At 47.4% G+C, this 72089-nt stretch overlaps 1 protein-coding gene and 1 non-coding gene across 2 annotated transcripts; one reads left to right on the top strand and one right to left on the bottom strand.

Moving 5' to 3' along the window:
* The first annotated feature begins 17834 nt into the window (after positions 1-17834).
* On the top strand, positions 17835-17941 carry LOC120693595. The gene has a single exon (XR_005683055.1). It is a non-coding gene; the product is annotated as a small nucleolar RNA R71 (small nucleolar RNA).
* A 25914-nt stretch (positions 17942-43855) lies between these two features.
* Positions 43856-44641, bottom strand: LOC120688998. Its single transcript, XM_039971350.1, has one exon. It carries the CDS (start codon positions 44639-44641, stop codon positions 43856-43858), a length of 786 nt encoding a protein of 261 aa, XP_039827284.1.
* Positions 44642-72089: the final 27448 nt, after the last annotated feature.

A 72089-nucleotide genomic window follows, 5' to 3' on the forward strand; every position in this document is an offset into this window, starting at 1 on the left:
TGGTGCTGGAAGTACAGTTGTGCCCACAACTGGATGAACCACCAAGGGCCTCCAGTTCTCAGTTTCTTGTGGTTGAGCAAGTTAGATGTCATCAGATGGAGATATCTGTATGTTTCACCAAGAAAAAGTTTGCCTAGGCCGGTGTGATTGCCATGGGCCAGGTGATAGGCCAAGGGGAGATAGTTCTTAGTTGGAGCTAAGGAGGGGCCACAGAAGATAAAGTGCTCTAGCCAAAGATTTAAGAAGGCTGTGTGTTCCTTCTCAGTCACTAGACCTTTTGTTTTCATGTGCTGACTCATATAAGTTCCCCAGTTTGTGCAGTTAACTTTGGAAGAAAGCTTGAAGGGGACTTCTGACATTTTGTGAGCAGCAGGATTAGGAGAGCTAATGTCTAGTCCAGTGATCATGGTAACATCCAGCAGAGTAGGGGTCATGGGTCCATGACCAAAGAGGAAACAATTCAGAGCATCGGACCAGAAATAGCCGATGGTTTTCAGAAGATTTTCATCTTTGTCAAGGGGTGACAGTGATAAGCTAAGTGCATCGGCTATGCTCAAATCTTGCCACAAGGGCATGTGAGTTTTTGCTACTCTGTTATACCATGTTATCTAGCTTTCAGGTGGATTAGGCCAGGCTCTTAAGCAGTCGGCCCAGAGGTTCAAATCAATGTTTTGACTCACAAAAGGGATCCTATTTGCTTCGCAAGAGATCAAATCTGTGGGAGTTTTATGGGTTTGTGGGCCAAGACAAAAAGATTTTGGATTGGAGGGATGCGGCAGAAGGATGTCTGATACCTGAAGTTCAGAAATTCAAAAGTTTGTGTATGGTGTCATATTTTAGAGTTTCAGTTTCGGAAACTTGGTAAGCTGAAGAAAATTAAAAGGGTTGGGCCGAATATTACCTTCAGGCCGCAGATTGCCATATCATCGGTTGCAGAGCTTGTCGTCCGAGTTGCAGAATCTACCATAGTATAGATCTGTCGACTTAGGGTTTGCTTGATGTGGGCTCTGATTCGAATTCCAGCTGCTTGGAGGGTTCTTGCTCGGATTTGTAGAGCTTGGTTTTCGAATTGCACTCAAATTTGAGGGTTCATCGAGTTTAGTTCAGACTGGAGGTATTATTCTTCTGCGGGTTGCTTCTAGTTTGAATTTCGTCGGCTCTTGGATATTTATGGAAGCCTGATGCGTTGCCATCGGCTTTTTGGAAGGTTAACAAAGACACGAAATTGGGGAAACTCGATTTCATTAAATGGAAGGTTCATTACAAGGAAAGCCGATTTTACAAAGGAATCAATCCTTCGGCTTTTTGATTCTACTCCTACGATACTACTACTATTCGTAGGTACCTAGTACCTACGATGCTTGGGGCTTCGGGCTGGCACATCCCCGCTGCCGTCATCGTCGCTGCCGTCGTCGTCGCTGCTAAAGGCGCTGCTGCCGCCTTCAGACCCGGAGTCGCTCCAGCCGCCGTCGTCGCCGCTGACCTCCTCTTCGCTGTCCTCCTCGGAGGACCCGAGGAACCGGAAGGGCTTTCCGCCCATTGGCTCGTCGTCATCGGAGGGGGAGTCGATCTCCTCTTCCGAGGAAGAGTCGACTCCGTCCGACGAGGGGTCTTCTTCCTCGTCCTTCTCCGACCCTTCTTGGAATAGGAGTCGGAGGTCTTCTCCTTTAGTCATGGGCTCGTCCTCCTCGGAGGCGACCCCGAAGTCAAACTCCTCTGCGTCCCAGTGCAGAGGAGCCAGCGCCTCGTAGGCTGCTGTTGGGTCCCACTCAGGGGTCGGCTCTCGGCTTTCTGGGATAGAGTCGATGGAGGAGGCTGAGAGGGAGGAAGAAGAAGAAGGGGAAAAGGAAGAAGAAGAAGAGTCTTCGAACGAGTTGGAGCCGGAGGAAGAGGAGATGGCCATGGCTGGTGAAGGATTGGGTTTTCTGTTATACTGGCTTTGGGAAGAAGATGGACTTTTGCCGTGAAGAAGAGCCGATGCAGAGGGAGGTTAAATAGTGAAAAGGGAGAAGATGGATTGGCAGTTTTCACGTTCTACGAGGAGCCACTTGCAGAGACGTTGTGTCTTCCTTGGTAGTTGCAGAGTGGTTAATGAGCATTAACGGGAAGATGAAGCGACGGATTGGTTTTGGAATTATCATTGCCAAAACCAGGGGGGCATGTGTTATCGCCATAAATTAACAGGGTTAATTTATGGGCCGAAATCAAGATGGGCTTAAAGCAAAAGATGAGGAAGGCTTGTAAATCGGCTCCTGCGTGAGCGTATGGGCCATATTGGTCGTGTATCCTTAGATTTAGTTTAAGATTAGAGATAGAGTCCAATCGGGACAAGATTAGTTTAGATTGTTTCCCAAGTCTCCGGACTATAAATATGTATCCTTTGTTATTCATGAAGAGAGCGTCATCACGACTCGCAAACAACAACTCTCGGCGCATCGCCACCCCTAATCCTAGGGTTTCATCCAAGTAAGTGCCATGTTGCCCTGATCGCTTCTTGCGATCAGGGCAGTATTGTTCTTGCTTTTACCTTGGTATTACTCGTGCTAAAGCATTTTTTATGGCGAGTAGTACTAGTTATCTTGATGTTCGTAGCGTGGCTATTAGTAGATCCATTGTGCTTTGTTGCTTATCATCTACTAATATCATGTTGTCTCTGTGCAGTCACGTTCCAATCTCATGCTAGTTCTTATCGCATAGAATTAGTCGCACAGGGACAACACCCTGCTTCTTTCATGTTCAGTAGATCCGATCTGTTATGGTTTGCTCTTATCTTAAGAGTTCGCATAATATCTGCTAGGTTAGGCCTTGCAAACGGATTGGATGATCCGGTGGCGTAGTAGATGCTTTATCTTAGCCTTGATAGGGATTGTTCCGGGAATCGACTCTTGCTAGTTCTTAGGCCTCTGTTTTAGGTTGTGGTTTAGTTTTCTGTTACGTTCGCTAGGCCTAGTCACGTGTAGGATGTTCCGATCTAGCAGTGAAGCTGTTACCATCGTGGATTAAGATCAACTAGATTTGATTGAAGCAGTTTTATAGTGATTTGCTCTATTTATCATATCCGGATATAATCAGATCCCGTCTGACACCGAGACTCGATCGGCTCTTCAAAGCCGATGCAAGAGTCGTCCCGGGGAGCCGACCATGGCTCGGACTTATGTTTACACGTGTCTTTGTATGCAGGAAACTGTTCGGAGCACGTCTGCACCCTCCTGATCGGGTATAGGTCAGGTGGCACGCCCGGTTTTCCACAAAACCTCCGGGCGCGTGACAGAAATTGCGGGCCGTCGACGAGGGAGCAGTGCCTCTAGCGTCCTAGCAACCTCCCGGCTCTTCGTGTTGCCCGTCGTTGCTCGCCGGTGGGTTTCGGTCGACAACATGGGCCCACCTGACCTTTTGGCCTATATGGCTCTTTTTGAATATTAGTACGGGATCGACTAAGTCAATCATGTCCATCTCCTCATCAAGACCTTTATTATGGTCCAGGAAAAGCTTGAGTCGTTGACCGTTTACCTTATAGGCGTTACCATCGTCATCTTGTATCGTGATGGCTCCATGTGGTGATGTGTCGATGACGTGATATGGTCCTTGCCATTTGCTTCGTAGTTTCCTATGACCAAATAACTTGACCCTGGAATTAAAGAGCAATACCTTGTCTCCGGGATTCAAGTTCTTAGGCTTCAATCACTTATCGTGCCATCTCTTGGTTCTTTCTTTGTAAATCGAGGCACTATGATAAGCTTTGTCTCTCCATTCTTCCAATTCCGAGATTTGATGCTTCCAGTATTCTTCGGCTATTTTAAGATCCATGTTTCACTTCCGAATAGCCCAAAGCACTCTGTGCTCCAACTCTACGGGTAAGTAGCAAGTTTTCCCGTAGACAAGCTGATAGGGTGACATTCCAATGGGTGTCTTGTATGCTGTACAGTATGCCCACAGTGCATCCAGTAATTTCTGCTTCCATCCCCTCCCCATCTCATTCACGGTCTTCTGCAGAATATTCTTAATTTGCTTGTTAGATGTTTCTGCTTGACTGCTGGTCTGAGGGTGATACGGAGTCGCAATGTTGTGCCTTGTCCCTAGTTCGTTGAGAAAGTTTCGGAAGGCTGAGTCAATGAAGTGTGACCCTCCGTCACTGATTACCATCCGTGGTGTGCCAAACCTTGGAAAGATAATCTCATGGAACATCTTACGGGCATGCTTTGCATCTGCGGCTCTGCATGGCATGGCTTTGACCCATTTGGAGACGTAATCTACGGCGACCAGAATATACTCGCATCCTTGGGATCTTACAAAAGGTCCCATGTAATCAATACCCCAGACATCAAAAAGTTCGACCAGAAGATTGTAGTTTAGGGGCATTGAATCACGAGCTGTGATCCCTCCATGCCTCTGGCAGTTTGGACATGTACGGATGAAGTTCTCTGTATCTTCATACATAGATGGCCAATAGAAACCGCTTTGCCAGATTTTCGCTTGAGTGCGAAATACACCATAGTGACCTCCATATGGTGCTGCATGGCATTTCTCTGTGATCTTTTGTCCTTCTGCTGTAGGTACACAATGTCTGAGTAACCCATCTGTACAGACTCGGTACAGATGTGGTGCATCCCATAGGTGGCGTCTGCTCTCGTGCACTAACTTCTTTTTGCTTTCCCCTAGGGGTATATACCCTGAAACCATGAAGTTTATGATATTCGCATACCAGGGGTGCGAAGCTGTTACTTTGAGAAGCATATCGTCCCGTAGGAAGTCATTTATCGGCGGGTCTTGGGTATTCGTATTGGTCATGCGCGATAAATGATCCGCCACTGAATTCTCTACTCCTTTCTTATTTTTAATTTCCAAATCAAACTCTTGGAGTAGAAGAATCCATCTGATCAACCTCAGTTTAGCATCCTTTTTAGTGAAGAGGTACTTGAGTGCGGCATGGTCTGTATAGATGATGACCTTGGTACCCACTAAATAGGATCTAAACTTGTCGATAGCGAAGACAACTGCTAGGAGCTCATTTTCTGTTGTGGCATAATTGAGCTGAGCTCCAGTGAGTGTCTTGCTTGCGTACGCGATCGCGTGATGCTTCTTATCCTTGGTTTGACCAAGTACAGTCCCCACCGTGTAATCACTAGCATCACACATGATCTCGAACGAGAGCTTCCAATCTAGGGGTTGAATGATTGGAGCTGAGATGAGTGCCTTTTTTGAGCGTATCAAAGGCTTTATGGCACTCATATGTGAATTGGAAAGGGGCATCCTTGGCTAGGAGACTTGTGAGGGGTCTAGCAATCTGGGAGAAGTTTGGGATGAACCTTCGATAGAATCCGGCATGGCCAAGGAAGCTTCTGATTCCTTTCACATTGATGGGAGGCGGAAGTTGTTCAATGACTTCAATCTTCGCCTTATCCACCTCTATCCCTCTTTCGGACACTAAGTGTCCTAAAAAGATGCCTTCACAGACCATGAACTGACATTTCTCCCAGTTGAGGATCAGGTCCTTCTCTTGGCATCTCTGCAAGACTCTGTCTAAATTTTCCAGACAATGATCGAAGGTCATCCCATAGACCGAGAAGTCGTCCATGAAAACTTCCATAATTTCTTCGATCATGTCGGAGAAAATAGGCATCATGCACCTTTGGAATGATGCGGGTGTGTTACATAACCCAAACGACATTCGTCGGTAGGCATATGTTCCATAGGGGCATGTGAACATGGTCTTGCTCTGATCTTCGGGATGGATGGGTATTTGATGGTAACCAGAATAACCATGAAGGAAACAGAAGTAGGAGTGCTTCGCCAATCGCTCTAACATCTCATCGATGAAAGGTAGTGGGAAGTGATCCTTCTTAGTGGCCTTGTTGTGTTTTCTGTAATCTATACACATCGTCCATCCCGTGACGGTTCGTTGGGGAATTAGCTCGTTCTTGCTATTTTCCACCATCGTCATGCCTCCTTTCTTGGGCACGACTTGAACTGGGCTTACCCACTCACTATGCGGAACAGGATAGATAATTCCGGCATCTAAGAGTTTAAGAACCTCTTTCTTTACCACCTCCCTCATAGCATTGTTCAACCTTCTTTGGGGTTCCCTAGAAGGTGCTATTGAGGGATCCAATGGGATTCGGTGGGTGTAGAGGGCAGGACTGATGCCCTTGAGGTCTTGTAGGGTGTAGCCTAAGACCGATCGATGCTTCTCTAAAACAGCGATGAGCTTATTCGTCTCCTCTTCCGAGTGTTTGTCGCTGATAATCACGGGAGACTCTACATCGCTATTCAGAAAGGCATATCTAAGCCCTGAAAGTAAAGGCTTTAGCTCAATCGGAGGTCGTGATGGCTTCTCAGTCGCGAGCAGTTCAGAAGTTTCACCGGATTCTTCTTCTGCATCGCTGACTTCTTCCGGTATTTCCTCGATATCCTCCTAGAGGCCCAAGTCAACAAACTCGAAGGTGGAAGTGGCCATTATTTCCTCGATTGGCTCTGGAATAGGGAGATCTTCCACTGAGCATGTCAATGCTCGACCCACGGGGATGTGGAATGTGTCCTTCCCTAACTTGATGTTTAAACATCCGTCCTTAGGAACATCCGAAAAGAGAGCTTTAAGGGGATGTCCTATCAAGAAGTCGAAGTTGAGACCTTCGAAGATATGGAAGTTCAGATGGATTTTAACATTATTGTGCCATAATGGCACATCGGTGATTATCCCGTAGCTGCTCGTAAGAGAACCTGAAGGTCTCCTAAGCTGTCTGTCTGTCGAAGTGAGTTTGTAATTGCCTGGAAAAGCTAAGGCAAACTCATCTGACATGAGATTAGCTCCGACAGCGGGACTATAGAGAGAATCCACATTTTGATTTTGGAGATGGCAACAGAATGATGTGGAGGGAGAGTTTAGATAAATTAGAGATACGAATGACTCTCCTTCCTGCAGCCATTCGTTGCTGATCAATGTTGTCAACTCTTGAACTGTCTCCCGAAGAAAATCTGTAGGAGTGACGGGGCTTGGTGGTCACTTCTGGCAGAAGTATCTTGAGGTGTTGCCGAGATCTTCAAAGACATCAGGCTCGATACTTTGGAGAAATTCAGGAGGTAGAGGGTCTTCTTCCTCCAATGTTTCGGATTTATGTTCAGGGGCGGTCTCATAGATCAAATCTACTGATTGGCTTTCAGGGGGTTCCGATTCGATTTCTGAAGGTTCCGCTTGATGCATCTCGGGCTCTGTGGGGACTGGCTCATGGATACAAACGAAAGTGGTTCTGTCCAAGATTTTGTTGAGGACTTCTCTACTTTCGGTTGGGGTAAGATGAGCGAACGATCCTCCAGTGGTAAGATCGAGATGGTGTGCAGACTCCTTGTCAAGACCAGCATAAAAATGCTGGAGCGGGTAATGACAAGTCTGGGCCTGATTTTACCAATAAGGTAAATCTAGCCCAAGCTACACCGATTGATTCCTTATTATTCTGATGGAAGGTTAAAATTTCTGTTCGTAAGGCACATATTCGTGAAAGTGGAAAGAATGTAGAATAGAATCTGTCCCGAAGTTCAATCCAACTTCCATTCACACAGCCTACGACACGAATGTACCATTGCTTCGCTTCTCCCGAAAGGGAAAAATGAAACAATTTCCATTTAAGAGTTTCGAGTGTCATGCCCGAGATTTTCTTGCATGAACATACTTGCTCTAAATCGCGCAGATGATGGTAGGGATTTTCAAAATCCCTTCCTGAAAAGGAATTTTCCTGAATAAAGGCTATGTAGCCTGAGTCGAGTTCATAGCTAGTAGAAAGAATTGTGTCAGCAGAGGGTGCTAGCTCATAGAACTCGCTCTTGGGTGAAGAGAGCTGTAAAAGGGATAGCTGCTCCATGGGTAATGGGGGTTGAGGTAGAATCAAAGAAAAAGTCGCTAAGCATACACATCAACTAATATAAGGCAGAGATGATAACTTGCGATCTAAACTCTAATTCCAAATAAACAAACAAAGAAAGTCTCGAACACTTACAACCGAATAAGCATCCGTCGAGGTACAAGCGGAGAAAAGTGCCGACAGACCCGGCACTTCCCCCGACTCCTCCTCACTCTCCTCCTCTTCTTCTACACCTCCTAGTCTACCTAAGCATCTAGGATGAAGGCCTCAAGCTCCAAGGGAGAAAGGTGAGTTGAGAGGGTGTGATGTGTGTGTTCATTCCTCTCCCCCCTCCCCTTGTATTTATAGGAGGGAGCCACGGGCTGAAGCTCCTGGAACCGACCTAAGCAACCAGCGAGGAGGCGCCACGTGTCGAGGATGAGGCGGTGGGGCCCATGGGCTAGGTCGGTCGACCAGTAGGTCGGTCGGCCTGCCAGGTGGGCCAACCCCATTTTAATAAATAAACCTATGCTAGCATTTATTCCACATTTTGATTCCTTTTTGTGCAGGAGTTGACGGTCAAAATTGGTCGTTAATGACCGTCAACAGTGACCGGCAAAAGGTTTCCAAGAAAGCAAATACTCTTTCCCGAAAAATCGAAAATAAGCCCCATTTTCCACCTCCCGAAGAGTGCAAAGAAATTGGATGGTGAGGAGTCGAGAACCATACTCCTCAACGGGAACGAAGTTATCCCATCCAATTGCATGCCAGACGTTAGAGAAGTCTTCGTACATAGTTGTTTTGATGAGGAGGTCCGGATCAAATGCTCGGGTGTGGACGAAGCTTCTGTTCTTGAGGATGGCGTAGCCTTGTCGTTCACGATCATCTCGCAAGTCGAGGTACAGTGCATCTTCCGCATCAATCTCTATGACCTCGTGATAAAGCCGGAGTGCCCGATCTTTCAGTGAGTGGGGATAAATTTGACTTGGCGGAAGATGACCCTCACGATCCGACTACGATGAGCGAACCCGAAGCGCCAATGCAATCGCTGAACCAACTCCCTGTGGTTACCGACCTCGTTGGTGCAAGATCAGCCTGATCACGCAGACCAATTCCTGTTCACAATCGAAGAACGAACAAGAACAAGAGGCGAGCAATCTATATATCACTCGAAGGTGGAGTTCTGCAATACACGAGGACAGCGCTGATTTGCGCGTGTTCAGGAGTAGCTAAAGCTAGATGTAAAACAAAACTCAAGTCTGAAAATAAAAGAGGAGTCTATCTAAATAGGGGACGCAGCCCCTGGCGGCCAGGAGGGGCGGCGCTACAGTACCCGCGGGTACTGTTCACACCTAGGGTTGCGAAGGTTGGGCCTCCTGTTGGGCTAACTGCTATTCTTCTGGGCCTTCGTTCTTCAATAGCATGACGTAGTTCAATTCCCTCACACGGGCTCGAGTAATTGGCCCAAGTGTAGGGGATGGTGCATGGGCCTGGAGTGGAGGTAATGGGGACGTGGGTTCCTGATCTTCCGTCAGGTTCTGGATAACTCTCGTTGTAGGCAGAGCGAGACACACCGATCCGGCTTTAGATCCTAAGACCCGAATCCAGCAATCTTAGCACCACAACTCCTCTGGTTATCAACCGTGTCACAACCCAGTTGAACTCGCCAAGAAGGCTAATCCCTGCAAGCGCAACGAAGAACACAAGCAAGAACTCGAAAGAACGCAGCTCAATTGAAGTGACTCTGCAGATGAAATATTAATCTCAAAGTTGGGGTCTCACAAACCGACACGGCAGCGAAACTGTTCTCGACAGAATAATAATCTAAGCAAAACCCAAGTAACCTAATGGCGGCTGCTGTGTATATAGAAGAGAGAGGCTAGGGGGGCGGCCAAGGGGGTGGCCGGGCAACCCTAGGGAGTACAAGGCCTTCGGGCCCAAAAACTGGCGTCGCTGCATCCAGGCAGATTCTGGTCGTCATGTTGTTTCGACGATTCCCATCGACTCCAAGCGTAATTTGATATGGGATCAGTTGGGCTGGAAAGCTTATCTCCTTAGCTTTCCAACGATATATAGAACGCCCAAAACGGAGCTTGTATGTGGCCTGGGCGTCCGTTTTCGTGAGGCCTGCTCCTGCAGTCCGAACCGGACTCGCGAATAAATCGGACTTCAATGTGGATTGGGCTTTGAACTCTATCTTCGCTTGGGCCTTGGTCATATGCGTATTGGTCATGTCCTCATTAGGAGGTGCGCCTGGTGGTGTTGCTGATGTAAATGTTCTTGTATTGTAGTTGATGTCCTCATCATCCTCCCCTTCTTGAACCGAAGTCGTCCTCGACGGCAACTCCTCATCTTCTCCCGCGTACAGTTTCAAATCTGCGACATTAAAACTAGTGGAAATACCAAACTCTGCAGGCAGGTCAAGGATATAAGCATTATCATTAATCTTGGTTAGTACCTTGAAAGGACCAGCAGCACGAGGCATCAATTTAGAACGGCGCAAAGTAGGAAAACGATCCTTTCTCAAATGCAACCAACCATATCACCAGGTTCAAAAGTAACAAGTTTCCTACCTTTACTACCAGCAACTTGATATTTAGCATTAGCAGCAGCAATGTTTTGTTGAGTCTGTTCATGCAAATTAATCATGTGTTCAACATGGGCAACATCATCTATGTGTGGGGCGTCCGCAGTATCAAGCGAAAACAAATCAATAGGCGCCCGAGGAATCTAACCATAAACAATCTGAAAAGGGCACATCTTTGTAGAAGAATGTGTTGCATGATTATAAGCAAACTCAACATGAGGTAGGCAATCTTCCCAATGTTTCAAATTTTTGTCTGAAACAGCCCTAAGCATGGTTGACAAAGTTCTATTAACCACCTCAGTTTGTCAATCAGTCTGAGGGTGACAAGTTGTGCTAAACAGCAATTTAGTTCCCAATTTATTCCAAAGTGATCTCCAAAAATGACTGAGAAACTTAGCATCACGATCAGAGACTATTGTATTCGGAATACCATGCAAATGAATAATCTCTCGAAAGAACAATTCAGCAACACTGCTAGCATCATCAGTCTTATGACATGGTATAAAATGAGCCATTTTGGAGAATCTATCAACAACCACGAAAATGCTATCCCTCCCCTTCTTAGTTCTAGGCAATCCCAAAACAAAGTCCATAGAAATATCAAGCCAAGGGAAAGTAGGGACAGGCAAAGGCATATACAAACCATGATTGTTCAGTCGTGACTTAGCTTTCTGACAAGTAGTGCAGCGGGCAACAAGGCGCTCGACATCACGGCGCATCCGGGGCCAAAAGAAGTGGGCGGCCAGCACCTCATGCGTCTTGTAGACGCCAAAGTGTCCCATGAGACCGCCTCCATGTGCTTCCTGTAACAACAAAAGATGAACCGAGCTTGCTGGAACACACAGCTTGTTAGCGCGAAACAAGAACCCATCCTGCATGTGAAATTTGCCCCATGGTTTGCCATTCATACAATGAGCTAAGATATCTTTAAAATCAGCATCATCGACATATTGATCTTTCATAGTTTGCGAGCCAAAGATTTTAAAATCTAACTGGGACAACATGGTATATCGACGAGACAAAGCATCAGCAATGACATTTTCCTTCCCATTATTGTGTTTAATAATGTAAGGGAAAGACTCAATGAATTCTACCCAATTAGCATGACGACGGTTCAGATTTGTTTGGGTACGAATATGTTTCAAAGCCTCATGATCAGAATGGATTATAAACTCGCGATGCCAAACATAGTGCTGCCATGTTTTCAAAGTGCGAACTAAAGCATAAAGCTCCTTATCATAAGTAGAATATCTCAGGCTAGCACCGCTTAATTTCTCACTAAAATAAGCAACCGGTTTTCCTTCTTGTAACAAAACAGCACCTAGCCCAATACCGCTAGCATCACATTCAAGCTCAAACACTTTATTAAAATCAGGCAATTGCAAGAGGGGAGCATGTGTTAACTTATCTTTCAAAGTGTTGAACGCTACCTCCTGCAAGTCGCCCCAAGCAAATGGCGCACCTTTCTTTGTAAGCTCGTGCAAAGGGGCTGCAATGGAGCTGAAATCACGGACGAACCGACGGTAGAATCCTGCAAGTCCAAGAAAGCTCCGTATCTATGTGACCGTCGTCGGTGTAGGCCATTCCCGAATGGCATCGATCTTGCTGCTGTCCACCTCAATGCCCTGTGGAGTAACAACATAGCCAAGAAATGAGACACGTTGTGTGCAAAAGATGCATTTTTTTATGTTGCCAAACAAGTGAGCAGCACGCAACGCATCAAATACAGCACACAAATGTTCTAAATGTTCTTGCATAGACTTGCTGTAAATTAGGATATCATCAAAATCAACACGTGTAGCAAGTAAAACAGGAGCATTCAACTTGATTTCAGAATTAGAGGTCGATGGTGATGGTTCAAGTTGTTTAGCATTCCTAGCAGCTCGAGCAAGATCATCTTTAACAATTTGTTCAGGTGTCATTGGATGTATAATTATTTTCTGACCCTTAAACATGAAAGAATAATGATTCGAACGACCATGATGCAAGCTATCAGTATCATATTGCCAAGGTCTACCAAGTAACAAAGAGCATGCTTCCATGGGAATAACATCACAATCGACAAAATCAGAATAAGCACCCATGGAGAAAGGGACACGCACCGACCGTGTTACTCTAATTTTTCCACCATCATTAAGCCACTGGATGTGATATGGATTCGGATGCTTACGAGTGGGTAATGACAACTTCTTGACCAGCACGGTACTCGCCAAGTTGTTGCAGCTGCCGCTGTCGATGATGATGTGAATCGACCGCTCCTGCACAACGCCCTTTGTATGGAATAGAGTGTGTCGCTGATTCTTCTCGGGCTGGGTGACCTGTGTACTAAGAACACGCTGCGCAACAAGACTTTCATACCTATCGGCGTCGCCCGGGTTGACATGTACCTCCGCCTTAGCTGCATGGTCAGTGGCAAACATAGCATATTGAGTTTCCTCAGAATCACTAGCGGAAGAGTACTCACCATCATCACGAATGAGCAAAGTGCGCTTGTTAGGACAATCCTAAATCACGTGTCCAAATCCTCTGCAACGATGACACTGAATATCCCGTGTACGGCCTGTGGCGGAAGCTGCGCCTGTGGACGGGGGTGTTGCAGGTTTGGCCGGCCTCTCGCGCGGCGTAGTGCTGGTCGTGGATGGCGCAGGCAGGGCAGGCGCTGAGCTGGTTGCCTGGCTTCTTCCTGCAAAAGAGTTAGAATATGTCTTCGAGCGGCAACCCTACACTTCACGTTCAGCTTTGCAAGCATATGCAAACAATGTGGTCATATCATTATATTCCTTATAATCAAGTATGTCCAGAATTTCGCGGTTCAAACCACCGCGAAAACATGCCATATCAGTGTCGTCTGTCTCAAACAACTCACAACAAATCATACCTTTTTGTAACTCCTGGTAGTAGTCCTCAACAGATTGTTGACCTTGTCGAAAGCACTGCATTTTTTCAAGCAAATCTCGTGCATAATATGAAGGGACAAATCTGTGTCACATGACAGCTTTTAATTGAGTCCAAGTGGTGGGAGGGGGATGTTTTTGTATATATTCACGCCACCAAATTAAAGCAAAATCAGTAAATTCACTAATAGCAGCTTTAACTTGAGAACTAGCAGGAATATCATGGCATGAAAATTTCTGTTCGACCTCTAGTTCCCAATCAAGATAAGCAGCAGGATCATATTTGCCATTAAAAGATGGAATTTTAAATTTAATCTTAGCAAAAGAGTCATTATGTTGATGACGTACCACACGGCGGGCACGACCGCTGCGAGTTCCCTCTTCCTATTCCGTGTCACCACCATAATCCTTCTGCAACTCCATGATCGTCATGTTCAACACATCGAGGCATGACACGATGTCGTCGAGCGTGGTCTTAGTGGCCGTCTGAGCGAGGTCTAGCTGGTCGAACCGCTCGTTCGACGACGTGATCGTCGAGTCAAGCCGTTCATGCATCGTCTTCATGTCCGCGGCAAGTCCGTCAACCTGTGTTCGCATGTCCTGTAGCTAGTCATCTTTCGTGCCTTGGTCTCCTGCCATAGTGAGCGCAAACACAAAAACAAAGCCTACGACAACAAGGGTGTAACGGCTCACAAGGCGCTCACAGTAGTGCTGTTATCAAATTCTTATCCGTTCTTACCAAGCATACAGGGGTGAGCTGCAACCAACAGGTAGAACCGGCGCAAGATTGGAGGAACGATTGCCTGGAGAAATAAAGTCTGCTCGTCGTAGAACTATGTGGAATTCTGGGTAGGCTGCACTCAATGCAAGGATTAGCACAATCAAACAATAATGCAAGGTTGAATTATAGTGGCAAACATGTCACAAAGCTTCTGGAAACAAAGTGCACAAGGTGGAGCAAGGTTAGGAAAAAAAAGAACACAGAAAAAGAAGTGCAGCAGGGAGCGCACACGGCTTGCGCGCAGCCAGAACCGAGTCTGCCCCCAAACAAATAGATCGCCCACCTCCTTGCTGTTTCCTTCTTTTTGTTTTTTTTTGTACTTTTTTTCGGAGAAACTCACAAACAGATCTCTCTCTCTCTCTCAAGATCCTGACATCCCTTTTTTTGTGATTGCTTTCCAAAATAAACAAACAGGAGGGCACGATCGGGGGAAGCGTGATCGGGGGAATCGGTTTCCTCGTTTTTTTTGACTTGGCACACAAGGCAGGGGAGGGCGGGTCGGCGCGAAAGGGGGGAAGGGACGCGATCAGAAGGATCGCGTAGAATGGGGAAGGGGGGGGGGGGGAGATCGCGAGTGGTGGAAGAAAGAAAAGAAACGAGAGACACAATGCAACTAGCAACAATTTAACGCGTAAGCACACAAATTCAACAATGCAAATTATTAAAAGAAAGTGCAAGGCTCAAAAGGTTGCTGGGACAATGATCTAACCTGAAATATATTTTTTTGGTTTTGTGGACTGTAGGAAGGGGAAGAACACTAGATAAACTCACCGATCAACTTGGAATCCTGATACCACTTGATAGAGCCGGAGTGCCCGATCTTTCGGTGAGTGGATAAATTCGACTTGGCCGAAGATGACCCTCACGATCCGACTACATCGAGCGAACCCGAAGCGCCAATGCAATCGCTGAACCAACTCCCTGTGGTTACTGACCTCGTTGGTGCAAGATCAGCCTGATCACGAAGATCAATTCCTGTTCGCAATCGAAGAACGAACAAGAACAAGAGGCGAGCAATCTATATATCACTCGAAGGTGGAGTTCTGCAATACACGAGGATAGTGCTGATTTGCGCGTGTTCAGGAGTAGCTAAAGCTAGATGTAAAACAAAACTCAAGTCTGAAAATAAAAGAGGAGTCTATCTAAATAGGGGACGCAGCCCCTGGCGGCCAGGAGGGGCGGCGCTACAGTACCGCGGGTACTGTTCACACCTAGGGTTGCGAAGGTTGGGCCTCCTGTTGGGCCAACTGCTATTCTTCTGGGCCTTCGTTCTTTAATAGCATGATGTAGTTCAATTCCCTCGCACGGTCTCGAGTAATTGGCCCAAGTGTAGGGGATGTTGCCTGGGCCTGGAGTGGAGGTGCGCCTGGTGGTGTTGCTGATGTAGATGTTCTTGTATTGTAGTTGATGTCCTCATCACCTCGGCTTGCGGATCGGCTTACATCTCTTCGTATTGTTCCTCTTCCTCGTAGTCCATTGTGCTTGGTGTAGGTGTAGGTTCGAGTGTGTACGAGCTTGAGCCACCCCAGAACGGGATGAACTTCCAACCGTCATCTTCTTAAATACGCCGAAAACCTTCCGTCCTAAGCCTTTTATGATGGACAAAGCACGTGCAACTCAAAACGGGTTATGTTAGTGAAACCGAAACGAATGTTCTTACCCGTGAATTGCTCCTTCTTTCTTGCAGCAAATAAATGAGAGAGAGAGAGAGGTCTCTTGAAATCAAATCTTGAGCAAAAATCCAATGAAAACCCGAGAGAAAAGTTTGAGAGAGTTTGAGAGGGAGTGGGTGAATGAGAGTTGAGTGTGTGAGATCAAAACTTACCCCTCGGCCTCTATTTAAAGAGAGAATGGCCGGGCACCGTTGGAGGGAACACACCTCAACGGCTAGCGACCATTGGAGAAGGGTGGGCCCACTAGCCGTTAGCAGGGGGCCGGCCGACCCTAGGGTTCGACCGAACCCTAGGTGGGCCCCCTTGCCGACAGCCATGGCCCACTACCCTTCTAACGGTCATAATCTTTTTAAATTTTGGTGCCTGCCAAACTTTTCATCGAAAATATGTTCAAATTTATTTTTCAAAGGATTTTCCTTCTCAGAAATTTTTTTAGATTTTTGTAAAAACATGGAAAAGTCTAGAAAAGTTTCTAGCATGCAAGGGTTTTTTGAAAATTCAAATATGTAGTGGGAAAATTTGAAAAAGTCGAGAAAAGTAAAATGGTGGAAAAGTAAATATGAGATACGTACCGATTTACCTTCGGCAAGGGCTCGTTGTTTAGAGTCTGACGAGCGGGACCTTTCTCCTGCGTTGATTACCATTGCTCGGCTCGTCTTGGAGAATTGGACGAGGACGAGCTTGCGACCTTACGCCACACCTTCTTTGCACGTCTTCTCTTTGATATCGTGGTCGTAGGTCTTGATGGTGGAGATTCTGGTGCATCCCAAAGTGCCTGCCCTTTGTCATCCTGTTGGTTCAGGATGCGCTGCTCTTCCCTTTGTTTAAATCTGAAGAACATGTCCTCCTTTCCGACATGAAAATGGATTTCTCCTCTTCCCACGTCAATCCTTGCTCTAGCGGCCCTCAGGAATGGTCGCCCAAGGATGAGCTCGATTCCGAGGTCGCCTTCTATATCCATGACCACGAAGTCTGCAATGACAAAGGAGTCTCACACGCGGACTAAGACATTCTTGGCTATCCCTCTGGGATACCAGATTGTAGAGTCTGCGAGCTGCACACACATATATATTGGGGAGAGAGCAGGGTATAAGAGTTTCTCGTATATTACCATGGGCATAATGTTGACACTAGCCCCCAGGTCGCAGAGTGCATGCTCATAGTATTGATCGAAGATTGAGCAATTGATCATAGGGACCCTTGGATCTTCTTGAATTGCTACTACCAGGCCATCCCAAGTGTCATTCTTTGGGGGATTGTACCTGCCTGCATGGTTAATTCGAGAAGTCTGCCGGGGAAGGTTGCCCCACCCGGTAGACACCATATTTGCAGTTTCAACGGGAGATTCGGGTTGCCCCGGAATTTTCCCGGACTCAGAGATAGGAACAGCAGCAGCGATTTTTGCGAGTTGTGTTTCTATCATTTTTTTTGAAACTTAGTTTATTTTTAAGAGCAGAAGAAAGAGTTTCAATTTTTGCATTTATACCCTCCAAAATTTTATCATTGGCAGCAAGCTTTTTGTTTAAAGATTCGTTTATTTTAGCTTGGTCAAAAACTAGGTCTCTCAACGAGGGTTGGTTCGAATTGAAATTTGAGTTAAAGTTGTTACCTCCTCCTTGGAATGGTGGGCGTGCCTGACCCCACCCCTGGCCTCCTTGTGGACGGAACTCGGTGTTGTTGTTGTTGATGTAGGCTGCGTCTTCACGGGTCTCGGGGCAGTCATTCCCCGAGTGTCCACAGTCACCACAAACCTCGCACGTTGAGTACGAGTTCATGGCATGAACGGGAACAGGCATTTGTTGCCAGTTCCCTTCATCAAGCTTCTTCAGTAGGAGGTCCAGCTTGGCGGCGAGCATGTCTGTCTCCTTGATGGTATGCATTCCGCCCTTGGTTCTGGGCTGGGAATGCTCCTTGTTCCAGCCCTGGTTGGAGACCATCTTTTCAATCAAGGCCGTAGCCTTGGCAATTGTCAGGTCGAGATAGGCTCCTCCATCAGCAGCATCAAGGTGGGCTCTGGATGTTGTCGTTAGCCCAATGTAGAAGCTTTGGAGCACGAGCCACTCGTCCATCCCATGATGAGGATAGGCAAGTATGTATTCTTGCAATCTCTCCCAAGCTTCTGGGATGGATTCCATCCCTGTCTGTTGGAACTTTGAAATTCTTCCGCGTAGGGCATTTGTTTTGCCCAACGGAAAGAATTTGGCGAGGAACGCCATGGAACACTTGTCCCAGGTGCTGACGGCTTCCTTGTTCTGATAAAACCACTGTTTCGCCTTCCCCAGGAGGGAGAAAGGAAATAGGCAGAGCCTGATGGCGTCAGCTGTAACGCCTTGTATGGTTACGGTCTTTCATAACTCCAGAAAGTTCTGGAGATGGGCATTGGCGTCCTCATTCGGCTTGCCACAGAATGGGCTAGCCTACAGCATGTTAATGAGGCTGGATTTCAGCTCAAAGTTCACGTCCCCAACATCAATGTTGGGTCCAGTTGCCACATTGGCAGCTAAGGGGACGGAGAAATCACGGAGAGTCTTCTCAGCCATGGGTTTGGTTGATGGTGCTTGGAAAGCGTTGACTCTCCTTAGAGCCCCAATTTACGTACCGCAAGCGCACGGATCATGGTAGCTTTTCCCTTAGAGTACTCCCCCAAGGTTTATCAATTCGTGGATCGGAAGCGAACCGACTAGAGTTTACCATCTAATCTATCGAACCTATCCTAAACATGAAGTGAAGATTGCATATAAACTGAACACTTGATAGATATGAATGAAGCATAAGTGTTCATCGCACCCACAACCGTAGATCAGATAACACAACCAATGAGCTAGGGCCTATCGTCTCTAGGGACAGTTCTAGTCAAAAAGGTGATCAAAACATAGATTGCATCTCAACTAAAGGTACATGAAATCATCTCTCAGAAAGGCGGCTCGCCAAGGTCACCGGTGCGAGGTGCGTGTCGACGCCTAAGGTTTCCCAAATCTTTACCCCAAATGCCCACCAAGTGCTCTTACTCGAAGCTCCTCCTCTTGGTGGCCGCGCAACGACTCCCATGGTACTCGCCATCGATCCTATTTCACATCATGTCGTCGCTAGAACTTTTCCCTCCGCCATGCTGTCACCACACCGGGGTAATCAACCAACTAGCTAAAACACGCTACCTCAACGTATCCGCAAGATATAGACTAATCACCACGAATAGATCTAATCTTGCTATGAACATATGGATGCATCACATATGAGAAAGAAAGCATGCATTGAAGTAGACCAAAGCCGAGACAGCTAGAATAAAGAGTAGATTGATATCACCATCGTGTGTGTACATACCCCGACGAATGTTGGGGATGACTCCCGAACTCCACCATGGCACAACCTCGCAGGGAGGCCATGGCGGCTAGGGGTGCCCTAAGCCATCTCCTAGGTACCCTCGAAGACTCGCGGTGGCCGTCAGCCTCCTCCGGTCTTGGCCCTAGGTTTTCATCGAGTTCTAGGTGGATTGATTCCGCGAGTTGAATAAGGTGCGAGCTATTTATAAGCTGAGGAAGCCACCGGTCGAAGGGGAGGCCGAACCGCCTCGGAAACGGGTTAGGCCGGCCGGCCTCATGGGCCTAGGCCGGCCGGCCTACCCTCTTTCGGACCCGCCTCGGTCTCATCTTTCGCATGTAGACTCCTCGCATCTTCTAGAGTTTATGTCCTTCACGATTGCACCCCTTTGGACGTCGTTATCTTGGAGATATCTTCAAGGAAACGATAGGATAGGGAATCCTTCCTTAAATCTTTATTTGCTTTGCTTAATCCCGAAGTATCTTGATCTCATCTTTGTGGGCTTGGTCCTTTGGGCTCTCTTGGAGGATGGATGTGCATGAATGGGCTTCGAATCAACATGGGCTTTGGTCTTCGTCTTTCTCCGTGTTAGCGCTCGATCACGGGCCTCGTCGTTTCATGCTCCAAAATAGGCCAAAAACCTGCAAAAATGAAGTTCCTCCAAAATATATGTGCAAATGTGAAAATGACCAATAATTAGGCCGGGGTTAGGACGGTTAGTTATTTTGATATTAAATTCATACCATTATCAAGGATAAACAAGGGATAAAATGGGTACTTAAGGAGCACCAACATTCCCCCCATGCTTAAACCTTGCTCATCCTCGAGTAAGTCTAGGTGCTTTGCTTATAAAGAAATCAGCGTTGCCCCTCAATGTACTCTCTGCACTTAGTCATACATAACAAGACATATTGCTCTCTCAAGTATTTAGCATTTAAGTTCATGTTGTGACCAGCTACTTTTTCATTATGGAAGATAGACTAGCAATTAAAGAACAAGCCACAATAATAAATAAATACAATGCTCTCAAACTTAAGCGAACTTCAAACCTACATTAGATTGTCTTCATCGTGAAGAGTTTTCAAAAGAATGCATATCAAACATAAGTGAGGTTCTCTTGCAAAAGATCATGGAAATACTCATCTCATCAAGTCTCTCAAGCCTACATTAGATTGTCTTCAACCTATTCTACTCGTATATAAAAGTGGAAGGCTTATGTGGAGCTTGGTAGGTAAAAACAATCCTAGCAAAACATTATATCTGAAATATTGTCAAACTAAGAGAGAGATCTATTGGATTAACTGAGACTAGTCAAAAAGGCCATTGGAAAATAATGTTGGAGAGGGAGAAAGATGAAACACACACATTTAGATAGGTGGACATGTGCAAGTGGCAAATGGATGATCCCGAGACACAAATGAAGTTCTCGTTATCGGATTGCACATGGTTGGAAGATTTGAGTATGGAATAATTCTTCAAAGTAACTTGGAAAATTAATGAAGCCAAAAAGAGCTAAGGAGCATTTTATTCTTCTCTTTTTTCTTTCATTTTTCTTTTCTTTTCTCTTTCTTTCTTTTTTTTCTTTTTTTTTTGCTCCTTAGAACTTTTGATAACATAGAATACTTACCCAGCCATCCCCCCATGCTTGAACGAATGCTCGTCCTCGAGTATGAATAGTGGGAGAACCAACTAGCTAGGGTAAGTATCTCAAATTCACCTTCTTCTTCATAGAACCTCTTGAATCTTCGGGGAGCCTTGTCTCCCAAAACTTTTCTTTATATGGTGCCCTTGATTCTTTTGATTCCGTCGAAATAATAATCCATACTCAAATTGGGTTGTGGTCAAGGAGTTAATCACAAAAAGATTTTTTTGGTTTAGGGTGGATATCCAGCGAGGTTTGCAAAATTCCCGAAGTAGAAACTCACAATGCATGGATAAATAGGCTAGCAAAAAGAAGGTTACACAAAAAAAAACGGAATGACTAGCTTCTTAGTCTCATACCGAAGAAATCAATCTTAATCCAACTCATCAAAATATAAGTTTGCAATCTAAAGGTTTCATCATGAAAGAATATGTATGTATAGGCTTTGGTAGGTAGAACTTTGCAAGAGATTCACAAATGTAGATAGAATAGAAATTAAGTTTTCAAATTAAACAACACAAGGTGTAAGGTCATCGGTAGACTTAAATCAAAGAGCAACATAGAATATGTGGGTCTAGAATTTAGTCATTTAACCTCCACAAATAAAAGAGCCGGTATTTTAATCATTTTAATTCCATTTAATTGAGAGCAAATGGTCAAGTCATATACAACATAGCGTAGGTAAAACAAGGCAGCAACTTTCATCACTTTTCCATAAGCAAGAGCATATAAGAATATCATCGTGGTGAGCTCAAGGTGATGGTGGTTATCATTCATTGAAAACAAAAACAAATATAGGTTGTACTCCTAGTAGCCATGTTATTATAGGGAGAGATATACAAAGGTTGCATCTATGGTTGAAGGCATATATGTACAAGCATTTAGAAAAAGAGAGAGTTGAGGAAGAATTACCGTCTTCTCGATGCTCGTAATGAAGTGTAGCGCGGCCTCCCCCATACTTAAGCATTGTGCTAAGCATGGAAGAAGAATCATGAGCATCTTGTGGCAACCGTGATTATCTTACTCCATGAGATCTTTCTTCCTTGTCCACGAAATCCTCCCCCATGCTTAGCATGAAGCTAGGCGTGGAAGGAGAAGATGGACCATCTTGCAATTCTTGAAGTCCTTCCCTCATGTGTATGAATATCATCTTCAATGTGTCTTCACCTTTGTTGCCTTAATTTCCTTCAACTTCTTCTTGTACTAAGTCATGGTCCCAATCATTGCTTCACATCGTCGTCGCCGCCTTCAATTCCTCGTTGTCCCATTGCTGCCTCATCTTCACAAATTTTTCTTTCAATTTCCAAAACAGAACATGTACTGAAACATTGCTCCATTACGAAGTGCACAAATTTTCCTTTCCAACGAGTCCTCATTCACCCAAAATTGATTCCGAACAAGAGAGTTATGTCCATTTCATCTCAGCGCTGCAATCTGCCCCGACGAATTTCAGAACGCGCAACGCCCAATGTTCTTGCCATATCTCCTTATATGGGTCTTCAAATTCATTGATCTTGGATGCGTTGGAACGGAAATTTCATGGAGCTTCTGAATATCAACTTTTTCTTCCTTGTACATCTATGTCCATGTGCAAAATTTGATGAAAACAGCGGGGCTTGCTCTCGAACTTTGGAGATGTTGACGAATTTGATTTCTTCTTTGATCACGAATTCATGGGAACGCTTTGTCATGCCTGCAAAACAATTCAAGTGCACAATCTACCCCCAAGGTGACAGTTGGGAGTAGAAACAATTGCCAACAAACCAAAAACATCCCCTAAGATACTTAACTTGTGGCATAGTTAGTCTAGTGAAAATTAAACCTAATGGGTTTATGTGAATGCAAGTGGGAGGTGTGTGTATGCAAATGAGAGGAAAATGGATTTCTATCTTGGTCAAAAGAGCTTAAAGATGGAGGTCCGCAAACAAGTTTAAACACCACGTTTACACAAGATTGCAAAAGGTAAATGCTATCATGATAAGCATTACATGGATAGGAAAGCATACATCAATAAGATTGAGACCAAGCTAGCAAAATGAGGGCATGAACAATGGTATGGATGCAAAGTGCAAATGCAAAGTTAGCAAAAACAAGTGTTAGCAAGGTTGAAAGGACCTTTCGATGTTGTTCCGCAACTAGCTTATTCAAAAACAATTGCTAAGAGTGACAAAAAGCCTTCGCGACACTTTAGAAGAAGTGAGGCTTTTGTCAATGAAAAGGTTATTTATCGAAAAGGACCAAGCAACCGAGCTAACAAGGTTTTAGAAGTAGGTTTATGGGTTTCCTATATTTTTTTTGGCTTAAAACAAAAATTTTGAAGAGAGAGTGCTGGGTATAGAAATTCTATCTAAGGTGGTTTTAAAAAAACTAGAGAGAAACAAAAGTTAGATTTTTTTTTGAAAGAAAAACATAACCTATGGTTTTAGGATTGCTCTATGAGTGATTTTCCTAAGGGTTTTAGGATCTCAAAAGCGAGGCTAGTCAATGTTTTTAGAAAAAGTTTTTTTTTAAATGCAACATGCAATGCAATGCAAGGGTGAGACGAACAATATGGTATGTAATGCAACACGGGGTGGGTGAACAAAATGATATGACATGATGAGGTGGTCTAAAACAAAATAAAAGTTAGCCTAAGTTAACTAGCCACAAGTTTAGAATCAAAGGGTGGTGCAATGCTTCATAAATCTCTCTAAAAAGACACAAAGAAAAAGACTCAAAACACTAATAGGCACACAAAAAGGTCTACAAGTTTCCCAAGATCAAATAACAAAGTGCTCCCTCAATAACATTTAGAATGAACAACATGAAGTTGTGGTTTTTGTTAGAGCAATGGTACAATGTTACTTGATATTCCGATTAAAGAGTGCAATGTAGACGGTCATATTAATATATATAAATAGATAAATAAAATGAACAGGTTGCCTCCCGCAAAGCGCTTTATTTAAAGTCATAGAGCTTGACTTTCTCACATACCTTCTCATTGATGTGAAGCCATGGTCCTTCGTGCGAGAATTCGAATTGTCCATGCAGCTTGTATTGATGACGCCTTTAGTTATCCATCATGGTTCGCCCTTAACATCTTCATGCATTGAATGTTGTCACTCGTGCCTTCCTTTGCCAACATCCTTGAGGCCCTTATTTTGTCCTGAGCTTCTGAATTCGATCATGTATGCTTGATGAAACCACAGCCCAAGCTCCTCTTCAATGTTGTCATCCTTATCTCCTTCACCTTGTTCTCGTCATGTTGCTCTTCGCCTCTTCTTCATAGATTTTCCCCTGCGTCCAGAATAGAACATATACCAAAATATAGCTCTATTGAGAAGTTTATGAAATTACCTTTCCAACAAGTGGTCATTCGCTTTAAACAGAGTCCAAATGAGAGAGTTATGACCGTTTTACTTTAGCGCTGCGTGCTGTCCAGAAAATTTCAGAGTGCACGACCTTCGATGTTTTGGCCATAACTTCTTGTGGGAAACTTCGATTGACTTCATTCTTGATTCGTTGGAACCGGAACTTCATGGGACTTTTGAATATCCAAAAATATACTGCAATTTTCTTCTGAGGTCGAGCAGAATATTGATGATAACAATGACTTCTTACGAATCGATCCGAAGATGTCAATGATCTTGATCTTGTGGTCTTCGGAGCGTCTTGTTGTGCATCCTTGGCTTCAAGGTCATCACCATTGATTCACCAGCGAGTAGTATGGCTCCAATGGTCTGTCTCCATGGTTCTTGCTTTGCCTAAGGTGTCAGGATCGAAGGAGGCTCCCGTGCTTTGTGTCGATGATCAGAGTGGTCTCTTTCTTTGATTGTACTCGACTAGAAGTTTCTTGAGCATCCCATGGAGAAGATGGGTGGCATCATGGTTCCTCTAATTTTGTTGCCTCCAGCATTGGTCGACTTCAAATCATCAACTTTTGTGCGCAAGGTCCTCCAAACATCTTGCGACATCGTCATCACTTTCTCCATTATTTGTTGCTGCCTCTTCTTCGTTGAATTCCTTGATCATCCTGCACAGAACATGTACCAAAATTCTACTCCATGGAAAGCCTTATGAAATTACCTTTTCAACAAGTGGTCATTGATCCCAAATGGACTCCGGATGAAGAAGTTATGGTCGTTTTACTCCGGCACTGCGCTCTGTCCCGAGACATTTCAGAACGCGCAGCGTTGAAAGATTTTACCATAACTCTTCACACCGATCTCCAAAATTCATAATTCTTAATGCATTGGAAAGAAGGCTTGATGGAGCTTTACAATATACAATTTTCTCTCATGGTACTTCTCTGATCATGGATGAAAATCTCATCACAACAGCAGTACTTTGGAGATGATGATGATCTGATCGTACGATTTTCTTTTTGGGCATACTTCATCACCTATGGCTTGGACAAAGAAATCTCCAAGAGACATTAGCCAAAATTGACACGGTGACATACCTTTTTCATCTTTACTTGTTTTGAGTGTGGGCTCGATAGCGGATGCTGGGCCACTAACAAAAGTTAGCACTTACCACTAAAGAGCGAGTCTTCACGTAGCCATCAACTTGCTTGAGTGAGATTGGACTTGTCAAAGTACGGACGTTGAGAACTTCTCAATCGCTTTGTGTCTACGGTTTTACCTGCATTCATGGACACAAACAAGAAACACAGGATATATGCAATAATAAAAATAGGGTTAGTCCAAAAAGATAGATAGATCTCCCTAGGGTTCGAGTTGCCGATCCCCGGCAACGGCGCCAGAAAAGCTTGTTGACACTTCTTAGAGCCCCAATTTACGTACCGCAAGCGCACGGATTGTGGTAGCTTTTCCTTTAGAGTACTCCCCCAAGGTTTATCAATCCGTGGATCGGAAGCGAACCGACTAGAGTTTACCATCTAATCTATCGAACCTATCCTAAACATGAAGCGAAGATTGCATATAAGTGTTCATCGCACCCACAACCGTAGATGAGATAACACAACCAATGAGCTAGGGCCTATCATCTCTATGTATAGTTCAAGTCAAAAAGGTGATCAAAATATAGATTGCATCTCAACTAAAGGTACACGAAATCATCTCTCAGAAAGGCGGCTCGCAAGCAGCCTACTTTCCCAAGGTCACCGGTGCGAGGTGCGTGTCGACGCCTAAGGTTTCCCAAATCTTTACCCCAAACGCCCACCAAGTGCTCTTACTCGAAGCTCCTCCTCTTGGTGGCCGCGCAACGACTCCCATGGTACTCGCCATCGATCCTATTTCACATCATGTCATCGCTAAAACTTTTCCCTCCGCCATGCTGTCACCACACCGGGGTAATCAACCAACTAGCTAAAACATGCTACCTCAACGTATTCGCAAGATATAGACTAATCACCACGAATAGATCTAATCTTACTATGAACATATGGATGCATCACATATGAGAAAGAAAGCATGCATTGCAGTAGACCAAAGTCGAGACAACAAGAATAAAGAGTAGATTGATATCACCATCGTGTGTGTACATACCCACACGAATATTGGGGATGACCCCCGAACTCCACCATGGCACAACCTCGCAGGGAGGCCATGGCGGCTAGGGGTGGCCTAAGCCATCTCCTAGGTACCCTCGAAGACTCGCGGCGGCCGTCAGCCTCCTCTGGTCTTGGCCCTAGGTTTTCGTCGAGTTCTGGGTGGATTGATTCCGCGAGTTGAATAAGGTGTGAGCTATTTATAAGCCGAGGAAGCCACCGGTTGAAGGGGAGGCCGAACCGCCTCGGAAATGGGCTAGGCTGGCCGGCCTCATGGGCCTAGGCCGGCCAGCCTACCCTCTTTCGGACCCGCCTCGGTCTCATCTTTCGCGTGTAGACTCCTCGCATCTTCTAGAGTTGATCATGATTGCACCCCTTTGGACGTCATTATCTTGGAGATATCTTCAAGGAAAGGATAGGATAGGGAATCCTTCCTTAAATCTTTATTTGGTTTGCTTAATCCCGAAGTATCTTGATCTCATCTTTGTGGGCTTGGTCCTTTAGGCTCTCATGGAGGATGGATGTGCATGAATGGGCTTCGAATCAACATGGGCTTTGGTCCTTCCTTTGGGCTTTGGTCTTCGTCTTTCTCCGTGTTAGCGCTCGATCACGGGCCTCATTGTTTCATGCTCCAAAATAGGCCAAAAACCTGCAAAAACGAAGTTCCTCCAAAATATATGTGCAAATGTGAAAATGACCAATAATTAGGCCGGGGTTAGGACGGTTAGTGATTTTGATATTAAATTCATGCCATTATCAAGGATAAACAAGGGATAAAATGGGTACTTAAGGAGCGCCAACAGAAAGCTGGTTCACTTGTCGACTGCGAGATCGGAGGAGGGACGACGCGAGGTCAGACCCTTCTCACGAGCTTCTCGGGATTTTCAACAAAGTTTGTCAGCAATGAGAAACCAGACATACACTACCCTGTTTTCATCCAATCAGGAGAAAACAAAACAATACACACATTAGCCTGTATAAGCAGTAGCTACCTCTTACTTATATTGCCATGTTTATGAGCTTAGTAAATATCATTACACCTAGTGCCATCCCCGGCAACGGCGCCAGAAATGTTTGTTGACATTTCTAAGCGCAATCACTAGGAATGGGGTTGTTAAGCTCGTCCTTGGCAACGGCGCCAGAAATGCTTGTTGGCATTTCTTAGCGTCGCCACTAGAAGGGGTTAGTTCCTAGCAATGCCGCCAAGGGAATGCCGTGTTGGTATGTCTTAACGTTTACAGAAGGATCCGCAAGGGCATGGATATACCATTGTAGCATTTCACCCGGAAGTATTCAGGGTATCATTATTTATAATTTCCCAAGGTATGGCTAGGTTGTGTAAAGTTATTTACTAGTTCCATAACCATGACACGTATGAAGTAAGATGATGACCACTGACTACACAGGGGTAAGTGATAAATAATGGATAATCAGGGGTAATGTGACACACAATGAACATCCAACTCTCATGAATAAAAAATAAACAAGCACACCTAAGGTTAGAGGGAGTATAGGCACAGATTCATAATATACTATTCATGTTAGCAGATAAGTTACGTTAGCCACATGCTTAGAACTATAGGTGCCAGGAAATTACGGACATCGGAGAGAATGACCCACACTAGAGAACATCCAGTCCCGTTTCTTCTTTGCATGAACTCCTACACGACACCCGAACGTCGGGGAGTACGCTAACCGAGAAGCAGCTTCCCGGCGGACCGACAGGGCTGTCACCACCTGTGGTCTACCCCAGTCACACCGTGGAGCACCGTCATATCCGAAGGATCCCGCATACCCGGGCACCATGCCCGCATATGAAGTCACTACCCTAGCACCCTAGGTCCCCCACCCTTCGGATGGACAGGTAAGATGCTAAAGCAAGCCCGAAAGCACAACGAACCGATATCCTTACCCAGATCATCTGGTCTAAGCAAGCAACTACTATAACTTGATAAAGCACAGATCAAGTCTAAGCAAGCTACGAACATAGCAAGATAACCGAGAACGAACTCAGAATGAATAGCATAACGAAAGTCGGAATACAAAGCCATACCAGAGGCCGAGGACTACTCGCCGACCCCGAGGACGACTGGATTCGCTAAGGAGATAAAGTACTAGCCTAGCTTCACTACCCTAAGCAGTACAAGTCACAAGAGAGTGTGAGAGAGAGGCCTTCAAGTGGTGTGTGTGGTGAGAGTGGTGGGAGGCCCTTTTTATAGCTCTTGAGGTCGGTTCCTGCCGTCTCTAAACATGAAAACATCCCTAACCGACCTCTAGAGGATAAGATCAGTCTTCTCGCCAAAACTCAGCCTGTTTGGCTGCCAGGTGGGATCGGCCGACCCCCCTGTGCCGCCTCTGGCCACCATCCTTCTCTGGTACACTGCCTGGTGGGTCCTGATGTCAGATGGTCGTTGCCGGGGCTTGGTTGGTCGGTTTGGTCTGGTTTGTGGGCCTCTTTTTGCATGTGTTACGCAGGACGCGATCGTTTGCGACTTTGTCTGTGTATTCGTTGTGTTTTCTTCTTATTCCGGACTTGTGCTCCTGAAATCATAGATCTTCGAAAACAACTGTGGAGCTAGGTTAGTGATACAAATATGTGGGTAAGAGGTATGGTTTTCCTTCTTTTATGAGTATAGTTGATGGTCATATTTCGCACTTAACGACCGTCAACAACGCCCGCCCGTATGAAAATACAGGCGAGATTGTTGGATTTCTTCCTTATTTTGAGCAAGGGTTAGGTCTTCCTTGCTCTAATTTCTTTTCTGGACTCCTGTATTATTATGGGATCCAGCTTCATCATCTCACCCCCAACTCTTTTGTTCATATATTTTTCTTCGTACATTTGTGCCAAGCTTTTCTGGGCATCGAGCCCCATTTCGACCTTTTCTGCCACCTTTTTCATCTTAAGCCCCAGCCTAGTTTGACTAGACTAGATGTAGTTGGTGGGGTAGGGATTCAGCTGAGACAAAGGATGGAAAGGGTTAACATCCCTTAAAAATTGTCACAAAAAGTAATCGACTGGAAACCAAGATGGTTTTATGTCAAAAATCATGGAAATAGCCTTCCATCCATCCTAGCAGGTCCCCCGATTCACAGAGCTGAATAGCTGAAGAAGCCTCTTGATACGAGCCAAATTCCAGAATTACTGGAAATGATTGCAAGATTAAAGCAAAAAGGAATAAGTGGAGAGGCTGTGGCCATTGACTGGATGAAGCGTAGAATCCAGCCTCTCCAGGCTCGAGTAACTTTTGGCTTCGAGTATTAAGGAATAAATGATCCATCGCGATGCTCAGAAAAGGAAATCTCCAACGGAGAAGTTCTTCGTCGAGTGCAGCGACTTTTCGAGAAGATGGAGCATGTTCCGCACCTCCTCAACACATTTTCAGTGTTGAATCCTCCAAAGGAGGTGACAAGTAGTCGATTTACAATTTCGAGTACTTGTTATTGTAGTGTAACTAACAACTTTCCGATCCTTTTGTAGGATGATGTGAATTTATATAGGAGTAGTCCTCCTCTGCCAGGCATATTTCGCCCATCCTACCTTGTTCCCAGTGATAATGCCGAACCTTTGCCTGGTTCTGAAGATTCTTTAGAAATTGAAGGCTTTAGTTCTAATGATGAAACTACTGATGCAGAAGCTGGGGAATTAGTCGGGGATGATCGCAGGGTGCATAGTGCCAGCCCAAGCGAAGATACCCATGCGGGTCATCCGAAGGGTACTCGTTCGACTGTGAGGAAGCGTGGTAGCTCCTCACAAGCTATAAACAACAGGTAAGTAGCTTATTGGTATCAATCGAGTACTTTGATAAGTTTGTCGATTTGCTTGTTTTGACCTGAAACTTTTACTTTTTATGTCTGGCGGCTAAGATGCCACGGACTACAGCATCTAGGGATGATGCTGTGGTAGGACAAACCATCCCTTCCACAATAGCGGACCCGTCAAAGGGGACTGTTACTACTCGACCAGCGAGTAGTTCCAATATAGGTGATGCCGGATGTTCGAGTGGCAAGGCCATGATCATTAGGCCGCCCCCTAAATTCGACGCGAGGAAGCTTGCCTTGACAAGGGCACCTACGTAAGTTCCTCAAAACTTGTATTGGTTGGGTTGTCTTTGTATTGAGTACATCTTTAACTGTTTTGTATTTACAGTGATGCACTTATGGAGGCAAGGGGGGAACTGAAGATGATTCAGCCTCCAAGGCATCAGTGGAGAAGCCTCCAAGCACTCTAGAAATAAATGCTCATGAGGCAGAAGCGTTGGCAAATTCCATGCTTCTGAATTCTCCACTTCCTGATGCTGATAGGAGTGATGAAAGGCTCCCGGAGGGCGATGGAAACGAGAAGCTTCCAAAAGAAAGAGATGTCCAGAAGCTTCCCGAGGAGACTCCTACAGGTAACCTTATAATGCCTTGTACTTGATAGAGTACTTTCATTTCTTATTTTGGTTTTGTAATCCAAATTTTTCCTCTAGATTCCCAAAATCTAGGGAATAATGTAGAGAAAGTTGAAGATGCGCCACAAAAGGCAGCCTCTGTGGTGCAGGCGACTACTTCCCAGATCTCATCGAGAAGTGCCGCGCCACAAGAGAAAGTGAAACTTGCTTACAAGCTATTGGGGGTAAGTAGTCGAATAGTTTCGAGTACTTGTTTTCTTAGATCGAGTAGTATGTACTGATCTTTTGTTTTTGCATATTTGGCAGGAGGTGATGGAACATGGGGGTAGTCAGCCCCAGGACAATTCAGAACTAAATGCTCTGAGAGAACAGGTGAAGAAGTTCTCGTCCGAGAAGGCTGCCCTTCATGAGAAGATCAAGAAGCTCTCCAAGGCCAAAAAAGGTTAGACTTTAGCATATATGATGCAATCGACTTGGTTTTTCTGCCTGGTGTTCATAAGCTTTTCTTTTAATCGAGTACACAGCTTGCTCAAAATCATTAAAGATTGAGGAAAGTTTGGTACTGGATCTAAAGATTCTTATGTACCGAAACACAGATGAAATCGAGAAACTCAAGAAGATCAAGGCGGATTCTGATCAAGAGATGGCAACTGTTCTTCAGCAGCTCAAAACCTTGTTTGAATCCCTTGACTTGATGCAGTAGGAGCTCGGAGAGCTTAGAGAGGTGAGGGATGCTACTCAAGACATGCCAGGGCTTGTGGAGATCCCAGACGGGAATGAAGACGAACCGCTCACATTGGCGGGGAAGCTTCGTAAAGTACCCGAAAGCTTTGAAAGGTATGTCTCCATAACCACCCGATAGTACGTGGTACATGTACTCGGGTTGGTAAAGTCCTACTGGCCACGTATTCCACTGGATGCGCTCGGGGAGGGTGCAAAAGCCGATTGCACCGATGACCAATTTAGTCAGTATCTGAGAGAGACCTCCCCCGTAGCGGACAAGATAGTGGAGACTCTGAACAAGTCCGGGTCCCCTTGAATTGATTGTGAAGTGTTTGGCGTGTGAGCCGCAAGTACTTTGTATAAATATTTAAATTTGTGTAATGTCGAGTACTTGTTTTATGGAAGGATTGCGAGATCCTTTGATAAGTTGAGTAATGATACTCGATAGGCATGAGTTAGGGCATCGCGCCTACTCAATCCTGATAGTAGATACAAAGAGTTGTATCCATAGGTGCCTTAAGAGGCAAAGTATTCTCGAAGAGAGTCGAGTAGGATGGTTCTATTCAGAACTCTAGTGCTGACCAGTTAGGATTCAATCCTACAGGATTAACCAAGTGGGAAAAGCACTTTGGTAAATAAATATATGGGCCGTAGCCAATTGGGCATTTCTTTTGAGAAGAAATGTTTTGTTTTGGAGTAATGCTCCTATGAGTTTGGTCATCCAAGCAGTCGAGGGATCTCTCGAAAACTACTCGAAGTACCAGGAGAAAATGGGACACCTTATGATTTTTGACGAGCCTATTTTGGGGAAGAAACCAGAATAGACACGTAGGGCAGCAAGTCCTTGGTGTAACATCTTCCGTAGTTTGAGCAAGCGAGAGATTGATATCGAGTAATTGGAGAACATGGAGCTTAATTTCGGCTCTTTGTATTCTGGGATAATTTTCAAAGTTGACTGGTTAGGATAGACCTCATCTGGTCACCACAGTGGAAAAAACTTGTTATGAAAATATCCAGAAACTACTCAAACCAGCGAGTAGTGTGTCCTGCACAAGGACTGGATTGATTTCAAAAATAGATAGGATGAACTCCGTCGAGTTACCCAAGACGAAAATATTTTAGAAATATCCCGAACTTACTTGAGCAAGGCAAGTAAGGTGTCCTATCCAAGGACTGGAGTAATTTCTAAGATAGATCTGTTAGGATGAACTCCGTCGAGTTACCCAAGATGAAATCTTAAAAATATCCAAGACCTACTCGAGCCAGCGAGTAGGGTGTCCTTAACCAAGGAATGGAGTAATTCTTAGGAAAAGTCTATTAGGATGAACCCCGTCGGTTTACCCAAGACGAAAATATCAAAAGAATATCCAAAACCAACTCGAGCCAGCGAGTAGGGTGTCTGACGGAGGTAGGTCTATGTACCTCCCTGCCGAGTGGGGTCCCCGAACCCGGGAGACTGCCCTGCTCGTTGACTCGGCTACGACTACTCGGCGTGCAGGACTCGGCTGTACGCAGAAAGGATCTCCAGTGGATCAGGATGAGTGGCTCTAGCTAGAAGCCCGGATATCCGAGCATATCATTCCTTGTAACCCTACGACTCCTAGTCTATATAATGGAGGCATAGGAAGACCCATAGAGAGACTCTTCTTTTTCGCAGCATTCCACAAACCCTAATACAACTCCGAACACAGGACATAGGGTATTACGCACATCGCGGCCCGAACCTGTCTAAGTCCCTGCGTCTTCATGTTACCATCGAGATCTTGGTCATGAGATCCCCATCCTGAAACTCTACTGCCGGGTACACCCCTGGTGGACTGGCCGAAATAGCAATCCGACAGTTGGCGCAGCAGGTAGGGGACTCAGGGCTCATACATCGAGTTCAATGGCAGCCAACACTGGCGTTGTCTTCTCCGCTAGTGTCACCGCCCAGATGGAGGCGACAGTCGGCTTCTCCTTCACCTTCGGGAGCTCCCCGGAGGCCGCGGTTCCCAGGAACCCCGCTTCCGGCTCTCCCACCGCCAGACGCAGCGTCTTCACTGGGGTTAGATCCGATCTGACCCCCAGGCCTTCGTCACCTCTCGGATTTCCGAATCTGAGAACTTCAACGTGGCGACCACGCCAACCAGGGTGACCCGTCACCCTGCCGAATCTGCTGACGATCTGATCTTCCAGATAGATCGCGTCGGTAGATCCATCGCTGAGTGCATCCAACTTGGCAAATTCTCTCTTCATCATCAGGACGACCCTGACCGAGTCCTCCACGGACTCGGCAACGCTTCTACCAGGACCAGATCCGATCTGTCCACCCCGTGACCCGTCACACCTCGAGTTCCCGAACCCGAGGCGGACTACGTGACAGTTACTCCTTCCAGGACGACCCGTCGCCCTGTCAGATCTGCTGATGATCTTATCTCCCAGATACATCGAGTCGGCAGATCCATCGCCGAGTGCATCAGACTCGGCGAGGACGCACTACAACACCACGACGACCTGGATCGGGTCCCCTTCGGACTTCGTAACACCGCTAAAACATACTCGGATCAGATCCGAGAGCGACTGCCCGACTCGGCTACCTTAGCTCAGATCCGATCTGACCCGACTTCAGGAGCGGAACTTGGCTTCCAAGACGCCTCGTTCACCCTCCCACCCAACCACTCTTCGGTGATAGAGCATCGCCGGATCTTCGTCGTCTCCGATGACTCTGACACTCGCCCGAACGAGAACGATGAAGAGAGAGAGAACCGACTCTGCCACAACGAGCTCCGCGCTGACAGAAGGCGAAATGAGACGGCGATTCAACACTCCAAGCACGACATGGAGGATGCCGATCACCGCAATCCCAGGAACCAGCGTTCACTGATCCAACCGCGGAACCTCAACACCAACTTCGTCCTCGACTACAACGGCCAAGACGTCTTCGCTACACCATCGGCCAACCTCGCTGCGGTATTCCAGGTGCTCGAGGGTCTCCAGGAGACCCCCGAGATCATCAAGGCTCGCGCTCATCTGCACGTGGCTACAATGCAATCGCAGCAGCTGTACAAGGACAACTCGGCTTACCGCGCCCAGTTGAGTCACCACTCGACACGACCGCACGGCGACAACGAAAAGGAGGTCAACCAGAACGACCTCCGCCTCTAGCTCAACCGACAAGATCTGCGTTCGAGCATCAACAACCGTCACCGCCAACGCGACACCGCCGAATGCGAGCGACGTTGCCAATATGACGAGGAACAAGGTGTCCCCGACGCCAACCACCAGAACCGAGGCGACAGCCGGCTTCTCCTTCACCTTCGGGAGCTTCCCGGAGGCCGCGGTTCCCAGGAACCCCGCTTCCGGCTCTCCCACCGCCAGAGGCAGTGTCTTCACTGGGGTTAGATCCGATCTGACCCCCAGGCCTTCGTCACCTCTCGGATTTCCGAATCCGAGAACTTCAACGTGGCGACCACGCCAGCCAGGGTGACCCGTCGCCGTGCCGAATCTGCTGATGATCTGATCTTCCAGATAGATCGCGTCGGTAGATCCATCGGTGAGTGCATCCAACTTAGAAAATTCGCTCTTCATCATCAGGACGACCCTGACTGAGTCCTCCGCGGACTCGACAATGCTTCTACCAGGACCAGATCCGATCTGGCCACCCCGAGACCCGTCACACCTCGAGTTCCCGAACCAGAGGCGGACTACATGATAGTTACTCCTTCTAGGACGACCCGTCGCCCTGTTAGATCTGCTGACGATCTTATCTCCCAGATAGATCGAGTCGGCAGATCCATCGCCGAGTGCATCAGACTTGGCAAGGACACACTGCGACACCACGACGACCGGGATCGGATCCCCTTCGGACTTCGAAACGTCGCTACAACATACTCGGATCAGATCCGAGTGCGACTGCCCGACTCGGCTACCTCGGCTCAGATCGGATCTGACCCGGCTTCAGCAGCGGAACTTGGCTTCCAAGATGCCTCGTTCACCCTCCCAACCAACCGCTCTTCGGCGATAGAGCATCGCCGGATATTCGTCGTCTCCGATGTCTCCGACACTCGCCCGAACAAGGACGACGAAGGGAGAGAGAACCGACTCCGCCGCAACAAGCTCCGCACGGACAGAAGGCGAAATGAGACGGCGATTCAACACTCCAAGCACGACATGGAGGATGCCGATCACCGCAATCCCAGGAACCAGCGTTCACCGATCCAACCGCGGAACCTCAACACCAACTTCGTCCTCGACTACAACGGCCAAGACGTCTTCGCTACACCATCGGCCAACCTCGCTGCGGTATTCCAGGTGCTCGAGGGTCTCCAGGAGACCCCCGAGATCGTCAAGGCTCGCGCTCATCTGCACGTGGCTACCACGCAAGGCCAGCAGCTGCACAAGGACAACTCGGCTTACCGCGCCCAGTCGAGTCACCACTCGACACGAACCCACGGCGACGATGAAAAGGCGGTCAACCAGAATGACCTCCGCCTCCAGCTCAACCGACAAGATCTACGTCCGCGCATCAACAACTGTCACCACCAATGCGACGCCGCCGAACGCGAGCAACGTCACCAATACGACGAGGAACACGGCGTCCCCGACGCCGACCACCAGAACCGCGGCCGCCGGGGCGACAACCCTCCGCGACGACCACGCCGCGACTACGAACCCGGCAATGACCTCGACAGCTTCTCTGCCTTCTCCAGTCGGCTCTGGGCCATCCAGTGGCCCGCCACCTTCAAGCCAACCGGGATTGAGAAGTACGACGGCGAGTCGGACCCCAAGACGTGGCTGCGCACCTACTCCATCGCCGTCCGAGCTGCAAGCGGTGACAACGACATCATGGCTGCCTACTTCCCGGTCATGATGGGGCGCCACGCCCTCAACTGGCTCGAAGTCCTCCCTGCTGGCTCCATCAACAGTTGGCAGGATCTCTGCATCACCTATGGAGGAAGATGTTCGAGAACAACCCTAAGACCGTGGGCGACATGATGATGGTCGTCAACTAGCATGCCGACATGGAGGAAGCCGAGCGGGCCCACCGCCAGCATAAGAACGACTAATCCAAGCGCCCCTCTTAGCGGGACAATCGCTCGAAACACCGACACGACGATCGCCCACCTCATCACAGGAAGAAACACGACCGCGCTGAGTCATCCAAGAACCGGGACCACAAGCGTGCCCCTGAGAACACCATCGCTGTCGCCGAAAGGTCTCAATTCCGCTCCACCCTCAACCAAGCGGACCTGGACCGACTCCTGGATGGAAAGTGTCCTTGGCACAAGGACGAAACACACTCTGCCCGGGAGTGCCGAGCACTCTCCAACGGTGTCATCATGGATGACGACTCCAAGCCACCCCGCCACGACGACCGCGACAGGCCGAGTGGTTCCAGAACCACCCGGTCGCGCCCACGGATGCGCAACTCGCATAGGTGAGACAACGACGAGCAGAGGAAAGATTCCCCAGGGAAATTTCAGCAAGAAGACAGGGCCGTAAACATCATATTCGGCGGTCCCAGCAAGCCATCATGCCAGTGCAAGCTCAAGCTGGACGATCGCGAAGTCAACCTGGTGTTCAAACACCCGGTTGAACCCCTGCGGTGGTCGGAGACGCCGATCACCTTCGACCGCCGCGAACACTGGGTCCACCTGCCCAGGCCGGGTGCCTACCCCCTCGTGGTCAGCCCGGTGGTGTGCCAAGTAAGCCTGGCCAAAGTACTCGTCGACGGTGGTAGCGCCCTCGACATCACCTTCTCCAGCATGTTGGAGAACATGGGCTACGACATGACATCCCTGGTCCCATCCGACCAGGCCTTCTACGGCATCATCCCTGAAGCCAGGTGTAACACCCTAATCTAATTTTCCTATTTAATAATAAATTTAATTGGCTTTATTTGTTTTTCTAGGATTTAATTTGGTTAGTTTGCATTTAATCCAATTTTATTCCTCAAGTAATTAAAATTTTACATAGGTTAAACTTTGTTGCTGCATTCATGCTGGAGCATTTATTTTAATTGCTTGTGTGCATAAGGTTGTTGAATTCAATTTTTGTTTGAATTCAAATAGTTTTGTTTTGTTTGAGTTAGTTTGTTTTAGCAAAAAGGAAAAAGAAAGGAAAATCAGAGCAAAAGAAAGAAACCCAGCCAACCCAAAACCCCAACTTGGCCCAGCCCAAACCGCCCTGGAAAACCCAACCCAAATCCCGCAAGCCGGCCCATTTCTCTCACTCAAGCCCGTTGGCCGGCCCACCCTCTGTCTCCTTTCCTTTCTCCCCGTTCGGCCCAGCAAGCAGCCCAGTCAGCCCGCCTCCTCTCTTCCCCGCGCATGGCCCAAACGCGCCCGCTCCGCTCAGCCCAGCGTCTCAGCGCTGCGCGCCTCCCCGCCTCCTTCTGACAAGGCAGGCCCACTCAACAGCGTCCGCGCTCCCGAGCCAGTGCCTTCCCTTTCAGCCCGCGTTCGCGCGCGCCCTCTGACCGGTGTGCCCCACCTGTCGGCGCAAAGCAGCCGTACCCCGCCCTTCCCTCGGCCACGTTTTCCCCCCCGGACCCACCTGCCAGCCACTCCTCGCTCACTCCCTCTCCCCGCTCAGGCCCACAAGTCGGCGCCACTCACCCGCGCTTTCCTTTCCTCACTCTGCCACTGACAGACCGGCCCACCCCGTCAGCTCCGTCCCCTTCCTTCCTTTCTTCCTCCCTGCGCCGGCCCGCACCGAACTCCTTTCCTCGCTGTCCTGTGGACCACCTAGCCTCGGCAGGCCCACTGTCCAGCTTCGCCTGCGCCATCTCCTTCTAGAAGCTGAGTTCCGCGCATGGGATCACGCAAAGTCGTTGCGTGATCCGGTTTCCTCGCACCAGCCGTAACCGAGCTCTCCGCCGCGATCTCCGTGATGGTCTCCCATTGCGCGCACGCCGAAATCTTCGGCGCTCTCCCTTTAAACATCACCCCGCACCCTCTGCGCACGCATCTTAGCCCTCCAGCGCCGCCCAGGAGCCCTACCCCAAGAACCTCGTTGTGCTCCGCCACGCAGGGCCGCTGCTCCGCCGCGGTCATGCCGCACCACCACGTCCCATCCCCTACAATCCGCCGAAGAAGCTCCGCCGTGCATCCAGGAGGCTTCCCGAGCCCTCTGCACCGGCCCTGGGACCCTGCCTCGCCGGAATCGGGCCCGAGCTCCGCCGTGCTGCTTCCGCCGGATCCCGACGCCGGCGCTGCTGCAGTACGTCTCCATCCAATTCCAATCTCGGTGAGCACCGCCCCAGCCTCCTGATTCTTTTGCGCTAGCTTGTAGGCTCTAATGCGCGCTCTAGGTCCCAGAACACGGTACATCGGCGAACCCAAGCCGCCTTTCACCGCCGGCCCTCCTCCCCGGCCGATGCAGCCCCTTCCTGAGCCCACCAGTGGATTAGCCATGCCGTGCTCATGCTCCTGGGCCAAACCACTGCTTGAATCGAGCCCGGGAGCACTAGTTTTGCCCAACTCCGACGAGCTTCAGCCTGCGCTGCCGCGGAACAGAGCCGCCGGCGCGTTGCGCCGCCGCCCGCTCGCCCAGAAGCCCTCGGCCGTTCGATCTGAGGTCGGCGCCCTGGATTAGAAGCCGAGTACCGTTTCGCCTGAGCCGCGCGATCAAGATCCAACAGCGCAGATCGGCGCATACTGCTTCAGCCCGATGGTTTTTGCTAAAGAACCCCTACCTTTCCTCATATTCAACCCGCGCTCCTAGTCAGTTCAAAACTAATTGCAGTTAGGCCCAAAACTTTGCAAGGACACCCCTGAGCTTCCTAGAAATAGAACCTGCCGTCTAGCCTTGGTGTTTTTGTGAGTTAGACCCTGGATCTATAGTTTAATTACGTTTAAGTCCTCGGTTTTTGCAGAAAACCCCCTGGAACTTAGTTTTTCTCGCAGATAAGCCCCTAGAACTTGTTTTTGGCCCAGATTATGCATTTTAGCTCCGTTTTAGGCGTTCTTTATGTCCACGCGATCGTTGTAACGCGTAGAACAGTTTAGGCTTAGTTTTTCTTGCTGTTTTTATGTATTGATGTACTATCTCTTAGTTTTTGTTAGTGTTTGCTTGTATGCTTATTGTTGAGCATTGTTTTGGCCATGTGTTCGTGAGTAGACGTTGATCCATCCGAGGAGCCCCAGTACCAGTACCCGGAGCAGCATTGATTTTTAGATCAGTTTGAGTAGCAGCAAGAGCAGTACGAGGAAGGCAAGTGTAACATGAACAACCTATCACTTTTAAATACAATTTCATACTGCATTTAATACTGTATGCCTATAAGGATTTCCTAGCCACATTTATCCTTTATATATTACCTTGGGTTGCATTTTGGTTAGTTGTGCTAGGTGCCGCGCTATAACACACTTTGGTCCTTTTTAATTAATTTGATTAATGGTTTACTTAAATTTAATTCTGAGAGTGGCCCTCTGTGCTTCGTGCTTGGGTGGCTCACGTTTCGTTAAAATCTGGTTTTTTTGTAGAAACATGGTTTAGGGGGCCAGCACGGTGCTTAGTGCTTGGTTGGCCACTCTCCATAAGGACCGGTTCATAGAGCGACAACCTGGGACAACAGCGCTACCACAAGGCTAGAATGGGATAGACTTGGCGTAATAATTAGATCTTTTTGGTTTGGAGTAACTTACCTGCGTGGCAGGGGCGGTAAGCTTCTATGTCCCTCGTACTGAGTGGCCTCGTCTGTGCTTCGTGTCTTGACGCCCACTAGACCTGCTCCATAGTCGCCGATCCACCCTCGCGGTTACTCCCTACCAACGAGATTCTTTGTAAAGGCCTCGTAGTGAGTCGCTAGTCATCTCACCTAAGGAAGTGTGATGAACAACTGGCGTAGCTCACGACTTGTGGGTAAAGATGTGCAACCTCTGCAGAGTGTAAAACTGGTATACTAGCCGTGCTCACGGTTATGAGCAGCCCAGATCCTCCTTTTGATTAGTGGGGTTATCTCCTTCCGACGAGGGAGGTGCCTCTCGGGGTTACCTTGGTGGCTTGGTTTCGGTTTGGTTCTCAGTAGTATCATGATTAAATTTGGCTAATTACTATGTAACTGGGTTAATGGTAATTCATCAACTCGTAGTAAATAGCTTTAATAAAATTTTGCCAAGACTTAAAAGCTAATGCAGTTGAGTCAGCCAACCTTAGAGTCTCATAGTTTGTGTTATACTTGTTGAGTACAAGTTGTGTGCTCACTCTTGCCTCTTCTCTACTTTTCCTCTTGGATACTCTACTGCTGCTCAGTTCCTGCCGACGCGAGGGAGTTCGCTTAGCGCTACCAGGACTACGAGGACTTCTAGGCGTTCGTCTCCCAGTCGACGTCCCTGTGGCGCCCCGCTCAGCTTCGGAGAGCTTTTATCGTATTTTGTACTTCGCTTTCGCTGTATCAGACATTTTTGTCATTAATGTAATAAATAACATTCGTATTTCGTTTTATTATGACTTATTCGTGATATGTGCTGTGATATACTGTTCATTCTGTTGTATATACGTGTGACTTGATCCTGGCACGTATATGATTGCTCGGTTTATGTTCTTTTATAAACCGGGTGTTACACCGGGTTGACTCCGGTCGGCCGGGCCACATTGCTAGTCACCTTTAGCACCCGCGACAACTACCGCACAAAGTACGTCAACTTTGAGGTTGCCGAGTTTGAGACCTCCTACCATGCCATCCTGGGAAGACCCTTCATCGCCAAGTTCATGGCGATCCCCAACCACACGTACCTTCTCCTGAAGATGCCAGCTCCAAAGGGAGTCCTCTCGGTCTATGGAGATCTACAGACCTCCTACACGTGTGAGGCAAAGAACATTGAACTCTCCGACACCCTGGAACGATCTAGGAACTCGGTTCTTGTTGCTCAGGTAGCAAAGAACCTCCTGGCGGACCAGTAGCAGATCCCCGCTAAGGAGTCGACTTCCGAATCGCAGCTCCCGCCAGCCGTGGCGACCAAGACCATCGTCCTTCGGGACGATGAAGCATACAAGACCGCCGTGATCGGGGCCAGCCTCGACCCGGCGTAGGAAGGCGCGTTGACCTCCTTCCACCAGGAGAATTGGGACATCTTCACATGGAAACCATCTGACATGCCCCGAGTCCCAAGGGAGGAGGCTGAGCACTCCATAGATCTGGACATGAAGGCGAGACCCATCAAGCAACGGCTCCACCGCTTTGCGCAAGATCGAAAGGAGGCTATTAGGGTAGAAGTAACCCGGCTCCTTGCCGCTGATTTTATTAGAGAAGTCGCACACCCAGATTGGCTAGCAAACCCAATCCTTGTAAAAAAGAAAAATGGTGAATGGAGAATGTGTGTTGACTATACTGACCTTAACAAACACTAACCTAAGGACCCCTTTCCTCTACCACACATCGATCAGGTCATCAATTCGACGGCCGGGTGCGTTCTCCTCTCTTTTCTTGACTGTTACTTAGGGTACCACCAAACAGCCCTCAAGGAGTCGGATCAAGAGAAGATGCCCTTCATCGGCCCCTTCGGGCCGGGGCCTACTGCTACAACACCATGACGTTCGGCCTCAAGAATGCCGGTGCCACCTACCAGAAGGCCATTCAGAGATGCCTACAGGGGCAGATCAGTCACAACGCCGAGGCCTTTGTGATGATGTCATCGTCAAGACAAAACGTAATGATCAATTCATTACGGATCTCTCCGAGACATTTGAAAATCTCAGGAAATTCAAATGGAAGCTCAACCCGACCAAGTGTGTGTTCGGTGTCCCGTCCAGAAAACTACTCAGCTTCATAGTCAGTAGCCGGGGCATCGAAGCCAACCCCACAAAGGTCAACGCCATCAGGTTCATGAAGCCTCCCAGGAGCAAAAAGGACCTAATGAAGCTTACAGGGTGCATAGCTGCCTTGAGTAGGATCATAAGCCGACTCAGTGACAGAGGCCTACCCTTCTTCAGACTTCTCCGGAAGTCCGACAAGTTCGAGTGGAACGATGATGCTTCCAAAGCATTCCAGGAGCTCAAGGATTTTCTCACCTCGCCACCTGTCCTCACAGCACCAGAAGATGGGGAAGTCCTCCTCCTATACATCGCTGCCACCACCAATGTGGTAAGCACCGTCCTGGTCGTCGAGCGAGACGAGACGAAACGAGCCGGGTCACGCCATCCTCATCATGTCAAGAAAGCTTCGGCACTACTTCCAAGCACACAAGATCAAGGTGGCCTCCTCCTATCCACTCGGAGACATCCTGCACAATAAGGATGCCAATGGCCGAGTCGTAAAGTGGTCAGTAGAACTCGGCGCTTTCATGATCGAGTTTACGCCACGATCCACCATCAAGTCTCAGGCTACAAACAACACTGCCGAGTCCAGGAGCTGGCCGAGGGTATCACCGCCATCGGTCGGGTGGTGGATCTCGAGGCCAGGGTGGCTGAGCTGGAGGCACAGGGCCGCCAGTTAGAGGCCGAGAAGGTGAAGGCCGAAGATGCTCTGTGCAAGGAGAGGCACAGTAAGGAGTCGGATCAATGTCTGCCGAGTCCTTTTTGCACTGTTTTGTCTCTTACTTGCTTTTTGCTTAGAGCTAGAGACCTGCACCAAGGCCAACGAGGAGCTGCAGAAGCTCTGGGAGGTGGCTGAGCCGTGGGAGGCCGCCTTCGAGGAGAAGCTTTGCCTGGAGCAGCAGGCTCGGCGAGGTACGATTCGGAAATCATACTGCTAGTTGTTTTCTATCGTTTCTCCGGCTTGGCCTGACCCAGCCGGGTGCTTTTATGTAGAAGTGGAGGATCAGACGGCACAGGGCCGGGAGACACTGAATCGCCTAAGCAGGCTGCTGGAGGCACTGCTTGGGGCATTTGAGCCTGAGGGTGTGGTGGCTGCCGAGAGCCTGTCTGGGAGGCTGGAGGCCTCCCATGGCCGTTTGGAGGCCTTCGTCAAGGAAGCTGCCAGGGATGCCATGCAGCATACCCTGGCTCTGGTGAAGACCCATCTCCCGAAAGCAGATCTGGATCCAGTGGGAGACGACGTCCCTGAAGACTGCTCGGATGCAGACTGGGAGGCCAACCATACCGCTGTCGAGATTGCCGAGCACGTCATGGCCGAGCTGTAGGCTGCCGGTCTCAAGGGATTTCTTTTGTTTATTTTGCTGCAAGGAGAGTTGGTCAGTGTGAACCGACTGAAAACAATATTTATGTAAATAATGCTTTAATTTTATTTGTTGTTAAGTGATGCCCACGGTCCGGGTTTTTTTCTGATTTTGCCGAGTAGGTGGAAAGCGATCTCTGAGCCCTTTTTGTAGCGCTTGAGAGCGGATCATCAATGTGTGCAGTTAGGGTGACACAGAGCGATTCCTGAACGTACTTGGCTATGTTCAGTAAGAGCGAACCGGGTTGTTCTTGCTCGACTAGTCGGACTCCGAGTGGGGCTGGATGGGTGGCCGAGACATAGCCCCCGAGCGTATTGAAAATGACTCGGTAAAGAACAAGAATAAGCAGAGTGTGATGTATAAAACGCGACAACCTTTATTAAATGAGTAGATGGGTACATAGCTTTGCATTTTCTATGTTTCTATGGATAGAAGTGGCACAGGTGCTCGATATTCCATGGGTTGCCCACATCTGTACCGTCTGGCCTCTGTAGGTGGTAGGTTCCAGGAACCACTATCCCACTGACTACAAAGGAGCCTTCCCATGGGGAGGACAGCTTGTGAGCGCCGGTGGTCGACTGGATTCGTCGTAGAACCAGGTCACCGACGTTGAAGTATCGCTCGTGGACATTGCGATCATGATAGCGCCAGAGCTGCTGCTCAAATCTCGCATGATGTATGGAGGCCGTCAGGCAGTGCTCCTCTGTCGAGTCGATGTCGGTGCATCGAGTCGCTTCGGCTTTGTTTTCGTCATAGTTCTGGATGGGCGGAGCACCAAAAGCTATATCCGATGGCAAGACTGCTTCAGAACCATATACCATGAAGAATGGCCAATAACCCATGGCCCGGCCTCTCTGTGTGCGGAGGCCCCAAACTACTCTAGGTAGTTCTTGGAGCCACTTTGCACCATATTTTTCGATCGGATCGAAAATTCTGGCCTTGAGCCCCTGGAGGATCAAGCTGTTGGCCCTTTCGACTTGGCCATTGCACCTGGGGTGCGCTACGGAGGCATAGTAGATGTCAATGCAGCTTTTGTGGCAGTAGTCCCAGAACTCAGAGCCCGTGAACGAAGTGCCTAGATCTGTGATGATCCGGTTAGGCACCCCGAATCGGTGTGATATCTCCTTGATGAACTCGGCTGCCTTGGCTGCTGTGGTGGCTGTCACTGGCTTGACTTCGATCGATTTTGTGAACTTGTCGATTGCCATGAATATGTTATTGTATCTGCCAATGGCCGTCTTTAGGGGTCCCACCGAGTCGAGTCCCCAACAAGCGAATGGCCAGGAAGGTGGTATAGTCCGTAGGGCCCGAGCCGGACGTGCTGTTGCTTGGAGAAGAACTGGCACCCGGGACATCGTCTGAGGATGTTTCGGGCATCGGCCAAGGCCGTGGGCCAGTAGAAGCCTGATCGGAAGGCTTTCACCACGAGGGTCGCCTGCGTGGTTGCCGCAGATACCCGAGTGGATATCGCTAAGGAGTCGGGCTCCTTCATCTTGTGTAATGCATTTGCAAAGGGTTCCTGAGGATGTCGAGTGCCTGAACAACTCGGCTCCTATGACGACGTAGTTGCTTGACCGGCGAGCAAGCTTCTCGTGCTCCTTTCACTTTGGGTAGCTTTTGTTGTTCTTGATGAAGTCGATGATTGGGGAGCGCTAGTCAGTGTCAAGAGTCAGGACCTGCTCCCTATGGCTGGGACCAAGTCAGGCTTTGTGGGGGGTTCCTCTTCCATCTTGACCTTAGGGCTATTGAGTTCTTGGACGAACACACCGAGTGGTATGATGGATCGCTTGGATCCGAGCTTTTACAGCGCGTCAGCCGCTACGTTATCATCCCTGGGGACGTGGTGGAACTCCAGACCATAAACTTGGCTTCGAGCTTCCTGATCTCCCGGCAGTAGGCATCCATCTTCTCCTTGGTGCGCTCCCAGTCTTTGTTGACTTGCTGTATGACGACTTTGGAGTCACCATAAGCCAGCAGACGCATGATGCCGAGTGTAACAGCGATCCGGAGACCGTGGATGAGAGCTTCGTACTCGACAGCATTGTTTGTAGCCTTGAAAACTAACTGGAGGACATATTTGAGTTGTTCACCTTTCAGAGAGATGAAGAGAACTCCAGCACCAGCTCCGTCACGGTTGAGGGTGCCGTCGAAGTACATGATCCAATGCTCGAATCTAGTGTCTGGTGGAGGGTCTTGGATCTCAGTCCATTCAGCGACGAAGTCGGCCAATGCCTGAGACTTGATGGTGGATCGCGGCGTAAACTCGATCTACTGACCACTTTACGACTCGGCCGTTGGCATCCTTATTGTGCATGATGTCTCTGAGTGGATAGGAGGAGGCCACCTTGATCTTGTGTGCTTGGAAGTAGTGCCGAAGCTTTCTTGATGTGATGAGGATGGCATACAACAGCTTCTACACTTGTGGGTAACGTGCCTTGGACTCGCCGAGTACTTCACTAATGAAGTAGACCGGTCGCTGCACCTTGTAGACGTGACCCGGCTCGTCTCGCTCGACGACCAGGACGGTGCTTACCACATTGGTGGTGGCGGCAATGTACAGGAGGAGGACTTCCCCGTCTTCTGGTGCTGTGAGGGTAGGTGGCGAGGTGAGAAAATCCTTGAGCTCCTGGAATGCTTTGGAAGCATCGTCGTTCCACTCGAACATGTCAGACTTCCGGAGAAGTTTGAAGAAGGGTAGGCCTCTATCACCGAGTCGGCTTATGAACCTACTCAAGGCAGCCATGCACCCTGTAAGCTTCATCAGGTCCTTTTTGCTCCTGGGAGGCTTCATGAACCTGATGGTGTTGACCTTTGTGGGGTTTGCTTCGATGCCCCAATTACTGACTATGAAGCCGAGTAGTTTTCCGGATGGGACACTGAACACACACTTGGTCGGGTTGAGCTTCCATTTTAATTTCCTAAGATTTTCAAATGTCTCAGAGAGATCCGTAATGAACTGATCATTACATTTTGTCTTGACGATGATGTTATCGACATAGGCCTCAGTGTTGCACCCGATCTGCCCCTAGAGGCATCTCTGAATGGCCTTCAGGTAGGTGGCGCCGGCATTCTTGAGGCCGAACGTCATGGTGTTGTAGCAGTAGGCCCCGAAGGGGGTGATGAAGGCTGTCTTCTCTTAATCCGACTCCTTGAGGGCTATTTGGTGGTACCCTGAGTAACAGTCATGAAAAGAGTGGAGAACGCACCCGGCCATCGAGTCGATGACCTGATCGATGCGTGGTAGAGGAAATGGGTCCTTAGGGCAGTGTTTGTTGAGGTCGGTATAGTCAACACACATTCTCCATTCACCATTTTTCTTTTTTACAAGGACTGGGTTTGCCAGCCAATCTAGGTGTGCGACTTCTCTGATAAAACCGGCGGCAAGGAGCTGGGTTACTTCTACCCTAATAGCCTCCTTTCAATCCTGCGCGAAGCGGCGGAGCCATTGCTTGACGGGTCTCGCCTTCATGTCCAGATCTAAGGAGTGCTCAGCCTCCTCCCTTGGGACTCCGGGCATGTCAGATGGTTTCCATGCGAAGTATCCCAATTCTCCCAGAGGAAGGAGGTGAGCGCACCTTCCTACGCCGGGTCGAGGATGGCCCCGATCACGGCGGTCTTGTGCGGCTCATCGTCCCGGAGGACGATGGTCTTGGTCGCCACGGCTGGCGCGAGCTACGACTCGGAAGTTGACTCCTTGGCGGGGATCTGCTGCTGGTCCGTCGGGAGGTTCTTTGCTGCCTAAGCAACAAGAACTGAGTTCCTGGATCGTTCCAGGGTGTCGGAGAGTTCGATGTTCTTTGCCTCACACGCGTAGGAGGTCTGAACATCTCCGTAGACCGAGAGGGCCCCCTTTGGAGCTGGCATCTTCAGGAGAAGGTACGTGTGGTTGGGGATCGCCATGAACTTGGCGAGGGGGGGTCTTCTCAAGATGGCGTGGTAGGAGGTCTCGAACTCGGCGACCTCGAAGTTGACGTACTCTATGCGGTAGTTGTCGCGGGTGCCGAAGGTGACCGGCAAGGTGGCCCGGCCGACTAGAGTCGACCCGGCTCCATGGATGATGCCGTAGAAGGCCTAGTCGGATGGGACCAGGGATGTCATGTCGTAGCCCATGTTCTCCAATGTGCTGGAGAAGATGATGTCGCGGGCGCTGCCACCGTCGATGAGTACTTTGGCCAGGCAGACCTGACTCACCACCGGGCTGACCACGAGGGGGTAGGCACCCAGCCTGGGCAGGTGGACCCAGTGGTCACGGCGGTCGAAGGTGATCGGTGTCTCCGACCACCACAGGGATTCAACCGGGTGTTTGAACACCAGGTTGACTTCGCGATCGTCCAGCTTGAGCTTGCGCCGGCATGATGGCTTGCTGGGACCGCCGAATATGAAGTTGACGGCCCTGTCTTCTTCCTGGGTGTTCCCTGGGGAATCTTCCCTATGCTCGTCGTTGTCTCGCCTGGGCGAGTTGCGCCTCCATGGACGCGACTGGGTGGTTCTGGAACCACTCGGCCTGTCGCGGTCGTCACGGCGGGGTTGCTTGGAGTCGTCGTCCTTGATGACTCCGTTGGAGAGTGCTCGGCACTCCCGGTCAGTGTGTGTTGTGTCCTTGTTCCAAGGACACTTGCCATCCAGGAGTCGGTCCAGGTCCGCTTGGTTGAGGGTGGAGCGGAACTGAGACCTTTCGGCGACAGCGATGGTGTTCTCAGGGGCACGCTTGAGGTCCTGGTTCTTGGACGACTCGGCGCGGTTGTGTTTATTCCCGTGATGAGGTGGGCGATCATCGCATCGGCGTTACGAGTGATTGTCCCGCTGAGAGGGGCGCTCCAAGTAGTCATTCTTGTGCCGACGGTGGGCCTGCTTGGCTTCCTCCATGTCGGCGTGCTTGTTGACGACCGTCATCATGTCACCCACAGTCTTAGGGTTGTTCTCGAATATCTTCCTCCATAGTTTGATGTTATGGAGGCCTTCGTGGAAGTGGTGGATAACATCCCAGTCATCAGCCTCCGTAATGGTGTTACGGTTAGCAAAGTACCTCTTGATGTAGTCGTGGAGGGACTCATCAGGTTACTGGATGACGCTTGCCAGATCCCATCTGGTTTTGGGACCCAGGCAGGATGCCTGGTAGTACTGGACAAAGGCTCTGCAGAGATCCTGCCAATTGTTGATGGAGCCAGCAGGGAGCGCTTTGAGCCAGTTGAGGGCATGGCGCCCCATCGTGATCGGGAAGTAGGCAGCCATGATGTCGTTGTCGCCGCTTGCAGCTCGGACGACGATGGAGTAGGTGCGCAGCCATCGTACTCCTTGATCCCGGTTGGCTTGAAGGTGGCGGGCCACTGGATGGCCCGGAGCCGACTGGAGAAGGCGGAGAAGCCGTCGAGGTCGTTGCCGGGTTCATAGTCGCGGCATGGTCGTCGCGGAGGGTTGTCGCCCCGGCGGCCACGGTTCTAGTGGTCGGCTTCTTGGACGAAGAGTTCCTTGTCGTATTGGCGACGTCGCTCGCGTTCGGCGGTGGCGCATTGGTGGTGACAGTTGTTGATGCGTGGACATAGATCTTGTCGGTTGAGCTGGAGGCGGAGGTCATTCTGGTTGACCTCCTCTTCATCGTCGCTGTGGGGTCGTGTCGAGTGGTGACTCAACTGGGTGCGGTAAGCCGAGTTGTCCTTGCACAGTTGCTGGGCTTGCGTGGCAGCCACGTGCAGACAAGTGCGAGCCTTGACGATCTCGGGGGTCTCCTAGAGACCCTCGAGCACCTGGAATACCGCGGCGAGGTTGGCCGACGGTGTAGCGAAGACGTCTTGGCCATTGTAGTCGAGGATGAAGTCGGCGTCGAGGTTGCGCGATCGGATCGATGAACGCCAGTTCCTGGGATTGCGGCGATCGGTGTCCTCCATGTCGCGCTCGGACTGTCGAATCGCCGCCTCATTGCGCCTTCTGTCGGCACGAAGCTCGTTGCGGCGGAGTCGGTTCTCTCTCTCTTCGTCATCGTCGTTCGGGCGAGTGTCGGAGTCGTCGGAGATGACGAAGATTCGACGATGCTCTGTCACCGAAGAGCGGTTGGGTGGGAGGGTGAACGAGGCGTCTTGGAAGCCAAGTTCTGCTCCTGAAGCCGGGTCAGATCGGATCTGACCCGTGGTAGCCGAGTCGGGCTGCGTTACGAAGTCCAAAGGGGACTCGATTCGGGTCGTCGCGGTGTCGCAGTGCGTCCTCGCTGAGTCCAATGCACTCGGCGATGGATCTGCCAACTCGATCTATCTAGGAGATAAGATCGTCAGCAGATCTGACAGGGCGATGGGTCATCCTAGAAGGAGTAACTGTCACGTAGTCCGCCTCGGGTTCGGGAACTCAAGGTGTGACGGGTCTCGGGGTGGCCAGATCGGATCTGGTCCTGGTAGAAGCGTTGCCGAGCCCGCGGAGGACTCGGTCAGGGTCGTCTTGATGATGAAGAGCGAATTCGCCGAGTTGGATGCACTCAGCGATGGATCTACCGACGCGATCTATCTGGAAGATCAGGTCATCAGCAAATTCGATAGGGTGACGGGTCACCCTGGCTGGCGTGGTCGCCACATCAAAGTTATCAGATTCGGAAATCCGAGAGGTGACGAAGGCCTGGGGAGTCAGATCGGATCTAACCCCAGTGAAGATGCTGCCTCCGGCGGTGAGAGAGCCGAAGCAGGGTTCCTGGGAACTGTGGCCTCCGGGAAGCTCCCGAAGGTGAAGGAGAAGCTGACTATCGCTTCCATCTGGGCGGTGACGCTAGCGGAGAAGATGACGCCGGTGTTGGCTGCCATTGAACTTGACGTATGAGCCCTGAGTCCCCTACCTGGCGTGCCAACTGTCAGATTGCTATTCTGACCAGTCCACTAGGGGTGTACCCGGCGGTAGAGTTTTAGGATAGGGATCTGAGGACCAAGAGCTCGATGGTAACACGAAGACGCAGGGACTTACATAGGTTCGGGCCGCGATGTGCGTAATACCCTACATCCTATGTTCGGGGTTGTATTAGGGTTTGTGGAATGCTGCGAAAAGAAGAGTCTCTCTATGGGTCTTCCTACGCCTCCTTTATATAGACTAGGAGTCGTAGGGGTACAAGAAATGATATGCTCGGGTATTTTTACAAGGAAGGAGGTCAGTTAAGATCCCTAGATATCCGGGCTTCTATCTGGAGCCTCTCATCCAGATCCACTGGAGATCCTTTCCGCGTACAGCCGAGTCCTGCACGCCGAGTAGTCATAGCCGAGTCACTGAGCAGGGTTGTCTCCCGGGTTCGGGGACCCCACTCGGCAGGGAGGTACATAGATCTACCTCCGTTAGGCACGCTGTTGGCGTCGCTTGATTTGGCCATCGAATTCACCGATGAACTCGACGAATCCCCTATTTGGCCCGCCAGCTGTCAGTGTTTACCGCCAAGCCTGCTCACGGATACCCTTAGCAGTACGGTTTGTAGGTAGGGATCGACTGCTCTGGAACTCGATGGTGCAAGGAACACAAAGATTTAGACAGGTTCGGGCCACGAGTTGCGTAATACCCTACGTCTGGTGTGGTTGTTTGTATTGCCTTAGGTGTTGATGATGTTTTTGAGGGGGTCCCTGCCTGCCCTTATATATCCGGGAGGACAGGGTTATATGGAAAGTTCTAGCCGAGTACAGTTGGAGTCCTACTACAACACTATCGGATAGTTCCCTTTGTACTGCAGCTAGTTCTACACCTATTCGGGTAGTTACAAGAGAGGTAAGTGTGGCGGAACCACCCAAAACTATTGGGCCCAAGTGCACTGATCTTCGTTGCTAAGCAACTCTGACCCCAAATTGGCACTCACCGGTAGTTCCTCGAGTGAAGCCTCGATGAAAGCCACGCTATTCCAGGATCAGCAGACAACACTCACACCAAGGTGAGCCCAGAGATTACAACATAGAACATTTCTTACATCTCAGAGTGATTGCAGCGGAAAAGGGATTTATTACAAACCAGGTTCAGAGTAGTAAAGTACTACAGAGTTCCATCTACTCAATTATTCAAGTCTCATTGTTCAGCGGAAGCATTAAAAGATAACTAGCGTAATAACGTGACGCATCAATAAAGCCCGTACGAAAGCGTTACTCAACAGGAGGGTGATCAGCACTAGTTGAAGGACCATCCCACTCAACAGACCAACCCGGAGGCAAGGTACAAGGCCAAGTAAGACTCACAAACAGATCCTCGAAGTTAGTACCTAAAAAACAGTGCTACAAGCAAGGCTGAGTATAATAATACTCAGCAAGACTGACCCGTCGTCGGATATAACATAGTCCGATAACTAGACATGCAAGGCTTTTTAGTTGGTGGGGTTTGTTTTGCCAAAAACGCCACTAAATGTGGATCCGTATTTTCAGCTTTTATTTTGCCATCTTCCAGTTGGATTAACCATTCTAAATTTGCATCTAACTCTACACAAACATGGTAGAGTAATCATTTAATCAACCAGCAGTATTATCATCATCATGTTCCACTTGTTACTCTGTGTGACCGAAAACATTAAGCAATCTCATGCCGTGAGAGGCGGACGATTCCGAATTGAATTTCAACCTGGCCAGGGGAACCTAGACCACACGCATGGGGATCGACTTCGCTCCCGCCCACGCAACTTTTCCCCTTTCTTTCCAGTCCGTGGATCCGGAACACCCTCCCCGACTACAAAGCCCGACGTCTCTGCACCCGTACATCGCGACAAAAATATAAACCCTACTTCTACCAGGAGGGTGCGAGATCGTTCCACTCGCCGGTCCAATCAGGTACTTAAGCTTACCGATTACCATATTTCTCGGTATGTGGCTAGTACTTTCAAACGCTTAACGAAATGAGCCACACACCGCGACCTTAGCCATTTTTTACTACACCAATGGGGTATCACAACTACACAACTCCGCCCGTTGTCCTTATAATTCAGCAGAAATTAAAGTCAGTCAAATTCCTATTTGCTCGCGAGAGGCAGGAAACCCCTCGACTTTTACCGTACCTAATTAGCATGGCAACTAGTCGATAAAAAGATCCGGGATCAAACATAGGTACCTAGGGATCATGCATCTAAGGTTTTCGATCAACGCCTAGAAAACATAAATGCAGAAAGAAACTATTACAACACATTATAAATAGATAAATGAATAATAACTCGGAAAATAAGGCATAATGCACCGGGGCTTGCCTTCTTGGGCACTGTCAGGTAGAAAAGCCTCTGGGGCTTGGCCCAGGTCTTGAGACAAGTTAGCACAGTTCAAATTGACCTCCTGATCCACACGAGAGTCCGCGAGCACCAACTCGTAGTCACCGTCCGCGAGATTAACCGTTTCTATATGCAATGCCAAATTATAAGTTATTCATGGATAACGATTTCTTTCCTTCATGATAAAGTTGTAGTTCAACAAAAGTTAATTTAGTGATGATTTCACATTTCATTTCATAGGCAGTCATTTATAGAGTAGTAACCACAATTATGTTTCTTCAGAATGAGTGGGGGTTTTGGTTTTCATTTTCAAATTCAACACATAGCATGCTTTCATTATTTTGTAACAACAGATCCAACTTAAGTATTTATGGTATAAATTCCAGCCTCTAACCATAAAGCAATTACCACTACTATCCATGTAAGTAGATCACTCTAGTTGCTTCACCTTTTTGCACAGAACGTTTTACATGGTTTCTGGTGCCACAAATTTTACGAGAGCAACTTTATAGAATATACTCAGTACTGTAATTTTTCCAGATTTTATACACTTATACAGCAGAGGTGACAAAAAGAACAAATTTAGCAACCTTTTAACTAAGATTAATTCTACAGAGAGTTATACTAGTAATATGGTTCTCAAATTTTACCAGATCCTAATCATGAGATAAGCATACTCCATAAAAATTATCAAGCTTTATATCATTACGATAAAATAGTTATGCATTTAACTTAACATGAGTTAGCATAAATTTCTCAAAGTCCATTTGACCAGTACTGCATGTGAACTTTTTATTACAGATAGAACATACTCTAAACAAGAATATGTCCAAAAATTAAGATCAGATATGGTGTAGTTTACACAGCTCAAAAATGGTAAAACTAACCATGATATACTAAGCATGATTATTAACTAAAGCTAGACTTAGTAACTGCAGCTCAAAATTTTTAGGTAGGACCACAGAACTAAAGTGAGACTTCAAAAATAAATATAGATTTTTCTGAGCACAAGAAATATATATGAAGAATTAAGTTGATAAAACAAGCATAAAACATGGTATATAGAAAATGAACTCTAATAAATCTGAAATTTATGTATTAATAAGGTTTCAGTTACACATATACGAAGTAAAAATTTCAGAGCAATTTGATGCATATATTTTCTAGTATTAAATCGAGAAAGCCAACAATAGATTAGAGAATCTTGATTGTTCCAACATGATAAATGTTTTGGTTGGGTGCCTTATTTTTACTGTGAGCTTAATATCCCATTAGTGATAACATATTCAAAAATCAAGGTCATTTGTTGAGTAGAACTTCCTGAACATGCATAGGGTGATTTTCTTATTCTTTTTCCCAGATTAAATTTGGTTGAGTTTCTGCAGAGGTGACTGTTACAAAATTTGTAGATCTTGTTACAAGGATTCCAGATCAGTTGAGTTTATATTTTTATGATTTTTCTGTGATTTGTTTTTCATTTTTGAAGTTCACTGCCATACACTGGAATTCTTGCAAACACACCCTTGAATGAAAAAAAAGAAATTACAACCGGGCCCTTCGCCGGCCTTCTCCGCTGCTGCAGCTCGCCCGGTGGTGTTCTGCTAGGCAGGGCTTACCGGGGCTGCAATGGGGAGGCGCGTGGGAGAGTAGAGATCGAGGAACACCTACCATGGTCGGCGTTCGAGTGCTCGGTGCACGGAATCAAGCTCGTCGGCGTCAATGGCAGAGCGGATGTTCGGGTCGCCGGCGCTGTAGGTGAAGGAGGGCTCGGGGTAGGGGAACGGGGCACGCACGAGCACCACGAGAGCGTGAGGATGCGCCTGGGGTAGATGTCGTGCTCGGTCTCCCTCTGGGCCGGCCGGTCCGCGGTGAGCCCGAGCTCACCGGCGTCGGCACAGAAGGGGAACGGCGTCGGGAAAGGGATTTGGTTCGATTCCGCGCGCGTGGAGCTCAACTGGAAGGTGGAGAGGCTTGTGGGGTGGTCGGATAGAGCAATGCAGGGCTGGGGTGGCTGGTCCGCGCGAGCTAGATCTCACCGGCCATGGCGGAACGGCGGGAGGGGGAAGAAGGAGGAGAAGCCGCGCAACGGCGGGGCGCTGGGGGTACTTATAGGTTAGAGAGCACCTGGGCAAGGGGAGTAGCGTCTGGGGGAGGCGGGTTTGGGTCCAGGGCGCACGACGGCGAGCGGGCGGAGCGGGCAGCGGCGCTGAGCGTGGAGGGGTGTCGTGTCGGCTCGGGAGGACGCCCAGGACGCGTGTGAGCGTGGGGAGGTGCCAAGGGGCAAGCCAGGTGGCGCTGGAGGGCTCCCCGGGTCCATTTGGCCGCGGACGCGCCATGGACGAGGTCCACCGGTGGCGTACGGCGGGCGGCGGGCGAAACAGAGGAACCGGGAGGAGAGAGATGGAGGTGAGGGCATATCTGCGATTTCTGAAATTCCAGGGACCTGTCGGTAAACTAAAAATATCTCCTACTTAGACGGCTCAAATGAAAAGGTGTTGAATACCAATTTTGCATAACTTTTCAAGATCTACAACTTTCGTGTTATGCAAATTTTCATTTGAATCTCACATTTTGAACTGTTTGTAAATTTGCAAACTTGCATAAAAGGACTTTGGTTTTATTCTGTTTTTGATTGATTTTTGGCTGAAGTTCAATTGACCACATGTCAATTGAAGTACCTCTCATGAGCCAACTAAAATTTTGTGCACATTTTTGAATTGAAAATTTAGTAGCTTTTCACTCCTTTTCTTTCTCCTTTAATTTCTTTTGTATACTTTGACTTTTATCTGACCTTTCTCTTTGAATTAATTTCCCACATTTTTCTTTTAAGTTTAAAATGGCGTACAATGATTGTTTTTAAGTGTACTGACACCTGAGGTGTCACAGCCTACCCCCCTTAAAAAGAATCTCGTCCCGAGATTGGATGATTGAATTTAGGTAGGGAAAGTGATATACCTGAGGTGGAGCTAAGAAAACCCGGATAATGTCTATTAAGATAATCTTCTGTCTCCCAGGTGGCTTCTTCTTCAGTGTGATGAGACCACTGAATTTTATACATTTTTACCACCTTTCGGCGAGTACCTCTCTCTTTTTGATCCAGAATTCTGAGTGGATATTCGGTATAAGAGAGATCGGGCTCCACTAAAATTTCTTGTTGATCGATGATTTCAGTAGGAACTCGAACACATTTCTTGAGTTGGGATATGTGGAAACATTATGGATGGCGGCGAGTCGTGAAGGAAGTCGCAAACGATAAGCCACGGGTCCACATTCTTCAATGATTTCATATGGCCCGACATAGCGAGGTGCTAGCTTACCCTTGACTCCGAAACATTGAACGCCTCGAGTTGGTGACACTCGTAAATAAACGTGGTCGCCAACCATGAACTTCAAAGGATCTCTTCTTTTGTCAAAATAACTCTCTTGCCGAGACTGGGCTGCTCGGAGATTTGCTTGTACTATTTTTAATTTTTCCTCAGCCTCGACCACTAATTCGGGTCCAAATACTTGACGTTCTCCAGTCTGGGACCAACTCAAAGGAGTTCGACACCGTTGACCATACAAGGCCTCGAATGGTGCCAGCTTCAGATTGGCCTGATAGCTGTTGTTATAAGAAAACTCAGCCAAGGATAAACATTTGTCCCAGTTCTTGTCATAATGGATGACACATACTCGAAGCATGTCCTCGAGAATTTGATTAACCCTTTCGGTCTGTCCGTCGGTCTGTGGATGGTAAGCTGAGCTTCGAATTAATTTAGTTCCGAGAGCCTCTTGGAGTTGCTCCCAAAACCATGCCACAAACTGAGAACCACGATCCGAGATAATCGTTTAGGGTATACCGTGTAAACAGACAATCTGATCGATATAGATTTCAGCATATTTCTTAGCTCGATATTCAGTATGCACTGGAATAAAATGAGCGGTCTTTGTGAGCCTGTCGACAATGACCCAAATGGAATCATGATGCTAAGAAGTATTTGGTAAGCCCACGATGAAATCCATACTGATATCTTCCCATTTCCAAGATGGAATTGGCAGAGGTTGGAGAGTTCCGGCAACTTTCAAGTGACTAGCTTTCACTCTCTGACATGTGTCACACTCTGCGACATATTTGGCAATCTCTCTCTTCATGCGAGTCCACCAAAAATTTTGTCTGAGATCTTGGTACATCTTGGTGCTACCCGGATGAATGGAGAATTTAGAGAGATGTGCTTCGTCCAGGATTTGTTTCCGCAGCTCATGATTTTTGGGAACGACTAGGCGATCCTCGAACCACAAAATTCCTTTATGGTCCACTTGGAAACACTTGTATTTATTTACACCTTCTACTACTTTCTGCTTGATGATACCGACACTTTTGTCATGTAATTGTGCCATGATGGTTTTGTCATAAAGTGTCGGTTCCACCGAAATATGATTCAAAGAACCCTGAGGAATGATTTCCAATTTCAGCTTTTGCATTTCAGCACACAATGTGTCATTATACGACTCCACTTAAAGGCAATTGCAGTGAACCTTGCGACTGAGCGCATCGGCTATGACATTAGCTTTGCCCGGATGATAATGAACTTCCAGGTCATAATCTTTGATTAATTCCAGCCATCTTCGTTGCCTCATATTCAGCTCACTTTGAGTGAAAATGTATTTAAGACTCTTATGGTCGGTATAGATATTGCAATGAGTGCCCATAAGATAATGTCTCCAAATCTTGAGAGCATGAATAATGGCGGCTAGTTCAAGATCATGAGTGGGATAATTTAGCTCGTGTGGCCGAAGAGCTCGGGAAGCATATGCTACCTGATTGTCTTGCATTAGAACACAACGAAGACCAGTACCTGAAGCATCACAATAAACATCATAGGGTTTATTGTTGTCAGGTTGAGCCAAGACTGGTGCTGTGGTAAGGTGTTCTCTCAATGTATGGAATGCTTCATCGCACTTTGCATCCCATTTAAACTTGACATCCTTCCTTAGTAGTTCTGTCATGGGTTTTGCAATTCTGGAGAAATCCGGAATGAATCTGCGGTAATATCCCGCCAACCCGAGAAAACTGCAGATCTGATGAACGGAAGTAGGAGGTTTCCAGTCCATAACTTCTAGTACTTTGCTGGGATCAACTGAGATGCCTTCATTGGATATAGTGTGACCCAGAAATTTGACTGTGTCCAGCCAGAATTCACACTTGGACAATTTTGCGTACAGTTTATGATCTCTGAGACGTTGAAGAACAATACGCAGGTGTTGTTCATGTTCCGCCTCTTTCTTGGAATAGATCAGAATGTCGTCAATAAAAACCACGACAAACTTGTCAAGTTCCGGCATGAATACCGAGTTCATGAGATACATGAAATAAGCTGGCGCATTGGTGAGACCGAAAGACATAACCAAATATTCATAGAGACCATATCGGGTTGAGAAAGCGGTCTTGGGAATATCACAAGGCCGGATTTTAATTTGATGATACCCCGAACGAAGATCAATCTTGGAGAAGATCTTTGCTCCAGCTAACTGATCAAACAGTACATCAATGCGGGGAAGTGGATATTTATTTTTGATGGTCACCGCATTGAGAGGCCGGTAATCAACACACAACCTCAGACTGTCATCTTTTTTCTTTACGAACAATGCTGGACAGCCCAAAGGTGAAGCACTTGGGCGAATAAAACCCTTGTCCAAAAGTTCTTGCAGCTGGATTTTTAGTTCAGCTAATTCTTTAGGCGGCATTTGGTACGGCCTTTTTGAAATAGGTGTTGTACCAGGCTGAAGTTCAATGACAAATTCGATATCCCGGTCTGGCGGCATACCAGGTAAATCGTCCGGGAACACATCTGCATATTCACAGACTACCGGAATATCTTCGAGACGAATATCTTTCATGGCATAGGCACAAGAGTTGTGGCATTGATGATGAGGTAAATATAGAACCGAATGACCATGAGTTGGAGAATTTATTTCAACGGCTCGGGAAGAGATATCTAACAATACCCCATGTCTTTTCATCCAATCCATTCCCAGAATAATGTCCATACCTTCTAGTGGTAACAAGATTAAAGTGGTAGGAACGGTTTTACTACCCAAACTAAGTGGCGCATTATGAACGATTTGGTTTGATGCGACTTTACCACCCAGAGTAGATATCATGAATGACCCATTCGTGTGACAAAAATCTAACCCAACTCTTGCTCCGAATTTAGAACTAATGAAGCTATGAGATGCACCAGAATCGAATGAGATAACTGCGGGGTGATGGTTTATAGAAAATGTACCCGACATAATTGGTGCTCCCTCAGGAAGGTCAGCAAGGCTGGTGAAGTTAAGTCGGCCCTGCCTGACTTGAATGGTTTGCCTCTTGCCCTTGTTCTGATCATTTCTGCGAGAAGCCTGCCCTTGAGACTGACCCGCCTAGGGGCACATCTTGGCAAAGTGATCCGGACTCCCGCATCTGAAACAACGGTTATTGTGGTCAGGGCGAGCGGCTGGCTGAGTATTCGGCCTAGGGCCGGTCTGCTGCTGCTGAGGTGCAAATCGAGCTTGCTGAGGAAGCCGGAATCGAGTCTGCTGCTGCTGTTGAGGAGGCCGAATAATCCAACGCCCTGGCTGAGGGGCCTTCTGAGAGGGTGCGGGTGGGTGATTCTGCACAAGGCGATACCTCGGTGCAGAGGCACTCGAGGGTCCAGCAGGTGCCTTGCGCTTCTTTTCAGCGCGGTGTGCAGAAATAAGATCCTCCTGAGAGATAGCCATATTCACCAATCCATTGAAAGAGTCCGCACGGACAAGATTTAGCCTTTCTTGTAACTTGGTGCTAAGGCCTTGACGGAAGCGTTCACGCTTCTTAGCGTCGGTATCCGCATGATGTCCAGCATATTGACACAATTGATTGAATACTTGGGCATACTGCACCACAGTACGATTGCCCTGAGTTAAAGCCAAGAACTCGTTGAGCTTACGGTCAAGAAGTCCAGCTGGAATATGATGATCTCGAAAAGCCATTTTGAACTCATTCCAATTCACCACATGATCAGCCGGTAGCATCCTGTGGTAATGATCCCACCACATACGAGTTGATCCGTGAAGCTGCTGCGCGGCGTAGCGAGTCTTGTTTGCTTCGGAACAAGGAGTAGTCAATAGAGAAAACGTGGACTCGATTGTGCGAATCCAAGCGTCCGCGTCCAGAGGCTCATTCGCTTTATTGAACAGCGGAGGCTGAGTACTGAGGAAATCTTGGTACCTCGCTTCTTGTGCTAGATGAGCATGATGCCCACCCCGCGGTTGTTGCTGAGCTTGAACCAACTGCCGCAAAATTTCCGTCTGGGCGGCAAGAACCTCAGCGATACCCACTGGTGGAGGAGGTGGAGGTGGATCGCCATTCCCCCCGGCTCCAAAACCACTAGGGGTGCCTCGAGTTGATCCAACCATCTGAAATGTGAGTACTTTTGCATTAGGCTCAACATTATCATCATTCCAAATGGAACATACACTCAAAATGACATGGAAGTAAAAGGAATCGCTTAAATCATGTTGTGCAGAAAAACCAGTGATACGAAAGCGCTCATAACTGGAGTTCTGTACATGATATAAACTTGAAACTTTTAAAGGAGATAGATAATTTCATGAGCTACAACTTTGGTAGTCATCATAAAGTCAGATTCCAAGAGTAGGTTAGTCGAAAACTTCATCTACTCCTCTGGTTTTTCTGTTTTTCAGAAAACAGAGCTTCTGTAATTTGCGATTATCTCCTGCGATACTCATCCGTTTGAGCTGAAATTTTGTGACCATTTCTACGATGAAATTTGGAACAACTTTGGTATTCAACTCAGGAGCTAAATCAGAAAGGAAAAGAGGATAAAAATTCGAACTAGCTGCTGCATTCAGCTTTTCATAGATCACTGATATTTCACATTAGTAGCATTAAAGATTCATTACATTCATCATCCTCTCATTTCTACTTGGTTGCTTCTACATCAGTACTAAGGGGTTACTCAACTCTAAGTTAGCCTAGTAGCCATGATCCAAAAGTAGGCTACACTAAGAGGAGTCTACAAAAGCTAAGAAAACAGCGCCTCGGTCTACATGTTGACCGATGCCTCACTCGCCGCGGGAGTGTGAACCTCAACCAGTGCGGGCTGCGGCGCCTGGTCCTCGGAGTCCATCTCCGAAACGCCCTCGATCTCCTGGGGCTCGTCCTCACCGTCCACCTGCATCTCGTCGGGTGGTGCGTGAAGGGCATCCTGCGCGTGCTGTATCTCGTGGAGCTGCCCCTGGGCCTCGTCCAACTCAAGCTGCAGGTCGTGAAACTGATCCTCCAGGAAGTTGATCGTAGCGTCACGATCCATCACCGTATCCTGAAGCTCGTGAACCTAGCCGTGGAGCTGGGCGATAAGAGTAGCTCTGCTCTCGAGCTCGGTACTAGCCTCCTGAAGCTGCTCATCTCTCAGCTGGACTGCTAGGTGCAAGGCCTGAGCATGGTCCACCAACTGAGCGACGGCGTAACTCTGGTAAGTGTGGAGTCTGTAGAGGCCATCCAGGCACATTGTTGTCGTCCGAAGTGCCCCGACCGGGTCAAGGGTAGTGACCACGTCCACGTGTGCCATCCGGTCAAGCCAAAGCGGGTCCGTCAGGTCAGGTGCAGGAAACAACCCGAACGCGGTCAGAACCACCTCCAGAGGGTGCGAAGAGCAAAAAGTGGTCATCGCCCTCATGGCGGTAAGCTCCCAAGTGTCCAGCAGGTAGTGACCGACCATCTGAGTCACGATCGGCTCCCACCCGTTGAGCGGGTGCTGCGGGATCACCATCGTCGCACTGCAGCGACGAACTCCGTCCTCCACTAACTCGTGGCCATCGTAAATCGGTGGCTGGAGGTAACCGGCTGCACTCAAAAGCTCCCAAAGACGGCGAGGAAATCCATCTCAGTGCAAGCAAGAGGAGTGCATATGCCCCTGCGCGTCAACAACCAGCAGCTCTTCCATCTATTCCAACAAAAGACCGATGGATCAGCTGATGGTAACAAGAACTACTAACTTCGGACAGTGAAAGAAATTGCCAAAATGATAGATAATTTGCTCCGAAAATTCTCAAATATTTACACAAGATCCCTATGATATTAAGGAACAATTCATCTAATCATCACTAAGATCAATTCGGACTCCAGGGGGTGATATGCTCAGGTTGCCAGAGTGACGTCAACCAGGAAAACTGGGTATCCAGAGAGGGTGTATTTTGACCATAATTCTCAAACCAGTTGTCAAAAATTATTCAAATTTTTATTGTAAGATCATCAATTAGTTGTCTACAACTTTCATGTTGAACTATTTTTCGTTTGAACAACTTATGAAGGTCGAAAATTTTCAGTTGTCCAGACTGTTCAGAATTGACAGTTTTACACAGGGTTGACATAAAATCACAAATACCAAGCTAGAAGGCTTAAAAAATTCTCAAATTTTTACAAGAGTTTGATAACTTAGGGAACATCATTTCGTATTACTACCCCAAGTCGATTTGGATAATTTAACAGAGGGTTAAAATTCGTGGAAACCAATTTCCCTGATTTTGCCGATTATCTAGATGCTCCTTATGAGAGGGTTTTAGCCGTTTTGATTGCGATTTCTTCCAAAGATTGCTTTGTTAACCATTTTGAGGATGAATGCAGAACCTATCCGTCCTCACCAAGGAAAAAAATTGCCAAGTAACCTTGGTCTTACGCAGATAACTTTGGTGGCATACATATTATATCTCTCACTATGTAGCTACTCGATATAGATAGATAGCCTTAGATTCGATTTCGAGTTAGCGTACCTGTAGAAAATTGACAATATATATATTGAACCTTCCGTGCCAGCACTCACGAAAGTGTTCCCATACATTACCGATCACTATAGAACCGGCATCCATACAATTAACGCCGTATGGACAACGTTAAGCATACATCATCGAAACAACATATTGACTGAGTACCGTCTTTGACGGGGAATTGAATTCCAATTTCGAACCATTACTCCCCATATAATCAACCGAAGTTGGTATATGGGCAGCAGCTCAAGTAGGCCACTGCTTGAGCTCCAGCGTTCGGCTCGCATCACCGACGGGAAGGTCAGACTCCCTCAGCTGACTGAGTAAGCATACCTCCGTGGCGACGATGTAGTTGTAGAATTTAAATTACAGAATTTAAATACTGAAAAGTAATGTGCTGGAAGTTAGCCATACAATATAAGACACCTAATTATACCCATAAGGTCCCCTAGGGCTTTACGTTCTAGACTTGACCTTGGAGATCCTAAACTCTTTCAAAAACTTTAGTAGTTTTGAAGTCGAGTTTTAGTTTGTTGTTTTCAAAACAGAGGCTGCCATCTCTGGTAGGCTGTCTGCGAGCTCTGATGCCAGCTGTGGTGGAACCACCCAAAACAACTGGGCTCGGGTGCACTGATCTTCGTTGCTAAGCAACTCTGACCCCAAATTGGCACTCACCGGTAGTTGCTCGAGTGAAGCCTCGAAGAAAGCCACGCTATTCCAGGATCAGCAGACAACACTCACACGAAGGTGAGCCCAGAGATTACAACACAGAACATTTCTTACATCTCAGAGTGATTGCAGCGGAAAAAGAATTTATTACAAACCAGGTTCAGAGTAGTAAAGTACTACAGAGTTCCATCTACTCAATTATTCAAGTCTCATTGTTCAGCGGAAGCATTAAAAGATAACTAGCGTAATAACGTGACTCATCGATAAAGCCCGTATGAAAGCACCACTCAACAGGAGGGTGATCAGCACCAGCTGAAGGACCATCCCACTCAACAGACCAACCCGGAGGCAAGGTACAAGGCCAAGTAAGACTCGCAAACAGATCCTCGAAGTTAGTACCTGAAAAACAGTGCCACAAGCAAGGCTGTGTATAATAATACTCAGCAAGACTGACCCGTCACCGGATATAACATAGTCCGATAACTAGACATGCAAGGCTTTTTGGTTGGTGGGGTTTGTTTTGCCAAAAATGCCACTAAATGTGGATCCTTATTTTCAGCTTTTATTTAGCCATCTTCCAGTTGGATTAACCATTCTAAATTTGCATCTAACTCTACACAAACATGGTAGAGCAATCATTTAATCAACCAGCAGTATTATCATCATCATGTTCCACTTGTTACTCTGTGTGACTGAAAACATTAAGCAATCTCATGCCGTGAGAGGTGGACAATTCCGAATTGAATTTCAACCTGGCCAGGGGAACCTAGACCACACGCATGGGGATCGACTTCGCTCCCGCCCACGCTATTTTTCCCCTTTCTTTCCAGTCCGTGGATCCGGAACACCCCCCCCAACTACAGAGCCCGACGTCTCTGCACCCGTACGTCGCGACAAAAATATAAACCCTACTTCTACCAGGAGGGTGCGAGATCATTCCACTCGCCGGTCCAATCAGGTACTTAAGCTTACCGATTACCATATTTCTCGGTATATGGCTAGTACTTTCAAACGCTTAACGAAATGAGCCACACATCGCGGCCTTAGCCATTTTTGACTATACCAGCGGGGTATCACAACTACACAACTCCGCCCATTGTCCTTATATTTCAGCAGGAATTAAAGTCAGTCAAATTCCTATTTGCTCGCGAGAGGCAGGAAACCCCTCGACTTTTACCGTACCTAATTAGCATGGCAACTAGTCGATAAAAAGATCCGGGATCAAACATAGGTACCTAGGGATCATGCATCTAAGGTTTTCGATCAACGCCTAGAAAACTTAAATGCAGAAAGAAACTATTACAACACATTATAAATAGATAAATGAATAATAACTCGGAAAATAAGGCATAATGCACCGGGGCTTGCCTTCTTGGGCACTGTCAGGCAGAAAAGCCTCTGGGGCTTGGCCCAAGTCTTGAGACAAGTTAGCACAGTTCAAATTGACCTCCTGATCCACAAGAGAGTCCGCGGGCACCAACTCGTAGTCACCGTCCGCGAGATTAACTGTTTCTATATGCAATGCCAGATTATAAGTTATTCATGGATAACGATTTCTTTCCTTCACGATAAAGTTGTAGTTCAAAAAAAGTTAATTTAGTGATGATTTCACATTTCATTTCATGGGCAGTCATTTATAGAGTAGTAACCACAATTATGTTTCTTCATGAATGAGTGGGGGTTTTGGTTTTCATTTTCAAATTCAACACATAGCATGCTTTCATTATTTCATAACAACAAAACTACTAATGAGCTAGTGATGAAAAACTAAAGTAACACAGATCCAACTTAAGTATTTATGGTATAAATTCCAGCCTCTAACCATAAAGCAATTACCACTACTATCCATGTAAGTAGATCACTCTAGTTGCTTCACCTTTTTACACAGAATGTTTTACATGGTTTCTGGTGCCACAAATTTTACGAGAGCAACTCTATAGCATATAATCAGTACTGTAATTTTTCCAGATTTTATACACTTATACAGCAGAGGTGACAAAAAGAACAATTTTAGCAAGCTTTTAACTAAGATTAATTCAACAGAGAGTTATACTAGGAATATGGTTCTCAAATTTTTTCCAGAGCCTAATCATGAGATAAACATACTCCAGAAAAATTATCAAGCTTTATATCATTATGATAAAATAGTTATGCAGTTAACTTAACATGAGTTAGCATAAATTTCTCAAAGTTCGTTTGACCAGTACTGTATGTGAACTATTTATTACAGACAGAACATACTCTAAACAAGAACATGTCCAAAAATCAAGATCAGATATGGTGTAGTTTACTCAGCACAAAAATGGTAAAACTAACCATGATATACTTAGTATGATTATTAACTAAAGCTAGACTCAGTAACTGCAGCTCAAAATTTTTAGGCAGGACCACAGAACTAAAGTGAGACTTCAGAAATAAATATAGATTTTTCTGAGTACAAGAAATATATATGAAGAATTAAGTTGATTAAACAAGCATAAAACATGGTATATAGAAAATGAAATCTAATAAATCTGAAATTTATGTATTAACAAGGTTTCAATTACACATGTACGAAGTAAAAATTACAGAGCAATTTGATGCATATATTTTCTAGTATTAAATCGAGAAAGCCAACAATAGATTAGAGAATCTTGATTGTTCCAACATGATAAATGTTTTGGTTGGGTGCCTTCTTTTTACTGTGAGTTTAATATCCCATTAGTGATAACATATTCAAAAATCAAGGTCATTTGTTGAGTAGAACTTCCTGAACATGCATAGGGTGATTTTCTTATTCTTTTTCCCAGATTAAATTTGGTTGAGTTTCTGCAGAGGTAACTGTTACAAAATTTGTAGATCTTGTTACAAGGATTCCAGATCAGTTGAGTTTACATTTTTGCGATTTTTCTGTGATTTGTTTTGCATTTTTGAAGTTCACTGCCATACACTGGAATTCTTGCAAACACACCCTTGAACCAAAAAAAAGAAATTACAACCGGGCCCTTCGCCGGCCTTCTCCGCCGCTGCAGCTCGCCCGGTGGTGTTCTGCTAGGCAGGGCTTACCGGGGCTGCAACGGGGAGGTGCGTGGGAGAGTAGAGATAGAGGAACACCTACCCTGGTCGGGGTTCGACTGCTCGGTGCACGGAATCAAGCTCGTCGGCGTCAATGGCGGAGCGGATGTTCGTGTCGCCGGCGTTGTAGGTGAAGGAGGGCTCGGGGTAGGGGAACGGGGCGCGCACGAGCACCGCGAGAGCGTGAAGATGCGCCTGGGGTAGCTGTCGTGCTCGGTCTTCCTCTGGGCCTGCCGATCCGCGGGGAGCTCGAGCTCGCCGGCGGCGGCGTAGAAGGGGAACGGCGTCGGGAAAGGGATTTGGTTCGATTCCGCGCGCGTGGAGCTCAACTGGAAGGTGGAGAGGCTTGTGGGGTGGTCGGATAGAGCAATGCAGGGCTGGGGTGGCTAGTCCGCGCGAGCTAGATCTCGCCGGCCATGGCGGAACGACGGGAGGGGGAAGAAGGAGGAGAAGCCGCGCAACGGCGGGGCGCTGGGGGTACTTATAGGTCAGAGAGCACCTGGGCGAGGGGAGTAGCGTCTGGGGGAGGCGGGTTTGGGTCCGGGGCGCATGACGGCGAGCGGGCGGAGCGGGCAGCGGCGCTGCGCGTGGAGGGGTGTCGTGTCGGCTCGGGAGGACGCCCAGGACGCGTGTGAGCGTGGGGAGGTGCCAAGGGGCAAGCCAGGTGGCGCTGGAGGGCTCCCCGGGTCCATTTGGCCGCGGACGCATGGTGGACGAGGTCCACCGGCGGCGTACGGCGGGCAGCGGGCGAAACAGAGGAACCGGGAGGAGAGAGATGGAGGTGAGGGCATATCTGCGATTTCTGAAATTCCAGGGACCTGTCGGTAAACTAAAAATATCTCCTACTTAGAGGGCTCAAATGAAAAAGTGTTGAATACCAATTTTGCATAACTTTTCAAGATCTACAACTTTCGTGTTATGCAAATTTTCATTTGAAACTCACATTTTGAACTGTTTGTAAATTTGCAAACTTACACAAAAGGACTTTGGTTTTATTCTGTTTTTGATTGATTTTTGGCTGAAGTTCAATTGACCACATGTCAATTGAAGTACCTCTCATGAGCCAACTAAAATTTTGTGCACATTTTTGAATTGAAAATTTAGTAGCTTTTCACTCCTTTTCTTTCTCCTTTAATTTCATTTGTATACTTTGACTTTTATTTGACCCCTTCTGTTTGAATTAATTTCTCACATTTTTCTTTTAAGTTTAAAATGGGGTACAATGATTGTTTTTAAGTGTACTGACACCTGAGGTGTCACAGTAAGGTACATCCATGAGCTATCCCTTACTCTAGAACATTCTATCCCTATAAGCAGTCCCGCTGCCCCGGGTCTGACACAGTATGTTTTGCACCAAGTTTCATGCAGTTACCAAACGATCCCAAATGCAACCAAATACTACGAAACGCACTGAAACATTAGTTTAGGGTCCAATGGGGTGGATTGTGTGCGTTCATAGCGAAAAATTACAACATGACTTCGTGGCTCAAACTTTTGCATTAATTGCACCAGTTCAGCTGGTTTTGCACCGAGTTTCATGCAGCAACGAAATGATCCCAAATGCACCCAGACACTATGAAACACACATAGAGTCCAATGGGGTGGATCGTGTGTGTTCGTTGCAACAAATTCTGACATGACTTCATGGCACGAATTTTTGCATTAATTGCACCAGTTCAGTATGTTTTGCACCAAGTTTCATGCAGTTACGAAACCATCCCAAATGAACTCAAACACTATGAAATGTACAAAAACATGAGTGTTGTGTCCAAGGGGGTGGATTGGGTGCGTTCGTTGCAAAAAATTCGGACACGTCTTCGTGGCACGTAAGTTTGCATTAATTGCACCAGTTCAGCCCGTTTTGCACCAAGTTTCATGCAGTAATGAAATAATCCCAAATGCACCCAAACATTACGAGACACACCAAAACATGAGTTTAGGGTCCAATGGGGTGGACCAGGTGCGTTCGTTGAGAAAAATTACAATGTGACTTCGTGGCACGAACTTTTGCATTAATTGCACCAGTTCACCCCGTTTTGCACCAAGTTTCATGCAGTTACGAAATGATCCCAAATGCACCCAAACACTTTGCAACACACCAAAACATGAGTTTAGGGTCCAATGGGGTGGATTGGGTGCGTTCGTTGCAAAAAATCCCGACATGACTTCGTGGCACGAACTTTTGCATTAATTGCACCAGTTCACCCCGTTTTGCATTGAGTTTCACGCAGTTAGGAAATGATCCCAAATGCACCCAAACACTATGCAATGCACTAAAACATGAGTTTAGGGTCCAATGGGGTGGATCGAGTGCGTTCGTTGCGAAGAATTATAACGTGACTTTGGCACGAACTTTTTCATTAATTGCACCAATTCACCCCGTTTTGCACCGAGTTTCATGTAGTTAAGAAACGATCCCAAATGCACCCAAACATTATGAAACACACCAAAACATGAGTTTATGGTCCTATAAGGTGGATCCAGTGTGTTCGTTGCGAAAAATTACAACGTGTCTTTGTGGCACAAACTTTTGCATTAATTGCACCAGTTCACCCCATTTTGCACCGAGTTTCATGCAGCAATGAAACGATCCCAAATGCACCCAAACGCTATGTACCGCACCAAAATATGAGTTTAGGATCCAATGGAGTGGACCGAGTGCGTTCATTGCGAAAAATTACAACGTCTTTGTGGCACAAACTTTTGCATTAATTGCACCAGTTCACCCCGTTTTGCACCGAGTTTCATGCAGCAATGAAACGATCCCAAATGCACCCAAACACTATGCAACACACCAAAACATGAGGTTAGGGTCAAATGGGTTGATTGGGTGCATTCATTGCGAAAAATCCCAATGTGACATCGTGGCACAAACTTTTGCATTAATTGAACCAGTTCACACCGTCTTGCATTGAGTTTCATGCAGTTACGAAACGATCCCAAATGCACCCAAACACTATGCAACACACCAAAATATGAGTTTAGGGTCCAATGGGGTGGATTGGGTGCGTTCATTGTGAAAAATCCCAATGTGACTTCGTGGCACGAACTTATGCATTAATTGCACCGTTCACCCCGTTTTGCACCGAGTTTCATGCTGTTACGAAATGATCCCAAATGCACCCAAACACTATGAAACGCACCAAAACATGAATTTAGGGTCCAATGGGATGGATCGTGTGCGTTCATTGCGAAAAAATTACCACATGACTTCATGGCACCAACTTTTGCATTAATTGCACCAATTCACCGTAGTTTTGCACCGAGTTTCATGCAGTTACGAAATGATCCCAAATGCACCCAAACTCTATGAAACCCACCAAAACATGAATTTAGGGTCCAATGGGATGGATCATGTGCCTTTGTTGCGAAAAAATTACAACGTGACTTCATGGCACGAACTTTTGCATTAATTGCACCAGTTCAACCAGTTTTGCACCAAGTTTCATGCAGTTACGAAACGATCTCAAATGCACCCAAACACTATGCAATGCACCAAAACATAAGTTTAGAGTCCAATAGGTGGATTGGGTGCGTTCATTGCGAAAAATTCCAATGTGACTTCGTGGCTCGAACTTTTTCATTAATTAAACCAGTTCACCCCATCTTGCATCGAGTTTCATGTAGTTACGAAATGATCCCAAATGCACCCAAACACTATGCAAGGCACCAAAACATGAGTTTAGGGTCCAATGGGGTGGATTTGGTGCGTTCGTTGCAAAAAATCCCGACGTGAGTTTGTGGCACGAACTTTTGCATTAATTGCACCAGTTGAGTTTGTTTTGCACCAAGTTTTATGCAATTACCAAACAATCCCAAATGCGCCCAAATACTATGAAACGCACCAAAACATTAGTTTAGGATCCAATGGGGTGGATTGAATGTGTTCGTAGCGAAAAATTACAACATGACTTCGTGGCTCGAACTTTTGCATTAATTGCACCAATTCATGCGGTTTTGCACCAAGTTTCATGCAGCAACGAAATGATCCCAAATGCACCCAGACACTACGAAACGCACCAAAACATGAGTTTAGAGTCCAATGGGATGGATCGTGTGTTTTCATTGCAATAAATTCTGACACGACTTCGTGGCACGAAATTTTGCATTAATTGCACCAATTCAATATGGTTTGCACCAAGTTTCATGCTGTTACGAACCATCCCAAATGAACTCAAATACTATGAAATGTACAAAAATATGAGTGTTGGGTTCAAGGGGGTGGATCGGGTGCATTCGTTGCGAAAAATTTCGACACGACTTCGTGGCACATAAGTTTGCATTAATTGCACCAGTTCAGCCTATTTTGCACCAAGTTTCATGCAGTAATGAAACGATCCCAAATGCACCCAAACACTACGAGACATACCAAAACATGAGTTTAGGGTCCAATGGGGTGGACCAGGTGCGTTCGTTGCGAAAAATTACAATGTGACTTCGTGGCACGAACTTTTGCATTAATTGCACCAGTTCACCCCGTTTTGCACCGAGTTTCATGCAGTTACGAAATGATCCCAAATGCACCCAAACACTATGCAACGCTCCAAAACATGAGTTTAGGGTCCAATGGGGTAGATTGGGTGCGTTTGTTGTGAAAAATGCTGACATTACTTCGTGGCACAAACTTTTGCATTAATTGCACTAGTTCATCCCGTTTTGCATCGAGTTTCTTGCAGTTACGAAATGAGCCCAAATGCACCCAAACACTATGCAATGCATTAAAACATGAGTTTAGGGTCCAATGAGGTGGATCGAGTGCGTTCGTTGCGAAAAATTACAACATGACTTCGTGGCATGAACGTTTGCATTAATTGCACCGGTTCACCCCATTTTGCACCGAGTTTCATGCAGTTACGAAACGATCCCAAATACACCAAAACACTATGAAACGCACCAAAACATGAGTTTAGGGTCCAATGGGGTGGATCGAGTGCGTTCGTTGCGAAAAATTACAACGTGTCTTTGTGGCACAAATTTTTGCATTAATTGCACCAGTTCAACCTGTTTTGCACCAAGTTCATGCAGCTATGAAACGATCCCAAATGCACCCAAACACTATACAACACACCAAAACATGAGGTTGGGGTCCAATGGGTGGATTGGGTGCGTTCGTTGCAAAAAATTCCGATGTGACTTCGTGGCACGAACTTTTGCATTAATTGAACCAGTTCACCCCGTCTTGCATCAAGTTTAATGCAGTTACGAAACGATCCCAAATGCACCCAAACACTACGCAACACACCAAAACATGAGTTTAGGGTCCAATGGGGTGGATTGGGTGCGTTTGTTGTGAAAAAACCCGACGTGACTTCGTGGCACAAACTTTTGCAATAATTGCTACAGTTCAGCCTGTTTTGCACCGAGTTTTATGCAGTTACGAAATGATCCCAAATGCACCCAATAATGAGGATATTCCTAGCATTCACTCATCTCCAAATGAAACTACACTTGATATAGCTGGTCCAATTACAAGGAGTAGAGCTAAACAATTGGAGAAGGAAATTCGTTCTCAGTTGAATGCTAACCTTATGTTTAATAATCAGTTTATAATGAATGAGTCTATGTATTTGAGTTCTTGTTCCAATGTCCTTAGGAATGATGGATTATATGAACCAGCATGGGATGAAGATGGATTCAAGCCTCTGGACATTTGAACCAAGAAGCCTATGGTGTACATGAATAAAAATGGTAGTTCAACACCTTTGCATGGTAATGCAACAAGAAGCTAGATGACTGACACATGGTACGAATTCCAAGCTTCACTGCGGACAGAATACAAAGAGTTAGATGGTGTTCTATACGTGGATGGACGCGTCTTCAAGTCTACTTTCCAACCAATTAAATGGCTCATTGTTTGGACTTCCCACTAAAGAGTTATGCTCATTTTAGTAACTGCTGCCAGGAGCTAAAAAGACGCGCAAACCAGCCACGAAATCTACTAGTGCATACGCATGCTG

Source organism: Panicum virgatum, chromosome 9N (genome assembly GCF_016808335.1).
Source record: "Panicum virgatum strain AP13 chromosome 9N, P.virgatum_v5, whole genome shotgun sequence".
NCBI lineage: Eukaryota > Viridiplantae > Streptophyta > Magnoliopsida > Poales > Poaceae > Panicum > Panicum virgatum.

Excerpts from the sequence above, each read along its gene's own strand:
- LOC120688998 (XM_039971350.1), bottom strand. The coding sequence starts at position 44,641 with ATGGCAATCGACAAGTTCACAAAATCGATCGAAGTCAAGCCAGTGACA.